Source organism: Rhamphochromis sp. 'chilingali', assembly GCF_963969265.1.
Source record: "Rhamphochromis sp. 'chilingali' genome assembly, chromosome: 9".
NCBI lineage: Eukaryota > Metazoa > Chordata > Actinopteri > Cichliformes > Cichlidae > Rhamphochromis > Rhamphochromis sp. 'chilingali'.
Window position 1 is genome coordinate 9,496,561 of NC_137936.1, and position 68,649 is coordinate 9,565,209.

Sequence of the window (68,649 nt, forward strand, 5' to 3'; positions counted from 1 at the left end):
AAGAATAGACATGTATTTAAAATACAATTAAAACATGAAACCCATAATTGTGTTGTTAATTATATCAGTGACGTCCTGGCGTCCTCTTGCACTGACAAAAACATGCAAACAAATTAGTGGAGCTGTGCACCATGCAAATGAAATTTGACAAAAAAATTCTTTAAATAAAATTCCAAGCTGAAATGTCTGTGGAAAATACCTTGGCTATGATAGCCTGCAACTTCAATCCCATGCTGATCAGGTGAATTTAAGTTGAGGGATCTTCCATTACCTGAAAGGAAAGCAACATTATCATTTTTGACGTTTAGTCAGCTGTGTAAAAACCAAGGAGGAACCCACCCGGGGGATTAATAAAGTTTTATTTTATCTTATCTAATAACTTTAATCTCAGCCAAACCTATTTACTCACGAACAAATAAAACACTGAAAAAAACCAAACAATAACATTTTTAGGTTGTCTAAGTGACTTATACATTACGTTTAAACTGAGTAGCGAAACCCCGCGGTGATCTGAAAATGATGTGCCGGGAGTTGTGCCGTTCTCAGCGGCTTCAGTGACCCTCGAGCTCCCGGCTTGCTATCGAGCTGGTGGGTAGCAGATGCTCCGAAAACGTCGAAGCACTTTTGCAAACATGCGATATCTTGATAAACCGAGCAGATATTTGATGTTTACACAGCTACTTTCGCGCCTGAAAATATGTTAAAAGTTTATTTTGTGACCCAGAAAGATTAGTATGAGTAATTTTAAAACTTAGTAGCGGCCGCCATTATTGGAAACTGGAGTTCGAAAAACTGACTGTGGCTGACAAAATCACTCACAACTGACCGCAAAACCTTTTCATGAACTTTTAAACGTGGATGAAAGACGTTAAAACTCATCGGAATATACCGTTGATATTTTTTAATACGGTAAAACATGTGGTTAGTTAAAGCTGTTCAGTAACACAGTCGTGAAGGCTTGGAAAGTGACCTTGTGCTAGCAGTCCACTAACTGCCATTTGTGTAAAAATACGATACTATCATTACAGTGATGATTATTAATAAAATTTCGACGTATCATACTGTTTAAAACCTTTACTCAAAACCGATATACGTTATTGTTTAAACCGTGTCTTATATTTGAACAAATTAAGAAGTCTTACCTCTGACAAAATGGAGACGTCCACTCATGAAGCGCGTGTGTCCTGCACGTGGCACAAAGGATTATGGGCGGAAGTGTACAATGATTAAAATGAAAATGCTTTCATCAGTTAAATCTATTAGATTTCTTAAATTTTTTTAGTACTCAAACATTTTTTTTTTAAATCTACTCAACAAACCATTGCTGAATTTACCCCAAACAAAACTGTGTAAATTTAAATAACTGAACATCTCAAAATTGTTGAATTTTGCTTAGATTTGATTAAAACTACTCATACACGTTTTTACTGAGTAATAATTACTATTACTCTCCTATTAGATTCTAATTAACCCCAATCACAGTTTTTACAGTGTATAGGCTCTGTAATGGATCAGTGTTTTTGATCACTGTTCGGCTTTACTAATAAAACTTTACATTCTACTTTACATTCTACATTTGGAAAGCGGCCCTTCATTTATTATTATTATTATTATTATTATTATTATTATTGTTTTAAATATTTTTATTTATTTATTTATTTTTAGATCAAACTATAATGATTACACTGGTGAACAGTAAAGATTTATTTTTCTATAAATCTCAAAAATGGGATTGTTACAGCCCATCAGTACATCAAATGTTCACTAAACAAATTAAAATACATAAAAATAAAAATGAAATGCTCAAAACTGTAAAAAAAAAAGCCCCCCCCCAAAAAAACCCTTCCTTTATTCCCCATTAGAGGGCAGTATAGACCTCAGGTGGTTTATTTTTCTTCTCGGACAGATATGCTTAGAGCCATGAGGTAGGGTTGCTTTGAATAATCATTAAATGACCAGTTTAGTGTTTTTAACTAATTGTGAGGTTAAAGTTATTAATGAAAGTTAAAATATCATCAATATTTTAATTAAATGTAAAAAAAAAAAAGGCTAAAAGAAGAAGGAGACATATCAGAAAGGCTAAAATGCTGACATTTACTCACACTTTGTACTTTGATGTTTCAGAGTTTCCTTTTATTGGAGTAATCAAATTCTGCCATCTTTTATTACGTTTCACTTTTGAGTGTTCAGGTTAGTGTAAGAAAAGAACCTTACAGTAACCAGAGGACAGGTTCATATATATCTATCTATATATACATCAATCATACAATCATCATAAGAATATGTTGAATTCACTGCCAAAAGCCAACGGAAAATCTCATGATTCATGAGGTTAATGAGGTGAAATAATTACCATAACTCAGTATACAGTTAGTGTCATTGTTGGGTCTTACAGAATGAAAAATAACACTTCAAAAATAATGGTTCTTGAAATAAAATGGCCAAGAATGTGGGAATTTCGTCATCTAAACAGCATCATTAAACGATTCAGTAAATCTCTGCGTAAAGAAGAACAAAAAACAATGCTGATCTTAAACATGATGCTGAAGTGGAAATCCCATCTTAGTATTATTCAGAAAGTCACAGTCAGTAAACTTTTTTTGCTGCATCCACAAATGTGAGGTGAAATTCCACCATACAGAGACATAGAGGCATACATGAACATGATCCAGAAACTCTGAGCTCTCCTCTGGACTGACCTCATATAAGATGGACTGAGGCAAAGTGTAAACTCTTTGGTCTCTCTTTGCTGATATTGTGTTTGAAAATCATGGACTTTGTGTCCTTGCTGTTGGAGAGTAGAGGAATCATTTGGCTTGTTATCAGAGCACGGTTAAAGGCAGTACCCGTGATAGTATGGGGCACATCAGCGCACACTGGATGTATAAACTGCCTCTGTGAAGGCCTTGATTGTTTTCAGTGAGGCCATGCAATCAGTCACAATCCCTCATCTACCCATTGAAAACATCTGGTGCACTATTTTTAGAACTCAATACAATTGATCAGTTTCAACATCTAACATGTTGTGTTTTCAAACCAATACTATCACACTTTTTTTTACTTGATGCCTGCCTTTAGAAATGAGATTCTAGATTAATGACAGATGAGGTAGAGTTCAATTTTTCTTTGTCTAGTATCAAAGTTACTTATTTATCCTAATGTATGAGCTAAATTGGAAGCTGGTTATCAAGAGGTTAACATAAAAGCATATATAAAATATAAACAATAATAAGTAGGAAGTAGTACTTACTACTGAAACACACGGACACAGAAAATATAAACAATGCAGAATTTATATTTGTGATCATAAGAGGGGTAAAAAAAAAATTGTGCAATCGTCAGTTAAAAACAGAATATAAAACCTATAAGAAAAGAAAAACTCAACTACTTGACACAATGCTGAGATTCCTTCATATCTATGTCCTGTAGTGACTGTCAGAGGTGCAGCAGAACACTGAGATTGCAAAAAAACAGCAACAGAAAAACTAGCGTATCTCTGTGAGTGGCACTCGTGAGTGCCCGCCTAACTTTATTAGACAATGGATGGAGACACACTCATAACGCTGTGCTGCTGCACAAAGTCCACGCTTGTTTGGGTGCCAAGAAAGCGCCTAAACATTTATTTCAATCACAGTGAAAGTAATGGAGATGTGTACAACCATGGAGTGAAGACTTTTTGAAAAAGTGAGGACCTTCTGGATGTGACCCCGGTCTGCTCCTCCTTTCTTTCACACCTTTTAGAAAGAAGAAAGAAACAGAAGGTGTGTGAGTGTCAAGATTCAGGTTTATGGGTGTTGGTCAGAAACAGCTTTAGGCTATTCACTTAGTTAAGTCTGTATTGAGGACCTAGAGAAACCATCATGTCAATAAATGTCCTCAGAAACAGACTGTATGAACATTTGTGTGTGTGTGTGTGTGTGTGTGTGTGTGTGTGTGTGTGTGTGTGTGTGAGAGAGAGAGAGGGGGGGGGGGGGGGGGGAGAAAGAGAGAGCGCTATCCTCCTGGGTATAGCAGTGGTGCTGCAGCCCTGCATTGCAGAGATAAGACCACCGCCTTCACAGAAGCCTGTTTCTTGGGAATTTGAAAGTTGTCCTCATACTCCACTGTTGACACACAATGTCATCTGTCATCCAGCTACGAAGGCCCTGAGCAACCTCCTAACTGTCCGACAAGACACTCCAGCGTTAGTTCAAACTGTCTCTGTCGAGATACTGTCAACAGAAGAAGAAAACTGTGTCCGTGTGTGTGTGTTTGCCTTGCGTGATTTATGTAGTACAGCCACTTACACGCTGTAGGGCCTTGTAACCCTGACAGTATGCCTGTACCGCTTTATGACAGTAAGCGGCGGGCCTGTAATTCCTGGCCTCCTCCTTTCATCTTGATAACCTCTTATCAGAGCAGAGCAGCACACTCGCACTGTGGCGGCAGCCACATCCCTGCCCGGCTGTCCACGCTGCCACAGAGACCTCATCTCACTCTGGTACTACTGCTCTCATTCACCCAGGCTACAGTGTTTCACATCCAGCACATTCACATTTAACTGTGCCATAACTGCCATTAAAAAGGAAAACCTAGAGGGGACAAACCTAAGTTGTCAACACAATAAATTGATAGCACAAGCTGGAGCCTATCCAGCTTTGCCTGAAGTGGGCTTACACTGCACAAATTATCATACCTTGATTACACGATGATGTCAGACAAACTTTAAGCTTTGTATAACAGAATCCTGAATCGAATTTTAAAGTTTTACCTGGTACTCTATTGCATTGCAGAACAATAAGTAGTATTTGCAAATAGTATTACCAACAGCCTTAGTGTAAATGTTCCTGGAAGAATCTGAATTGGTCTTATACGGTAGATGAAGAGCAGATAATAACTCAGACAGTATTCACCGCTTGTGTGTGTGTATTGCTTGGTTATTTATTTAGTATAATCACTTGCTCTTAGTCTTATTATTGAACCAACAGCAGCCTTTTGACAAATCTCATAAAAGGAAAAAAAACAAAAAAAACACTGACAGGTGCGAACAGAGCAGGTTTCTTCTTCACTTATCTACGTGACAACAAAGAAAACATGACACAGGTGTCATCAGAAGTTATACGGAGGTGATGAGGAGGACATTTTATTACAGCTCTGCTTTTTCCTGATATCCAACTGTTTATGGGTCCCCGGGACATTGACTTCACTGACTTTTACTACTTTAACAGTTTATTTCTGTTGTTCCAGGATACTAATTTCACAGCAACCGGTGATACTGTGTGTGGAACGTTTAGGGAAATGAAAGGCTTAGTTAGAATTTTTGTGTAACAGTTGCCATGACCTATATATTGATTTGCATCTGGCCTAACTGATACCACTTATTAGCCATCGCTGCCTTGTCGGACGCATTTCAACTTATCTGCCTCATTCCTAAAAAAAACCCAGTGTGGTTTTTTGTTTTTTTTTTTCAAAAAGGAAAAAAAGAAAGGCATCAATTCTTCCCAACTGTTTTTCTCCCCTGATTTCCCTGAAAACTGTAAATGAACAAAGAGAGAGGAAAGTTGGGGAGCTGCTTTGACTATCAAATGACTTTGACAGTGTCGGGTTTGTGCGCAGCCAGGCCGTGCTCAGACCATATCTCTCCCTATGATTGCAGCGTCTTCGCCGATTTGCATTACTGTGTTCCATTCTAAGCTTTGCTGGACCACAAAGAAATTGTGTCTTTGCATTTTATATTTGCTTTGTTCAAATGTCTGTCAAACTCTTTTCCATGTGGGCTTGGTCTTATCAGGGGCTGTATGCACATTTCATCAACAGACAAAAAAAGTGTCCATCCTGCATGCACACCGCAGGAAGCGGAGTTTATTTTATATTGCATTAGTATATGCATTTCTTTTAAGATCTGGAAAAAGACAATATAACACACAAAATATGATGTGCAATGGATCTGATGATTCCTATCGACTACGTGTAGTTGTTTCATACTGGCCTTGGTTTTGGTCCTGATATGCTTTTTATATACGGTGCTTCCTCTGTGGAAATCATCAGAGATACAAACACGTTATCAATACTACACAAGCAGCACACACAGCCATAAAGGAAGAGCAGAGGAACTAAGATTTAAAGCACCTTCACCTTTCGCTCCAGATGCCACAAATATTTATTACATTATTTATATCTGTAGATGACACGCTTAAATGTGATTTTAAACTCATGCCTGTACATATGTAACATCTAAGCCCCACACAAGCTCGTTCTCTCTGGACCAAAGAGGTGTGTCTTTTAAAAAAATGTTTGTCCCCAACCCCTCCCACGGACTGTCTCGTAGCCCTAAACTTTGCTGGTAGTTAGAGAAGTTTTTTAGTTGTAGCCATCAGCCTACAGTGAGGTCCAGCTGTGCACCACCTCCCACCTGGCTGCATATATTTTTCGGCTCTAAAGGCTCACTGCACCCATCAGTCGTCGGTGGCGTCCACTCAGGTAGGTGACCAGTCGGGACTTTGCCTTCTGTTCTCATATTTCCACCCCAAACACCTGGTGTAACCAGCTTGATTCGTTAAATACAGCTGGCTAGTTTTGTTGGTTAAGAATAATTGTGCATGTGAAACTTTCACTGGCGAGAATTACGATCATCTGAGGCAATTTATTGCTTGGCAGACTGTGAATTGTGGAGATACGAGAGGCGAGAACTTTGCATGAGGGCAACAGAGAATCTGTTTCCTTCTCTGTGAAAGTGACACTTTTTGTTTTCCGTTCATTATTTTCAATTGAATTTTCAATAATTACCACAAGTATATGTAACGGTAGAGATGAATTATAATATTAATTTAATTCGCCCACTGCACGAGTTCAGCTTGAAGTTGCTTACATCCATATCAAAAACAAGTCGACTGCTTTACACGGTAGATATATGTTCAGTGTGTTTTAATGCAAGTAGCATAATGTCAATCTATTAAAATTGGAGTTTAGGGGCATAACACTCAAAGTAATTAATTGTGTTGTGATATGAGCAGCTGGGTGTGAGTTTCAAATTATTTCATCTATCCCTCTGGGGTTGTTTCTTTTTTAGTTTTGTCTCTTTTGATCAGTCCTCCACAACGTGCCGCCTCACCCCGCTGTGTCACTGCGCTTGTTGCGTTTCTCATCAAACAGATTTCTATTAATCAGATGAGATTAGTTTCATGTAGTATCAGTGGGGCTGGATATATTTAGCATTATAATAATGCTGTCTATCAGATTTTCTCAGAGTTTATCAGCCAGTATCAGTCTCTTCTCTTTCCTCTTCTCTTCCCTCTAAAGATACGGCGCGGGGAGAGGCCTCGTCCGCTGTTGTTATAATGCACATTATGATGCTGTGGGACGTCGTTGCTGGTATTTTGGAGCAGAATTTGTTTTTGATTCGACTTTTAAAGCAGTTTTCAGAAAGGGGCCTTCATCTCAAGCTCTAAAAATCTGCTCGAAATTTGCGTTTTTCTTTGATAAAAATTGAATCGCCCCCAAAAAAACAAAAACAGAAAGGGTTATTAATCACACAAATAAGTGAGAGTGTGACAGAGACTGCTGTTAACACTCTGACTTGAAAAGAAAAAAAATCTGCCAGCAAACACCATTACACTTTGTGTGCGCTGCTGTGTTGTTTGTCCACACGGCCAGTCATCCCTATGGGCACATCTTTTGCATTCCTCTAACTGGCACACCTATTGTAGTGGGGCCACTTGGTAACCATTTGGTCACTGGCTGTGTCGCTACATTTATAGACTCGTTTATTTTTAGTTTTTACTTTCAGCCGCAGTCAAATGAGGATCCTAGAAAAGGAAGTTTGAAAAAGCATGCTGTCGAGAGATCTTGTCCCTGATAACTTCAAGTTGCACTGGTTGTTGTGAAGAGAGAAGCTCGGTGATAATGCATCGACTTCAATCAAAGTCACGGCCTCTCTCGTTCTCATCTGAATTAAGAGAGTCGCAAACCTCCAGTGTGCGAGGAGTTTGGTGGTGTCTCTGTCAAGACCTTTTGACAACATGTCTCCATAAAGACTGAGAGCCACACACCTAAAAACAAAGTCAATCGATGCTCGTGTCCTTATATTCATTTTAAACTGTGCTAACTGTAAAGACAAATGCATTAGTGTAAGGGTGTAGAGTGCAAAGAGTACATGAATGAATAATAAATGACTCGTGTAAAATGAGGCTTGTGCACAGCTTAGATCTTTTCATCCTGGGTTGGTGCATTTGACAGCAAAAACAATTTAGATTTCTCACTATACTCGCCACAGGCTGTTTTACCTGCCAACATGGAAGATTCATCAGAGCAGTCCCACTGGGTGTCTCCATCCCTGCTCAGCTCAGACCCCCTGGCCGCTTTCTCCTCTGATTCTGGCCTGTTGCCTCCGGGAGAAGAGGGTGAGACGTTCTTCACCGGCCAGGACACTGACTACACCAGCCTGCCCTCTTTCTTCTCCACCCCAAGCCTCAGTCGAGCGCCAGCTCCTTACCGACACGGCTCTGGTCAGTGCTTCCAAGCCGTCACCCAACAAATCCATCCTCTAGTTCGCCTTCTAAATTGTGATTTGACTCTTATTTCTTCTTTCCACAGTTCGACCAATGTTCAACTCACCGAGCCTGCTCAGCAACCTTCAGCTGCTGGATGGGCTGCCCAGCCACTCTCTGAGCTCGCCCTACACCCCCCCAGTCTCCACCTGGAGCAGCAGCCCTCTCACTAAGACGCCATTGCATTCGCACACCCCGACCTCCCTCTACACCCCTGGAGTGACCTCCTCTTTCACCACTTCCAGAGATGGATACTCGTCTCCGGGCAGAGAGGGCAGGGAGAGTCCCCATTTTCAGGAGGCCCTCAAGGCAGAGCGCCTGAGCCCACTTGGGGGGTCTGGGGCCAGCAGCAGCTTTCTCAACCTGACTCCTGCAGCTGGCAGCGTGTACACTCCATCATCCCACCCACACATGCTAAGCCCCTACAGCTCATACATGAGTGGCCCACAGGACTACAGCTCCGCTGCCCTCTACTCCAGCCCCGGAGCCTGGATCAACCCCTCGTACTCCCCTAAACTCCGTAACAAGATGAGGATATCCACTCCAGGTGAGGATATATTGACAGGTGCCTCTTTTTCTTTTCCCTGGGTGGACCATTTTGGCACAATATTCTATAAAATGAAAATGCTCTGAAAGTTCAGTCTTGACGGTTGGTGGCTGTTTTGGAAATTATCAGATTTTTCTCAGCAGATGCAGATTTCATGGAACTGTAGATGGTTACATTTACAAGAAATTTGAATAAACTTTCAACCCTTGTAGCTCTCCCAAAATAGAAATTCGAACATCTGTACTTCAACAACAACTGAGCATCTGCAAGTTCCAAAAACAAGAGAGAGAGAGAGAGAGTTGTGAAACTAAAACATTTTGTTCTATGTTGAGTATAACAGTCTGCCCATTATATAATGTGTCACTGAGATCTTTGCACATGAAATAATATATTAAGAAACATTCATCCGTCATATGTTACACTCTGTAAACTGTCATTATTTCTCTGAACAGAGGCCAGAGAGTGTGTCAACTGTGGAGCCACAGCTACCCCTCTGTGGCGCCGGGATGGTACAGGCCACTACCTGTGCAATGCCTGTGGACTGTACCACAAGATGAACGGCCAAAATAGACCTCTAATCCGACCCAAGAAGAGACTGGTATGACAGGCTGATACGGGCCTCGTTTGCCTCCTTTGTAAACCATCGAACAAATAATCCGTCGTTACCAGGGTAGTTTGAAAAGCTCGACTATATCCTTTTCTGTGTCTCAGATTGTCAGCAAGCGCGCAGGTACCCTCTGTGCCAACTGTCACACAAGCACAACAACGCTGTGGAGACGCAACGCCAACGGGGAACCTGTGTGTAATGCCTGCGGACTCTACTTTAAACTGCATAACGTGAGTCAGTCATTTCAGATGAATCCACAAACACCTGGTAAATATTAAAAAAAAATTAATTAATTAAAAAAAATTCTCCTTCATTCCTCACTACAGGTTAACCGGCCTCTCACCATGAAGAAGGATGGAATTCAAACACGTAACAGAAAAGTCTCCAGCAAGAACAAGAAGAGCAAGAAGGCCGCCTTGTTGGAGCCGTACATGGAGGTGACTCAGCCGCCCTCCCTGGACGACAACGGTGGGCCCTTCTCCCTCGGCCCCGGGACTCTCCTCACCTACAGTCACTCGCCTCACCTCATGCCTACACCGTCCCCGATCCATCCCTCTGCCAGCTTACCCTACACGCACCACCTCAACTCTGGCATGGTGCCCACACTAGTGTGACATAACAGGACGGGCACCTGTGAATACTCAGACACGAGCCCGCTTCCTTGTATTGCCAGTTATTTGTACATATGTGTTGTTGGCTGTCATGCGAATGGAGTTTCCTGTGTATTTTACCTGCGTTTCATCCACATGTTGTGTTACTGTGCTGACTGGGCACTTGTGTGAAGTCCGATAAAATCACTCAGGTTTTGGCATATGTAAACACCCTAATAAGGGAATTCTCCCAGCTGTAAATACAAACACAAATCTGATTTACGGTATCTGTGTGACAATTCTTCTTTTATTATTCTTAAAGTAAAGCTATACCTTAGTTTTGTGCTTCAGGGGTCTGTTTTGTATTTGCATAATTCTTATTACCATATTAAAACTCTAAAGAAAAAAATGCGTGACTTATTCTGTTTGACTTATGAAGGCTTTTGTTTTAAGTCATTTGAATCCTCAGCTCTCTGAGCTAACCACAGCAAGGCCTGCTGTGGGAGGTTATTGTACTCCCCTGCCCTGGTATAATGGTGTCTTTGTGCTGGCAGTTCTCCACTTTGACAGTGTAATAGTACATAGCGGGTATGCAAATCGTCTTTTCCGCATAAGTGACAAACATTCAACTAAAGTGCACCACTTATGGCTGCTTTTATATTTAGACGAGCTACAGCACAACTGGACACACGAGGTCACGTTTGTACTTTTCATTACTCATCTCTGTTTGAATGTGCAGAAGGGGATTTTTGTTTCAATTTTACAGTTTTCCACTTTCATGTCAAAGGTCTCAAACAACAGAGAACGTGTTTAGAAATCAGAAGACAACAATACGTTTCATGACGTCGCTGCCCTTTGCGTGTTTTAGTTTTGCCCATGTAGGCCAAAGAAAGCCGAGCACATGTAGATTGTGAGGTGAATTCTGCCTTTAGTGAAGTAGAAGAAAAAAATGCACACATGCACATTTTCCTCACCAACATTGAAACTCTTACTTCAGTAAATGGATCAGGCTATTACCAGTCAAATTTACTTTAACAAAGTAAAGACGAGATCACGGCTAGATTGACAAAATTGTAAAAATATATTACAAAGGAATTAAGAGGGACTTGTGAACATTTAATAAACAAGGGCTAGTTTGACTTTTACTTTTTCACTTTAAGCTCTAACAGTGCGTGACATATTAAGGTGCCATTATGTTTTATTTTGAAAAACCCTAGAGGGACAGCATTCAAAGACGTGCTGTGTAAGAACGTCTGTGATTGTGTTAACCAGCTGAATGCATTGTCATCTGAACAAACGCAAAGCACTTAACAATCTAGGTGCACTGACTCCTCAGCCTCGTTTTTGGCTTACCTCTCTGTAGTTTCTGACCTTTGTGCTACAGCAAGTGGAGAAGCAGGAAATAAAAAAAAGAAATCCAGATAAACTAAAATTTAAATGCCTAAAATTATTTATAAGTACAAGGGTACATGCATTTACTTAAAACAGACTTAAAGAATGATTTTTTTAAGTTGATATAATATTAATATTTTAATATTCAGACACTTGGAGCTGATTTGATTGTTTTTCTAGAGGAATATGGCTTTAAAAAACAAACAGGGCAGGCTGTTTGATAATGGACACATTGCCCAGCAGCATTGCCCTATTAGGGTTAAATTAGTACACACAGGCAAAGCTCTCTGGCACAATTTTATGACAAAACGCAAGATGCCGGTTCGAGCCCCGGCTTGGACAGTCTCGGTCGTTGTGTCCTTGGGCAAGACACTTCACCCGTTGCCTACTGGTGGTGGTCAGAGAGCCCGGTGGCGCCAGTGTCCGGCAGCCTCTGTCAGTGCGCCCCAGGGTGGCTGTGGCTACAATGTAGCTTGCCATCACCAGTGTGTGAATGGGTGGATGACTGGTTGTGTAAAGTGCTTTGGAGTCCTTAGGGACTAGAAAAGCACTATACAAATACAGGCCATTTACCATTTATGTAAGAAACGCCTAATACTAGTGTATACATGTCTGTGTACTTTTTATGCTGAGCAGCAGGGCTGGGGTTGCTCGCTCAGTACTGGGGGGTGGCTGATAAGTTATCACTGAGGCCACAGACCCCAAACCATCCACTTGCTGCTGGCACCGCCACTCTAACACTCCCTGTCAGTTAGTCATTGAGGGCCACAGTGTCTCTTTAGGTGTCAAAGACAAACACACATATCACTGGAATCATCTGAAGGACCGGTAACTGGGTGCTGTATGTGAATAGGCGCTGGGGTGTAGAAGAACAGTTTGGTTACAAAACCAGTGTGTCATGTTTGGGCCAAGTGAATCCTGTCATGTTTCATAATCTGCGAGTACGCTCACAGAATGCTTCCCTCGAGACAAATCTATAAATTATCACCCACGTCGCCCACTGATTCGTGCACGCTTCACTGCAGACCTCGAGGAGAAATAAGATTTTCTTTTATGCATTTGGTTTCATCTCGGCGAGTACGGCCCTGTGAACATCTGGGCAAGTCACCTACTCATAACGCTGCATGACACGCACCACTGGGTGTATTGGTGATAAACCAAGTCTTTGACAGAATTTATCAATAGAAGCGTTTTTTGCTTGTTTTTTGTTCAACTCGCTTAACAAATCCACAGTAGAAAAAATAATATGAAAAATGTTTCCTCCTAGTGCAGCTTCATTCATTAGCAGCCAACCGTTACAATACATAACCCAACTGATTCCCCAAAGACCTTGATTATGGGAATAATTTGTGATAGTGCCCTGTGAAATTACGGAGCGAGATGAGGGTGGGTTTCTATTTGAATCCGTTTACAGCATCTACTCAAAGTTGACTCTAAACCACACTAAAGTGGACCAATCCGCAGTGCTCACCTCTGCAGGAGTTATCGTGAGCAAAACAAACACGAGACAAGTGCGGGGGGGAGGGGGAGACATGATCTTTTTCTTTTTAAAGGAATAAGATGATTTGGCAAGCACATCCATAATTTATACTCTTTTCCTCAACTGTCTGTATCTGCTGTTTATCTGCTGCAGCTGTCAGCTCTGCTCTGGGGAAATGGCAACAAATGACGGGGATAGATTAGCAACCACAGGCCTTCTCCAGTTCACTCACAAGGCCATCCGTTAGAGCCTTCTCTCTCCCGCTGCCTCACTGCTTGTCTCCTTTCCCATTCGTACTATCATTATATCATCCAGAGCTCGCAGAATAATCTTGTGAAAAGCTGTTCTAGCGTGGAAAGTGGGTGATTTAACTACTTGTTGTGGTGTGTGATCAGACAGATTAAACCCATTACTGGGAGAATTCACGTTCTCTGTGTCTTATTTGACTTTCTTGTGGGAAAAATACAAAAGGAAAAAACTGTGATGGAAGAGCTTGCAAACACTACAGCTGTCATGTCTGAAATTACTTGTAACTGAAAGCAGAGTAGCACAGCTTAGTTTTAAGAATGCTCCTTTTGGAATATGTGGTACATTAGCACCCCCATGTGGAGAAAGTGCAACACTGCTGTTAAGCGAGGCTGTGCAGGATGTAAAACTGTACACATCTTTACACTTCAAACTAGGACACAAAGACCTCCTTCCCCTGGGCCATTTGGACTGTAAAGCAATTCCACCCAACACCCCACCCACGCCACTGAATAACCCTCATCACTCAGGCCACTCACACATGGATTCTATACTCAGACATAGTCCATTGCACTACTTCCAAGCACTTTGCAACCCGTCCTCTAATGTGTCTTTTTAATGTGTGCCTTCCTCCTGTTTTGTTTAAACTCCTCTTGTCTGTTATTTATTCTTGTTGCCCTATTTTTATTCCATGCACAGTTGGTGTGGAGCACCCACTGACTCAATAACTGCCCAGAAGCATTAGCAGAATATCTTCCTTGCATGTATATCAGACCTTGGTATATATCTTTGTGTACATGTTGATATGGTGACAAAGACATGTGGATTTTATATTTTCAAGAAGATTTTAATGCACATTGTGTAAAAGAATACATCTCATTTAATTCCAGCTTTTAAGATACTTCATATGGAGTCACTTCATTTGATTTGTGGCAGAACAATAGCAGCACAAGTGAAAGGGGAGGTTTACAAGACAGTAGCGAGCACTGCTACGATGTATGGTTTATAGACGGTGGCACTGACACGAGAACAAGAACAAGGTGAAAGTGGCAGAGCTGGAGAAGTTAATGTCACAGTGACAGCTCAGTTAGTGGACTTGGTGAACAAAGTATGGTTAATATGGAGCTGCCAAGCAGAGGAAAAGAGGCAGACCACAGATGTAGTGAAGGGGGCTTGCATGGGGTTGATGTGACAAGACTGTGCTAAGAGTAGGGCAAAATGGCAGCAGATGATCCAATCTGATCCCTTAGAGGAACAGCCAAAAAACAAAACAAAAAAAACACTGAATACAATCATGGATATGTAGCCTGTTGCACATGGATAATTTTAGATACTAGTGAGAGATGGAAAAAGTCAATTTCACATGCATGTCTCTGGACTGTTGGAGGAAGAGAACTCACAGGCCTCTGCTAGAGCATAGATTTGATTTTTTTGGATAGCCTCTGCACTCCATACAGTTTACTCAGCAAAACCTTTCAAAACAGACTTAAAAACTCAAGAACAGTCAAAAGAAACTGAGAATTACACATTAAAGGGGGGAATACAACATAGTCTCAGTCATACACGTTGTTCCCTGAATAATACAGGATAAAAAGAGAGAGAGAGAGAGAGCTTAGACTAGCTGAATCACTTTCACTGCCTTTTTAATTAGGTTCATTTAAAGCATTTGCCCTCTGAACAGGCAAATCAGCTACTAAACTGTTGTGCGTTTAAAAATAAAATAAAAACACATTGGTCAAAGCAAGGCGAGCAGGTGGTCTGCAACAGCTCACCAAGTTACACATTATGAAGCTTCTCACAGAATGACTTTGCCCACCCACTATGGTCACTGCACATGTGGACTGGGCTTCCATGTAAACATTAACCGCTTCCCTCCCTCGGTTTAGCATTCCACAGGGTGTTCAGTGACGGCAGAGAAGTAGCACCTTCACTGTTAATCTGTCATGAGCATGCCAACCAGCAGCCCTGTTACTAATGCCACTCCAACAAACAGCCATCTCTTCAGAGACTCCCCAGAGCTCCTAGTAGACATCCCTTTCCCAAATATCTCTGTAAAGCGGTCCTGGAAAAAAAAAAAGATTAGACAGTGTTTTAAATGACTTTTTCCCTCCCTTTAAAAGCACAAAAGTTGCACACCTCATGTCAACTTCATCCCCTGCCGACTTACCCATCCTCCATTTCGTTGGATCCACAGACTAATGTGATCATCTAGATACGCAGTCATCCAGTCTGCAATGTTGGGTACCAGCTCACCCATATTGCTGTCAATACAGTCCAGACACATTGCAGAACCAAAGACAAACAGACCAATTATACGCCCCCAATTGATTCCATCCCTGAACAACTCATCCATCACACTATCGAAGAATTGTTGGGCTGTGTCTGGCGTGATGTTGAGGTGCGAAGCAACGTCCCTAAAAGACTGTGTGAACAGAAAACCAAACTGCTCTCCTGAGTCTAGAAGAGCTGATTTTAAAGCCTCTATGCCATCGTACGCAGGCAGGGATTTGGCCAGGTCTCTCTCAGTCCTTTGGCCCACATTGGTTGGCCTCAGAAGGGAAGTTGGGTGATTCTTCTGAGACAGTTTATAGCTTATAAAGAACTCCACCAGCTCTCGGTTCCTGCACTGCATCTCCACTCTGGACCTCCTCTGCAGGGCCAGGCTAATCAAATGCCACGATCTCTCCTGCCAGTCATACCAGTGTATCATCTGGCACATTAGGCTTCACTTGGAGTGGTCACCTGGAAGCACAGACGGATATTGCAGTTAGCTTCATTCTTTTAAAAATTTAGCAACTCGTGCAACTGTGTTTTAGCATCCATCTCTATTGATCATGGTCTTTACTCTTCAACAATTGTAAAAAAAGGTAAACTTATGTATGAGGACTGCAACTGTGGCAGAAATTTGGAAAATAACGTTTTATGCGAGCTAACCGCAGCTAACTAGTAGTTTTTCAAGCTTAGCCCTGAACTGTTCACCAGCATTACTTCTATACCAGAGCCTCTGAATGCCAGCTAACCATCGTTGACAGCTCCAGCTAGGAAGTCGCACGCTTGGATTCTACCAGTTTTAGCTTCACGTGCTAACCAGCTGCCACACACTCCGCATGAAACGCAGCAAAATTCGAAAAAAACTAAATCAATAAATAAATAAATAAATAAACAACTAAAAATTCTATTTAAGCCGTGAACATGCGGCGCCTCCACTCACCATTATACCTAGAGCTGCCAAAACCTTGTTCTCCGTTTGAGAAAGCAGCTATGAAGTTTTATAAACTACTGCTGCGAATACTCCAGATAAACGCACCTTTCTGAAGCGTCACACTTTGTGGCCTGGGTAGCGATGCACGCTGGCGGTTGGACAGTTGTACGGTAGCAGCAGCCAGGAGTCCCACCCACTCATACAAAGCGACCAATCAAATAAGGAGACATTCCGGAAATTAGGAAGTCGCTGAAATTTCATTTAAAAACATGCAGCTGCATCTGTTGTGACACTGACACTCAGTAAATTATACGGAGTGGCACTTTACCTGGTGAGTTAAATGTTCGTGTTTAATGAATAGGGGCCTCTTATTGTAAAGTCTTCTCATTTTGGAGCACTGGGCAACTTATAAACAAATGTGTCATGTTAGAAAAAAAACAGTATGCCCTAACGCTATCATGGAAGAGAAAGTGCGACTTCTGGTTGCCCAAAATGCCTTAAATTTACATTTATATACATACCTGTGCTCTCACTCTTAGAAACTGTTATTAAGTTAAAAAAAAAAAACATTTTCTGCAGAAATACCTTTAGGCAGCTAATTTCACCTGGTCCAAAAGCTTAATAGCACAGAAAGAGCGGCAATAAACTTTCTTATTAATCAAACACCTTTATTAAAATGTGTCCATAAGGAATTAACATATCCTACATTTTCTAAATGTTAAACAGTATGGTGCAGTTCTTTGTCACAGTTGGGGGAAAAATATGCAAATAGTTCAGTTTACATATTTCTTATATGGTGTGACAGCAAACCAGTGAGTGATACAGATGTGCATGAAGAAACTAACAAGGAGCAATGGCTAAAAATATATACACAACACTACCTACATATTGCTGTTTATTTCGTTTCAACACTGTTCAGAAAAAAAAAAAATCAGCTGCTGATTTAGTGACCCACACATTCTGGTCTACTATTTGTAACTGTTGAGTCATCTTTGTTTTAATACACCCCTTTACTACTCAACCAAGGCACACTGCAAGGCTTGCATTCCCATCTTGCAAAGAAATCTCCGTCTCTCTAGAAGCATTATCTGCAGGTTTTGTTTCTTCAGTCATGTTTAATGGTTCCTTGGATTGGAAACTCTCGTGCGCATTTACATCGATATCTCCATTCTCAGTGGGTCTGTCATCTGTGTTTGTTTCACTGTCAGAGTCTATGGAAATAGTCTCTGTGCACGTACTAAGTTTTAAGGTACAATTTAGTGTCTCACTGTGTTTGTTTTGGTCCGTCTTTGGAGTACGACAACTGATGCCTACGGCCTTCTTAGCAGAGGTACCAACAATTTTGCTTTCCTCAAAATTCAAGTTATGCTTAACTTTCTTTAGAGCTTGCATGTCAAAGCCGAGCAGCACCGACACCTTCTTGGTCTTGCAGTTTCTCACGCACGTGCTTTGCTTGGTTGCAAAGTGTGTAGCGATGTCGGATTTCCACAGCCACAGACTCGCCGACAGCTTGTCCTCTTCAGAAGAAGAAAGGTACGGTCGCCGGTTGAAGTAGGCAGTCAGGAAATTTTTCCTGGCCTCATAAGTCTTGTGTTCATAGCTTCTAGGATCCAGAGCAAGCCCATCAGATTCAGCCTTCTTTCCAAAGATGGTGGAAGTCGTCTTAGCATCCTTGGCCAGCTTTATCCTCTTGGAGTTAGACATAGCCTGTGTTGATGGCTGCCTCTTAAGATAGCCAGCCCCAGAGGAGTTAAGTGTCAAGCCAGGTTTAAAGTTTTGGGTTGCTTGGTTCCTACCAACAGCCCTGCACTGCACAAGATGCAACGTAATTGTGGAAGCCACCATGTTGCTGGTGTACACCCCTAAGCAATGAATGCACTTGTACGTCATCTTTTTCTCAACTGGATGTATTGTTTGAAGGACTTGATGCCGTTCTCTCAGATGCATGGCCAAAGCATCGGAGATAGGCCCTTTGAGAATGGTGAAACACAGCGGACACACAGTCTTCCCAATCTCACTTGTTTGCATTAGTGAAGGGATACTTCCTGCAAGATGTTCACTTTTCTTATCGGTCCCTCTAGGATCAGGTAGTTTGACAAGATGTGGAAGACTATTCTGAACAGGCGTTGACTGATCTTGACCATTGATGGGTTCCTTCATGTTAAAAGTAAGAACAGCAAGCTGTACATTACTGGACTTCTCTTGTTTAATGGTGAGGTCAAAGGTTAGAGGCGATGCACCAGGGGGTCCAATAAACTCCTCAGGGTGTGCCTGAGCTGTATGCTCCATAATTTTCTCAACATTGTGGAAAGCAGAGTGACACTGTGGACAGGTTAAGCCATGGATTAGCATGTGATTTAGCAGTGTATCACTGGGCAGGTAGCGGTTACAAAGCAAACATTTGCTGGTAAAGTTGTGGATTTTCATGATGTACTTGGCAAGCGCCCACACTTTTTTCGCCTTGTGTGCATTCTCAAAATGAGCACTGTATAAGTTTTCAGGAAAAAGCTCATTGCAAACTGTACATATCTTCCACTTCTGTGTTTGGGCTGTGTTTACACCAGTACCAGCATTTTCAACTGCTGTACTGTTCCTCTGTACTGGAACAGTGGCACGCACCTGACTGCCTATAATGGGAGACTGACTTTTAATAACCGGGCCTACTGGCTTTAAATAGCCAATTACTTGCTGTGCATTTGGTTCAGGTCTAAGTGTTTGAGGTCTACTGACAACTAGAGGAGGCTTCTGTGACATGACTGGTAAAGACTGAGGCTTGGAGACGATAATGTTAGCATGTCCAATCATGGTTGTTACTTGGGCACCAATGCGCTCATGGTACTCAATAACATGCTGGACCAGAGCCTCATAGGTACGAGTGGTAAACTGGCATCTTTTACAGAGGATGTTATTGCCAACAACAGAACTAGCACCATTTTTCACAGATGACTCAGAAACCATACCAAGATATGGTGAGACAATATGCTGAAAATGTTCCCTGTAGATGTGCCTTCTCACCACATTGTATAGCGTGTCCCGAAATGTGCATTTTTTGCAGAAATACATTGCTTTCTCCACACCGTTTCCCTGTTTGTATCTATCAAGATAAGCTTTCCCCAGCGCAGCTCCCTGTGAGCTTCCATAATTGTGCCGAGTTGAATTGGGTATGTGGAATATTTTAACATGCGTCTCCAAAGTTCTCTTGCTTGCAGTAAACGTGCAGTATGGACAGTTGAGCAGGATTTTACTGTCCAAGAGTTTCCTGTGCACATTACGGAAGTGATTCTTGTAGCCTGAGTAGAATTTGGAAGAAAATGGACACTCTGTGCAGCAAAATGGCTTTGATCTGTATTCCTAAAAAAAAAAATGTAAAAAAAATGATCAAAAAAAAAAAAACAACAACAAAAACTTTGCATTAAGAAAAATATGCACATTAGTGCATGATAATGTGAGCAAGTCTTTCAGATAGGATAAAATCTTACCTGTGTTTTAGAGTATGATGGATCCCAGGCGCAGATATCAAGGCAAAGCGTGCCCTTCACAAACTGCTCATTAGGGCAAAACTCTTTGAACTCCTGCAAAAAATTTAAAATATTAAAGACCAACTCCAATGGAAATAAGTTTTTAACATTGTTACCATGTCTGTATAGTATTTGTATATGCAAGTCTTGGTTTTAAATTTGTATGCGTCCCCTCTAATCCCCCTTTTTTGTTTGGGTTTGATAAAGGGTAATATGTTTCTGATTTTTTCCCCCCCCCCTTTATTCTTATGGGGACTGGTACTGAATTTCCCTTTGTCAAGCCAGAGCACTAGTGAGTGTATTTGTGAAAGGCAAACACAAAGAGGTTAGGGATTAGACTGCAAATTCATTCTCTGCAAACTACACTAGGCAAAGCTGTGGAAATGTATCCACACCTTTGGAGTCTGTCATTTTAAAGCTTGATGAGGCTGTTTCTAAAGACACACACACACACACACACACACATATATGTATAGAGAGAGAGAGAGGGAACAAATTTGTTATCCTTATTACGTCCACCGATGATTAGGTGCCAATCAAAACTGCCTTAAAATCGTCACGTTGGTTTAAAACAAACACACTTACACCTTACTGAAAACCATCTTTGGGCAAGTGAGTGGTCTTTGGTCCATCAATGCTACCTTTATGTTATTCAAAGTTCTTATCCATCACATGCAGCTCAAAACACACTTGCTCACCTCTGCTGCCTCCTTGCAGAACTCAAGTCCAATGTCACCGAGTGCTTTTTTCACTTGTTTCCTGGCTCTCCTGATTCTTGTAAGATTGTTCACCGGGAGCTGATACATTATCTCCTGGCAGACAGATATGAATTCTTCATTATAACCTCAGGTACATTTATAACCTGTATCACATTATCCGGACTCACTAAGAGACAACACGCCCTTTCAGCACGTGTCTCCCTCTAGTACAGCGTGTTTATTATGATGGCATTGTGTGTTTCAGAGCTTCAGGGGTCCGGCACTGTTTCTATGGTGACGCTTCACTACAACCTTGTTTCTGATTGAGTGGTGGGTTTGATCAGAAAGCCTAACAACAGAACAGGTCCACGGCTTCTATTGTTCACCATGCACAGAGCTTTCGGGAATTACAGTTTTACAATACGTGTTAGCTTTGTGGGCTAGCGTTACAGTGTTAGCCAGATTTAGCAATGCCTACTGAGCACAAACACTAGCGTTGCATAGCTGCTTTCTTTCCACTTTCATTGACTATATTTAAAGTTTTACTCACCTTGCAATAAGCCAGAAGAGTAACTTTACAGGGGTTATCTCACGACATTAATGGCTAAAATAAAAAACAGAGGGGCTGGCGGGACATGCAGATTGGCGGTGATGCTCCCCTCAACGCCGGTGCTCAGCAGCTCCACAGTTAGCTAGCCAAGCTATCTAGTTAGCTCGTTCATCTGCACCGCAGAGCTGCTAGCTGGGGGACGAGTGACAAAACACAGCGGTAGAATTGTGCACAGCTCATGAAAATAGTACACTTCGAAAATGGGAACCTCCAGGGCCACCTATACTCCTCCAGTTCTCTGATTTTCTTGCACCGGAGGTCAGGCCAGCTTGCTGGCTAACGCGTTGATCAACTCTCAAACCAAAATGGCGACTACAAAAAGACGGAAGTCGTAGTCGCTGGGCTGGATTGACTGACCTGATTGTGCCGATTTCCCCCCTCAAATTCATGAAAACAATCTAGGCAGTTTAGAACACTTTCCATGATGCAAGTCAGATAAACAGTTTAACAAGTGCATTTTTTAAGTTCCCCCCAAAATGAGCACATATCAAACGTAATTGCTGATTTTTTTTATTATTATTATTTTATATTTTTTTGCAGATGCAGTATTTCTATTCAAAGAGAGAGCCAGACTTTGATAATATAGCTACTGTCATTCCAGTGGTTCCATAACTTCCAGTACAACAGTGCGAGGTCCTGTCATCACCAGTCTGGTTACTGTCCTGTAGTCCAGGTAAAGAACACACTGTCCATTTACCTGGCACACAAACTGCCGCACCTAAAAATAAATAAATAAATACATAAAATATATATATATATATATATATATATATATATATATATATATATATATTTAAGTTATGGATCCAAGATAAGTATCTTTTTCAGTTTGTTTCAGCTATTTAACCTTAACTCCAGCAGCTGCTGCAGGGCTTCCAGGGTCAACAGCCTGCATATAACAAGGAGCCATGCCTCTGACAACAAAGCCCCAGCCCAGGGCGTCTCCTATCACCTGCAATCTCAATCAGATAAAATACACCTTAGACTTTAATCTAAGAAGAAGAAGAAAAACACAACTTTATTAATGTGTTAAGCTTGTTTTGACTTTTTGACTTTTAGCCTTTAGGGGACTGTTGCTCAGGTATGCTAAATTGGTGCTATTAAATCCAATCAGAAATCTAAGTAATAATTTATACGTATAATTTTCATAACTCACCGTCAACACTTTCTTGATAAAGGGTGCACCAGGTTCCAATAATTCTTCACAAGTAACTTTTCTTTTAAGGACTGTGAAACCAATTAAAAGATTATGTCTATGTGCTTTCACAAACAAGCCTCATTACAGTAATATTTAAACTTTGATGATACTATGAAACATTTAACAGTTGAATATAAATAACAAAACACTCGCCTGATTTAGGATTGCATCGTACTGCTGAGTGTGACAACAGCTGAAGAGGTGGAAATCCAGCAGAGTGAAACTGAAGGGAACTCAAGCTACTTCGACGAACACCGGTAATCTGTTTGGAGTCTTTGTTTGAGCTCACTATTAGATATTAGTGGCGATGTCAGAATTCATAGAAAAATAACAAGGTGTATGTTGTGAAAATTGCAAGAGTTTCCTTTTATTTCATGTTTACTCAGTAATTAATTAATTTATTACCACTGAATGCACGGTTGCATTCCTTGGATGAGTTTCTGCGTAGAAGAAAGGGACTCTCAGAATTGTTGTCCTCTTGTGTTGATGCCATCACAGCTTCATCATTAACCTGCTCATTTTCAGTTAACAGCTCAGACAGGCGCCGACGCCGGCGGAAATTGATGCAGAACTGGTAGAGTAGCCCACTGTCAAAGAAATCATGCTTTTGTCCCACTGCGGGAGTTGGGGAGAGAGCAAAAAGCAGCAGTCTTAGTATAAATGGTATCTATGCAGTGTGTATTTTTACTTTTGATTGCAAGAGTCCCAGATGGCAAGCCCACCACTGACAGCTGTACATCAAAGGGCAAATGAAAACTCCCCTCACCGTGCTGAATGATGCCATGCTCCTGCAATGCACGGCACAACTCCAGTCCCTGTCGCCGGCTATCTGCCTCTCCATTCTGAATGAGATAGTCAATCAACTGGCAGCCAGGAAAGGAGCGCTTATAAGTAACACCATGCTCCTCTCTCAGCTGCAGAATGGAGTTCTTGTCTGCTATAAGTCTATAAGAGAAAACAAAACAGAATCAGATTTAAAATAGCATGCAGTGGAGGAAAAACCTGGATGAGATACACCTTTATTGAGGTCTTTCAATTCTAAGATTAAGCTGATCTGTCTCAGACCAGAAAACTTGAAGCACAAACAGACCAGCTCTTACTGCTCATATAGTTGTTGTCCTCGCATGAAGATTTTCACCTCTGTGTTAAAGGGAAATGTGCCATCATCCTTGCGGAAACGGTACAGCAGTTTGGCATCCTTGAATTCTGCCCTCTTGTCACAGACTGAGAGAAAGGCAGTTTTAAATATAAGTCGTGAAAGCAACATGAGGACTTAGCTTCAGGTAAAGAAGAGGAATTAATTTCAGCTAAAGAAGGGAGAGCTTCTTTAGCTGAAGCGCTTGCTGGTGCTTCCTTCTTACCGTGGTGTAAAATGTCATGGTCCATGAGGTGCTGCATGAGGCTGGCAGCTGTTGCTCGATCTGCAGCTTCCTTGTGGCTCACAAGCCAGTCTATAAGCTCGTGTGCCACAAAGCAGTTAGGGTAGGTGCGAAAGTGGTAGCGTCGATCCTTAATCAGTTTTCCATCGTGAAGTCTGAGCCTTAAAGTGGCGTTTAAATCAGCCGTGAGCCTTAAAACTGACATCAGTCATCTACCTGACCTGCAGAGTAGAATTTGCCGACATCGTCAGCGAATCTGTTTCGTCTTACCTGAGCTGTTCTCCTGCGATCATGACTTCAGCCTTGTGTTGCCTGGCCATGGCCTTTAACCTAATGCTGCTCGTTCGCTCCATGCTTCTTATAACTGGACACAAGAATGAGTGAATCTGACTTTTAGAAATGGCCGTCATGTTTACCGAAACACACAGAACCCCATTGTCATGTGGGAGCAATGTTGTGTATACAGAAATGACAAAGACGTTTGTTTTTTTTCTGTTTTGTTTCATTCAGTGCTACAGATATTAGTTTTTCATTTGGGTGTTTGGGTAAAACATCCTGCTCCAATTCTGAAGTACTTGAATTTAAATTATTTTCAGAGAAACACGGGGCTGTTTGCTTGAGTGATGCTTGATGTGTCCACCTAGGTTGTGTTTTCTATAACTGAAATCAAATTGTGTTGTTGTTTTTGTTTTAGTGTGTCATTCCTGAAATACTGGTAACATAAAACTGAAAAATACATCTATAAGTTACAGTTTCTTGAGCAACATTGTTCTTTTAGAGGTCACCTTACAGTTATCTCACAAAACAGGAAACTAGAAAAACACGCTTCGTATGTTGGTATATAGCCTAGCCTTCATCTCAAATAAAACAGCTGTTTTTAAAGATTCAGGTCAATATCAATGTATGCATCAAAATATGTGTTCTCAGATACAGATAAAGTGGAGTTTCTAGGGCTATGATATTGTGTTGAAGTGTAAACTTGATGTGGCAGTGCCTAGAAATTCTGCTTTTTCTTTGACTTGACTGTTTTGATACATGCTTGTTATGGCAAAAGAACCGAAGTGCCAGCTTGTGACGTGCACTTAGGCTGTGAGCATCCTATCATTAGCACAAGCTATACCACAAAGCATCACCCCGGTCTTCTGGCGTGAATCCTGTTATGTGTCCCTGAGAAATTTTTGCTCAGTCACACTGTCTCCTCTCTTCCTCTCTTCCCAGCAAGTCGAACTCGCTGAAACAATGCCTGGCCGTTCTCAGGCAGCAATTTCTATTGGTTTTGGCTTGAGTCTTTTTACCTTGTCAGTAAAGCATTCACTATCATTGGAGTAAGCGCTGCCTGAGAGGGTCAGCTCAGGGCAGGAACATTACTTAACCCTTCGATATCCTGTGCGTTTGTGCTTTAACTCTGGTTAGCCTGGTATCTGTTATGTCAGAGCTGCTGCTGAGCTGCTGACTTCTGGTGGGATCCCTCAGGAACTTCTTTGTGATGAGGCTTTGCATCTGTAATACAGTCATATTCCCTAAAGATGTAGTTTGGTTAATTAAAATGGAAAATATATATGTATATATTTTAAAGTAGCAGTACCATTGTTTTATGCATCTAAAATGTATTTGGCCTTAAAAAATAAGCGGTGAAGACTGAACAAATATATATTTGTACATTAAAATGTGAGCTTCACAATTTAAATCTAATAACAGGAAAAGCAACAAAGCAGTGAATATACCATATCCCTATGAAAGCCACTGCAGTGTAGGCAGTTGGCCACAAGATATCAGTATTCACCTGGGTATACCAAGGAGCACAGCAATCACAGTAGGGTCAAATTAATTTTCTAACAGCATCCTGTTGTTTTCTTAATGAATAATGACGTATAAATAACCATAAATTCCTAAATTACCACAAACCAATTTGCAGCAAATTGTGACTGATGGAAAATAAATGTATGGTTCTATTATAGTTCACAACCAATATTAGTTTTTAATAGACAAATTCATTGCCGTATATTTATTCAAAATCCTTGAAATCATATCCTTATCGTTCAGACGATTATGTTTTGTTTTTATGGGTTTTTGTTTTTTTGTTCTCATGGCTCCAATTCACTTTGGTGCATAATTTTTCCTGTGGGGTGAATTGGCAATATGCGAAATAGAGGGCGGATAAAACAATAAAAATAAAGAAATTAAACACAAAAGACACTACAGAATGGAGTTTGCGCCTCTGAGCAGACCTTTATAGGCTTTGGTCAAGTGACAATCACGAACAGATCGTGTGGACTCGCTCGTAGAAGCTTTTATGCAAATCTTCCCTTTTTCATTGGAGAGCAGGGTGGAGGTGTAGACTGAAAGCCGTGACATCACACAATGCAGCTTTATGAAGAAAGTGCGCTTCTCCTGAAAAGGCAGAGTTGCGTCCAGTCTGTTGGCATCACCGGACTTTTAAGTTCCTAAAGCCAAACAAGCTGCGCGGTGCGACGTCGCAATTCAACGTAAAGTTGAAAAAGGCGCTCTCCTGTTTTTTGCTGTGATTTATTTTTCACGAGTGGTGTTTTCCCCCTTTGTGATCGAAAGTTTGGAAATACTTCATTTTTAAAAAAAATTATTATTCGGGTTTTATTTTTGGGCTGTTTTTGTTTTTGTTTTTTTTACAAGTGACTGCGATTTCACTGGCTGCATGAAATATCAGTGGACATTTGGAGCTCTTTAAAGAGACCGGCTTTCCATTTACCATGACGACTGAGGCGCATTCACACTTGGGACTGCAGAAATCACCCATGGATTTCGTCAGCGACTATGACTTGATGAAGTTCGGCGTGAAGAAGGAGACGATGCAGGGGCTGGATCGCTCTTTCCATAGACCAGACTCCGTCTCCTCCACTCCTGGCAGCACACCTTGCAACTCTGTGCCTTCATCGCCAAATCTCAATCCTAACGACCACAGAAACAACGTCGAAAACAGCCAGTTCTGGATACCCAACAACGGGGGTTATCCTCAGCAAATGTACCCTCAGGCTTTTGGCCTGACACCCGAAGACGCGATGGAGGCCCTCATCGGAGCCACAGCGCAGCAGGGACACCCATCTGCGCCCCACGGCCACAATCCGCCACCTTTCCCGGCTGATTACGATGGCTACGGCCACCTAAACGAGCCTGTCCAGCACTACCCGGGTCTTCCGGGTCACTCGGACATGCAAGGTATGCCCAACAGCCACTGCCAAGACCCATATCTCAAAGATGACATGGGGTGCGCATCCCCTGAGTCGCCGGAGGCCCAGCAGGTCCTCGGTGCGCACCACCATCTCCAGCAGCAACACAACCGCCACGACAGGCGATCCAACGCCGAGATGCACTTCTCAGACGATCAGCTGGTGTCCATGTCAGTCAGAGAGCTCAATCGGCTTCTCAGAGGCCTAAGCAAGGACGAGGTGATGCGTCTGAAGCAGAAACGCCGGACCCTGAAAAACAGGGGTTACGCGCAGTCCTGCCGCTACAAGCGCGTGCAACAGAAACATATTCTGGAGCACGAGAAGACGAACCTGCTGTCGCAGGTCGAGCAGCTGAAACATGAACTCAACAGGCTGATCCGCGAGAGGGACGCATATAAACTTAAATGTGAAAAACTGTCCGGTGCAAACTGTTACCACGAAACAGGGTCTACCAGCGACAACCCATCCTCACCAGAGTATTTAATGTGAGTTTGTAGATTTTCTGCAGAACTGAATCTTTTCCATGTATGAGGGGTGGCATGTTGGCCACCTGGTCGCCTTGCTCCTTACCAAATAACTCCACGGATTTATCAAGTTTAAAAAAAAATCTCGGGCATAAAGGACACGACTCAACTTATTGTAATAGATGCAACTAGGCAACAAGTAATGAATGGAAATTTGCGAATAAGCATGCATGCAGGACATGTATGAGATGTCTTTATTTTATACAGACATATCTGTATTTTGTCTCAGAGGACGTACTTGAAATCAGAGGATATTTGCTTTGAATAATTATGCAACCATATTGTTTTGCTTCACTTATTGTTTGATCTTCATTTTGGTGATTTTGCTTTGCTTTGCTTTTTGTAGCCAGGATTATATTTCGTGTTCATCCTTTCTTTATATAGAAAACATCTAATGTTAGAAAGCACACGTCTATTGTTTTTATGAAGCTGATTCTGCTGGACAGATGTGTTCCTTATTTGCTTTTCTTTTCAATGTAATACACAGTTATGCAAATAATTATGCAGATTTTCATTTTTTTCATCTACAATGTTTGTTTGTTGGGTTTTTTTTAAATTCATCTACTATGGATCAATAAACCTATTGTGACATTTTAAAATCGTGTCTCATCTTCTCACGAGTAAATGTTTTACCCGCGTGAAACATTTACTTCCACTTGCACATTTGTCATCGTGGCTTGCTGTAGTTTTTGGAGACATCCAAACACATTAATAATCATATACACAACATAAAAGAAAAAAAGAAAAAAAAAAAGAAGATAAATACTAGAAAAAAAAACCAAAGTCTACTATTTGTACATGCTACATAAAATAAGGGTATCACAGTATTTCAGCTAGTGCATAGTGTGTATAAATATGAAAGTAATTTGGTTCATTTGCAACTGAAAGACTATAAGCACATAAACAAAAATCTAAATTAGAGCAAAGTTCACTTTCCTCATCATAATATTCCTATTTTCTTATTCTTCCAAAAAACAAATAAGAACAAAGTGTATTAGTTAGTTTCGGCGGATGAAATGAGGAGTGGCTTTCTCTCGTTCCCTGACCTTTGCCCATCATGGAGTACTGCTTCCTGTGGGACCCCAGCATGTGAAAGCACAGGGCGCTAACTAGCCGGGGCTGTGGGGCACAGATAAAATGGAGTGGAAATCAGGCTTCCCTTCTCCTCTCTTCCTCGGACAAACACCTCTGCATTCATTAACAGAGGAAAAGAGAAACAACAACCACGGCACACTGCTCCGCGCTCTCTTGGCCAGCTTCAACAACTTGGTGTTTTGTTTTGTTTTAAATTTAAATCATTAGGAGAATTTCCTAATGAGGAATTTCCTAATCTTAAACTGATCATTCTCAGTTTAAGATTACAACAATATTTGAATGAGCGTGTAGTTCCAAGGCCAGGGTAATAATCTGTGATAAGTGGTTACATTGTAAATTGAGTTTATAACCTCTGTGATTACCTCTGCACAGAATATCTTGGAGAGTGTTTCAGTGTCAGACGAGACTTTGTTACCGTCCTCCCTTTCAGTGAGAGTTTGGACTGGCAGGTGGCTCACTTTAGTCTGGAAACCAGATTGTCTTTTCATGTGTGACCCCCACCAACAGTTTTGACCTCACCCCTCTGTTAAAGCAAAGCAGGCCTGAAGTCACAGCACAGGTGCAAAAGCACTTTCTATCTGAAAACAGGCCTAATCACAAGAGCTCAGGATATCTAGACGGCTGCGGTGTTGAATCCTAATAAAAAGGGTTAATCTGTGGCTGTCATTTGTAAAAATGAGCCTCTATTTGTGAACAATAAACAAACATGTATGCATGAACACTTCACCTATTCAGATAGCTGCTCTCGAAAAACAGAGAAAATAAAATAATTGAATGAGTTGATTTGTTTCAAATCACTGATCAAGTAAGTGATTAAAATCACATAAAAATTATTTAAAAAATTATATAAAATTTAGATTTTTCAGTGTGTAACTGCATAGTTGCGGTAGTGGAGATTTTTTTTTTTTTTTTGGTGCAATGCTCTTGTGATAATGTACACTTGCATGTTCTTCACACTGCGCACACTTATGCCTCTCACAAAAATGTGGTTTTTAGAGGAGAGTGCTTTGTTATCGGTTGTGTGTTTGCGCACTTGCGTACATCACACGTGGATTTCCAAGCAACAGTGGAATAATACAGTAGAAGTGTTGGTGAGGAAAGCGGTTTGTGGTACTGTGTGACAGTGCGCAGGGTGCCATTGTAGAAACGATTAGCCAGCTCTTTTCCCTCGCATGTGATAGGCTGTTGGGGCCTGATGTGGGAGCCTCGCGCTCCACCACCACCACCGCCGCCGCCGCCGCCACCCCCTCCTCTCCCCTCCACTCACCCCTCCCTGCCACCAACACCCTGAGCCCACAGCGCCTGAGGCTGGCTACTGAGTCAGCAGGAGGGAAAGGTGTCTGCACGGCTGTGGCATCAGAACAAGAGAGAAAGCAAATAGCAAGAGAATGATGAAGAGCAGTGAAAACGGCTTAGAACAGACATGCTTGCATTTTTTAAAAACAGCGAGAAGGAATGGCTGCAAGATGAATGATAAAGCATGCTAAAGAGGAAGCATAATCATGCCTATAATTTAAAAAAAAATCTCTACTGCAGAGGGCTTAGTTTTTACACACACACGTTATTTCATAGAGTTTAATGAGACGCTCTGTCTTAATTTAACCAGAACACACTTTTACACACACACAGAGAACCTGAAGGAATGGTGTGCAGTGGAAACACTCGGACGGATTCATCATAAGCAGTTGAATGTGGTGCCAACCTCTTGCCTGAGTGCTAGGGTTTGCCAAGACTTGGCTGTGTCTCAGACAGCGGACACAGACAGTGGAATGCTGCAGCTACTCACCATTGTGTGCATGGGAGAGGCACAGGAATGCAGGCTGCCAGGCTTCATACACTAACACAGCCAGAGGCCTCGAGCCATGAGGGAAGACCCAGCCAAAAAGACCCCACAGTTGAACATCACTTATCACTTCCATCTGTGATATTATACCCATTCTCCTCTTGACAGTGTTACTTTGATCCAGCTCAACTGATTCTGGTGCAGCGTGACTCTTTCAACACTCAGTATCTTGTCGGGGTGGCTTCTGACTTAATGCAACAAAGCCGCTCAGAGATTAGATACCAAATGGATGTTTTGCTCAAATCAAGTCACAATCATTTGATCAACTGAGCAAATGTTTAAACACTGTTGATCAATCAGTGAATTCTACCTTTACAGTAATGATTTTCGCTAATCTTCCGTAGCTAAATGTCAGCTGGCCAGACGCTTGACCTCTGACCCCTCACCCCCAAATAACAAACCAGTTCCAGCCTGAGCCAGTTTTTTCACGGTTGTTTTGCAATAGCAAAGCCTCATACTGAGCGATCGTCGCTAAGAGCGACTTCACGTGAAGTGCAGAGCAAAGGCTGGGATGGAGGACAGGATGGACGACGGGCTTCCTCTTTCACTTCCTATATGAGGGTCCAGTCAAGTGACTCTCTGTGAGAGTGTTAGCCTGTGTGTCTCAGGAAAACGCAACTTCGATGGCTGTGGTTTCCGCTCAGGATGTCCAGTCGTTACTGCGCACAGTTGTGACACTGTGAATCATGCAGCGATCACACACGCACACAGGCATCTCCATGGACATAGCACACATAGAGACATGCGTATGCAAATCCAGGACTTTGCGTGTGCGTGCGCCTTCTTGCTCTCTCACACACACTTTTTTAAAATAAAATCATGTGATTGTGACGATCTTTTTTTTTTTTTTTGGTCAGAAGTATATTGTCGTGGCTGCTGATTACAACAGCAGTTTCACCCCCCCCCCCCCCCCCCCCCCCCCCCCCCACCGTTGCCACATCCTGAATGATTCCAGTGTAATTATGATTGTACTACTGGTAATGACTAAAGTTATCACATGATGGCCTCTGAAGGATTCAACAGAGTGGATTAATATGTAGCCCCAGGAACATAATAAAGCGGTCTTATTGGCGTAATAAGGAATCTGGCTTCCTGGGGACGTTGTGTCCAACGTGTTTGTGCATGAACTCTTGGGGATCTGATAGGAAGGCCCTCTGATAAAGTGCTTGTCACGTTCCAGTGGACACCACTGAGAGAAGTCAGACAAAGTCCTGTCACATTACAGACGGTGGACTTTGGTTACAGAGCAAAGGTGATGCACTGTATGTAATAATTATACAGGTTCCTCCCAGCATGACAGAACCATTATAAAACAGCCTGAGCTTGAGGGTTCACTGTAGTGCACAACAGGGGGGGTAAATTAACTCTGCAGTTGATGTTAAAATTACTAATCATTTTACTTGCATGGTTAGAATTCCACATGTTAACTTTCCTTCCTTTCATGGATACGCATGGTTTCATGAAGGTCGAAGAGAAGAGAAGAGAAGAGAAGAGAAGAGAAGAGAAGAGAAGAGTCTTTCCCTTTCAATCCCTGCAAGGATTTCCTGTTCTGTTTTATGGGGGTCATACAGCTGGCAGGCGCCCTCCTGTTTCTGTCCATAATGATGACAGGCATCCATTAGTGCACAGTAGAAACACGAGTCACCGAGGTTAAGTCAGCCCCCCCCCCCCCACGACAGCCTCTTCCCTTTCCACTGCGCCTGGACCCCAGTACACTACCTACCTATCTAGGGAAGATAATTGTAGCTCACAGTTGCTGTTGACAAAGCTTTGCTGATTAAGGGTCAACTGTTGCTCAGACACCAGTATGTTTAGCACAACCTGGAAAGCGGGTCCAGCCCCTGGGGACGTTATTGGGTCTCTGGTCTATAACATACTTGCATCCGGGAAAAGTAAAGGGGTCACTCTGGTTTTTGGGAAGAGCCCAGCAGATGAGAAAATAAACACTTCTGGCTGTTGTTAGGAAATGAAAGACAAGAAACTGCTTTTTTTTTTTAGTGGGGGTGTTAAAGAGAGCAGGAGTTTCATGGTCTTGACCTCATATTTTACATTGTGCTTAGAGGAATGAGATGAAGAAAAATAAACAGTGTGGCTGTAGTGTCATACATTTGGTGAAGTCTAAGAGGCCTCCCTGGAATTGGGTGTGTCACTCTCCCACTAATGTGTCACGTTATCATCTCCCTTGTGTCAAAACTCTTCCTTCGTGTTTCACAGAAGGCCTTTGGCTGAGCTTAAAGTCATATTGTTTCCCCCTCTGGCTGATTTTAGCACCGCTGTCTGCATTATATGCAGCTGGAGGACTTGGCAGAGAACTGTTCACACACCCACTCTTTGATTCTTTGGCCATCTTTGTCATCATGTTCGATGTGACGCCTCAGCTAAAATAACTGAGGAACAACCAACTGTGTGCTGTGGTTGGAGTGTCAAGGAGAAAAGCTTGTTATTGGGCAACCCAGAGCTTATAAGGGATCTATTTAAGGGGCTGCAGGCCTTTATCCTACAGTGAACCCATGTACTTGTTTGCTCTGTTTGTGGCCAAGATACAGGAAGTACTTTGTTCTGGCTTCTGTAATAGCAGAGAGAGAAAACCCAACTTCTCAAAAAGAAAAGAAAGAAAGAAAGGTTACAAGAAAACAAAGTCGACTGGGTGTGTGATAACAATTCCCACTGAATTTAAGATATATTGCACTCGCAATAAAGCGTTCGAGGCTGCCAGCAGTCACGTCAGTCTAACAAATCTGGTTGTCTTTCACCGCGATGGCTGCAAGCAGAAGTAAAAATTGCATGATGAAAAGTAATGAATGCAGACAATGCATGCAAAAAATATAACTTTATGGCGTTAAACCTCCAGTAACAGTTTTTGTTGGTGTTTTTGCACCAAAGCACAGTGTGAAAACAGCAGGGCCACGTTACCTGCTTTAGATCAACATATCAAACTTATTAGTTAACAGATCCAACTGATACAGGGCTTCATTTGGAGCTTTGGGTTTTACAATCAAGCATATATTCACTCACTATGTTTGTTTCTACAAAATATACACCTGAGAATAGTTGACGTGTTTAAGTTTGGACCAAAGTGGTGGTCTGACTTTGAGATACTTTAAGAAAAAATATTGATTACAGCAGCCTTAAGAGCTTTTGTGAAACTGTCCAAGGGGCATGTGTATTCAAAACTTTCTCAAGCTATATCTCTTATTATTGATTATTATGAAATGCAACTGATTTCCACTGCCTTTAAAAGGCAAACAAGAGCTTGGAAGGCACTGACGTATAGTCGCAAATCATTTTTAGAAACGCAGCAAACCAGCGAAAAAGAATCGAATGCGATTAGTGTAAAGGAACACACCGCCCACACGTGGCTGCACAGTATCCTGCAGCACCTCCGAGCTGTAGACAGTGGGAGTTTGTGCCCTCTGACATGTAAACCCTGAAAACCTCAGCCTGCGCTGGCTGAGAAACACTGAACTGTCCAATTTTTCTGGGCATCCCCCCACCTGCCAGCCTCACATAAGCTTACGCCGTCTTCTTGAGAACAGATCTAACATCACAAAATCAGACAAATGAGTGAAAACGATACTGCTGCAGATAATCAGGCTGAAAACTTCAAAGCCAAGAGAGACAAAAAAAAAAGTGTTTCTGTGTCTCTGTGCTGCACTGCATCTGGAGTGAGTGTGTCAGCATGAAGTCTCTTTTTTTACAGGCAAGGTCAAAAGGTCATCGTAAGTCTGTGAGTGACAGCAGTAATGGTGAGTGGGGCTATATTTAAATCCCGTGGAGAGGGACAGCCTTGACTTACGCGTGGACCCTGCTCATCATTTTTTTCCACACAAATCTGAAACTGCTTCTTTTATGTCAAGCTGGCTTAAATGAAACCATCAACATTGTCGCAATGACAAATATTTTGAGATGTTGACTGTGTAATCATTCTCAGAACTATTACTGGTTGCCTCTGAATTAAAGGGGAACCAAATGTTACAAAATGTTCAAAGTAAATTCGTTTTTAGGTCCACTGATTTTCAGAGTAGGTTGAGAAATAGCTGTCTCACTATGGATTTTACTGGCCTGTGTGTGACAAAGTGGACTCTGCCTTTAAAGATTTATTTGTAATGCCCTGCTGAGGAGTCCGGTAGCTTTGTTGTCTCAATGGATCTGAAGGCTGAATGTGTTGATTTGTTTTGGTGAAGACAAACTGTGGTTGAACAGTAGAAGCAGTGGAAAACACGGGCATTGGGCTTTCCCACAGAATTGGCGGAGAAGACTTTGAAATAGGAGTGGCTTCTTGAAGCTTTGACAAACCCTGATTACCTGATAAATCTGTCAGAAGCCGCAGCCCCTCTATAAGAACCTGTTTTTTTAAATTATGTGCTAGTAAAACAGATCTTTAAAGGACTAATCCTTCAATCCAGAGTCAGTGTTTCATCAGCAGAATACACCTCGAGTGGTTGAATCAACGAGTGCTTCCCAAATGTGTCACATAAATGAGATTAATGAAAAACGTGTGCAGAACGACGGCGTGTTGTTGCCCTTTCAGACTAGTTTACCCCCCGGGGCTACGTTGACACGCACACGCATAGCTATCTGTGCTGCTATCTCTTTACAGTACATCTGTGTCAGCAGTGGGCTGAGGCAGGAGCATGAGAAATGGAGGCGAGCTCAGTCCTCAGTCCCACAGATAGGGGTTGTGTACTTAACTGTAAACAGTTTCTGTGTGTGTGTGTGTGTGTTTGTCTCTGTTTCTATCTGTTTTCATCACCTCTGGAAAGGTGGCATGACAAGTCTTCCCACAGGAGCAGCAACAGCCGAGAGTTGCCACCCCGCACCTTCCTCCTATCTCTACCTCACTTGATGACATGGGCTTTATCACATCTGCATCTGCTGGGCCAGTTAGTCTTTCCCCTTTGTTTAAGGATTAAGAGATGTTGCTGAACCCAGCATAGAAAGACAAATTGGGAGCTTTCTGACATCCAAGTGGCACCGATGTTTTCCTCTGTGAATAGGCTGGATTTTAGAGTCCAGCAATTATTCAGAATCTAGTTAACAGTGTGCAGAAGATCTCTCTCTTCTCTTGACTGAATCACCTCTTTGATGGCTGCGATGGACTCCCTCTCAGTCCTCAATATGGAAATGTCTTCTTTTACTCTTTAACTGCATTAAATGATGTGTCCTGTATGGCCTCTAGCTGCTGGGGAATGAAGTGGTTTGTTAGATCAACATTGAGAAAGCTGCTGAAATTTTAACTCCTAGCATAATAAACAAGAGCACGAGTCCTCCGTGATATTTCCTGCCAACTTAAAGCCAGGATGGAATAAATCTGATCCTGTTTTACTTTAGCAAAACTCCAAAACTATTTCACAAAAGCACCGACAGCATCAAAGAGGTGACGCCTTCGCTCCATATTGAGCCACTGTTACACAGAGAAGTTGACCTTGCCTTTGGCCTTTTGGCTGTCTGACAAAGCAGTCCCCATGCTGTAGTGCAGTACGGCTGTCCTCTAAATGAAAGTAGCTGAGAGGCGAAGGGCAAAGAGGCCTATGGAATATCAATGTGCGATGCTCTCAATTAAGATTAAAGCTTCGAATGGAATCCTATGGAGCCGCTTCCCTAAGAAATGCTTGACATTTTACCCTTGCTGACTCGGGATAAAAAAAAAAAGAAAAAAAAAAGTGTCCTGCGCCACCAGTACCACCACCACCGCTAACTAGCTGCCCCTCCTCGGATACGGCGCGCCTTTTGCTGAATTCATTCTGTAGATATTGACTTAGGCTGCAGTCACACTTCTGAGAAATAAGTGAAATGGATCATCTTACTGCCAGTGGATGATAAGAATACTGAAATATGAAAAAGCGTCTGGATCAGCAAAATGACAAACCACGGGGGGAAATATGAGGCAGTCATGATAAACCCTTAGAGACAAATTCCCTACAGCTAGACGTGGAAATGAGGCAAGGAAAGAGCGGGGCAGCGAGGGGAAAGGAGAAAAGAAAATATACATATCCAACATTTTAATGGATGTTCAAAACAGAGCTTCATTAATTTAAAATACATATATCCTCTCTGCCAAAAGCACGGGCAGGCTGCACGTAGATGGCTTTTATCCACACAAAACGGCAGCTGTAAGATTTGCTCAGTAAGATCTGACCTCAGTCTGATTTATTACAGGAGAAACTCGCCCAGTGAAAAAAATACATCACACTGTCTTCATTTTGCATATTTTTAGCCACTAAATATTCCTTATTTACAGGAAGCGGTGCATTGAGAAGAGCTGTGTCCCTTTTTCATTAATGCAACGTTTGAGATTGACTTTGCATTTTATTAAGATTCAGCAGATGCCTTTTCTGGGCTTCTTAGAACGTGCTGCACATTTCCGGGTAATTTACAGAGCATGATGTGTGTTGTTTGCATCTGATCTTGTAGATTTATGCTGATTACCATGATGTTTACGGTGCGCGGATCTGCCAGTATCATTACATCCGAGCTATGTAAGCATTTGTGTTTCTGTTTGATGACACTGGAAAAATACAGCGCCTTACATGGCCGTCAAATCCGAGACTTTGAATGAATAAGAGATACGTATCGGCTAAATTTTTTGGGACATATTTTTAGAACTCCTGGTGGATCTAAGCTATTGTGCATGTGTGTATAAGGTTGATCTAATATTTTAGAGCTGAAACTAAGAGAACGGGGACTGATTATGAATACAGTGTATAAAATATGATCAAAATAGAGCCTATCTTGTAAACTCCACCCTTGATAAACAGAATTCCACATCACGCTCCAACTCTGCAGTTAACTGAATCAATGCAATTCCACTTGTGCTGATCTTGCAGACTGAGGCCCTTCCCCCATCCCCCCTCTCTCTCTCTCTTTCCCTCTCTTGCTCAGTCTCTCTCTCTCTCTCCATCTCTCTCTCACACACACACACACACACTTCTGTCTCCCTCCCCACGCAGGTCTACCCATCGTAACACATTAGCAGCAGAAGCCATCACACAATCAAGACAAGGCAGCGCATGAGACGTCAGGCCAATTTGTTTCCTTCTCAGAGCTACATCACATTAGGAGGGTGGCTATACCCTTGAGCTAAATCCAAGTTCACACAGAGGGAGCGTGCTGCCGGACAGGAGGGCAGCGATGTCAGCACTTTTCAGACGGCTGCTGACATGTATCCAGCAGACTGACATGTATGAGGGGAAAAAAAGCTTGATAGTTTGAAATATGGCCTTTTGGATGTTTCTCTGTTTTTTTGTAAGCTTTTGGTGGTGTTTCCTGAGGCCTGGGAGAGAAGGAGTGCACAGTCAGAATATTTCAACAAAATAAAAATTGCCTTTAGCCAGAGGTCAGGGTGTCAAATGAAGCTGTCAGGTGAGTAAAAGGAGATGATATCAGGACATCACAGGCCTAAACACATCTGATTGGACTTCGTTCTTCGTGCTCTCGCTGGATCAGAAGACAAATGTAACTCGGAGAGGCCAGTCAATAGTTCAATTATCTGCTGTCTGTATTGGTTAATTAAACATATAACGGGCCACCTAAGGACTAATGATAGCCATCCCATTACCCATAAAGCTGAAGGATTGGGTAGAACCACCACTTGACCCCGGGCTGGATTGACTGGCCTCGGGTACGGGGTCAGAGTGTATCTAACCGTTACTGCTGTGACACTCCTTTGCCTCACTCGGTCCCCATCATATGTCTCAGGAAGTGGCTCACAGCTCTGCCAAAAAACAGTTGGAAGGGGAAAAAATGCAATTACTGCAAGATTATCATACTGCTTCCGTTTGACTTTTCTGACTGAATTCATGAATATATATGAATCCATCTTGCATCTCAATCTGAACCCACCACCCCCCCACATACACACACACACACACACACTCACATCCATGTTTGGCTGGTGGCATTTTCTTTGTTTCTTCAAAGTATGTTTTTGCAGGAAGATTAAAGAGTTACCTTGAAAAAAGAAAGTAGGAACCGTCAAAACTCTCAGCAGGCTGTTCTTGGTGTAAAAGAATAATCCCCCTAAAATTACATTACATTTCTGGGAACTTTAATGCAGAGTGCTTTGGGAAAGATGTGTTTTTCCCCAAATATTGCTGTTGTCAGGCGAAAACATGTCATTAAAAAATAAACAGCTTGTTTTTGGTTTTGCCCAACTGAAATCTTTTTTTTTATCGCTAAACTTTTTTTTAAATTTATTTAATTATCTAATTTAGTAATTATCTAATTATTGGTAATCTTTGTTCAAAGTGTGGTGCAGTCAAATATTATTACAGCTGAGCAACAGATCATTGCAACTAATATCCTGTAAAACAAATCAACATATATGACAAAATATACAAAAATGTGTTATTTGTCAGATAATGAACATCTGGATGCTTAAAAGCATATCTATCAATACAATTACTGATTCAAAAATGGAGCATTTTGGACATTTTTCACCTGCCGTCTTAGAAGCAATATATTCCCTGTGCTTTTTAATCATGACACTCTTTTGTTATATTTCTAATTTGCATTTTAAAACATTTTTTCAACTGGCTTTTATACCTGTGTTAAATAAGCAGCTATATGATGAAGAACAAGCCAATCAGCTCCAATCAGATAGGTGAAGTGAAAAGGATTATCTATTTATCAAAGCTGTAAATATACATAAATGTTAGACAGACACATGAAGTTCAAAAATAATAAATTCTTGAATAAATTCATGGAAGCAGCAAGAAGTGGCTTTAAATGGGCCAAAATGAGACTAAGGACGCTGAGTTATATGTTGGCATACAGACGCAGTACCTGCTAACGGTGTACCCATGGGGTCTGATCATACACAAGCACGAATCATGCTGATCATACTGTAGCACAAATAACTCTCAAAGCCAATGCTGGCTTTGAGAGCAAAGCTTCAGAGCAGACGGCACACTGCAGCTTGCTGTTTGTGAGCATGTGTTGTTGCAGGCCACTCGGACTGTCCATGCTGAACCCTGAGCGTCAGAACTGTACAACACAGCAATGAAAGAAGGTGGTCTGGTCTAACAGTTTCTTTTAAACCAATTGGACAGTACGCTGTACTCCTTGGGAGGAGATGTTACTTTGACATGCTACCACCTGCCTAAGCATACACCCTGTTCTCTTCTTCGTGGCAGCTGTGAGGACAGCGGGTATATTATTCTTTCAGCAAGATTATGAGCTCTGCTACAAAGTGAAAACATTCAGGAATAGTTTGAAGAACAACATAAAGTGAAAGTGATTTACTTAGCTTCTAAAATCTACCATCTGGAGGATCTGCTGCAAGAAAAGATCCACGGAAACCCCAGCTTGCACCTCGCCAGACTTAAAGACTCTGCTCTAACATCTCATTACCTCAGGACACCTTGTAAAGTCCTTATTGAATCCACATTGATAAAAACATTTAAACATTTCTTCAATTTTACTTTTTGATAAAATGGTAATTCTTGAACATTTTGTCAAATAACACAAGGACAATAGAACTGAAGAAAACCAACTTAGTAGTTCTTAAAGCTCTGCTTCTGACGTTCACGCTGAGTCCTGTACTTGTGAGACCACCTGTACCCACCCCCAGTTACACTCACACATACAAGGAACCTGTCTCTCCTTGAAGGTATCACTAACCTTTAGACTTCACCCACTGTTCTCCTTAATAGCTCAATCTGATGGATCATTTAAAAGCCCGCTGAAACAGACAGATGGGTAATGGATTGCATGGCAAATCAATGCTGGGATCAATGGAAGACATGCATCAATAAATGGATAGAGAGCTACTGAAATAGACACCGCAGTTAATGGGGGACAGCGTAGAACATCATTGTGTGGAGCACGCAGTGTAGGCAGGCTAACACGAGTCGCCCCCGGCTGATAAAGTGTCCTTTTGAATAATGCAGACAACAAACTGACAGTGGTAAGCTAAACTTAAGCTTGGCTGTTAGAGTGCGGCTGTGTTTTTTAGTCTCTACCCCCCAACGAACACACACACTGGCACTCAATCCATACACACTCTCTAAAGCTATAGGTGGCCAACGCTTGCCCAATTTCTTTGCCCGAAAGACCGGAAACATATGACTCTCATGGCACGGAAAACATACAAAAGGACACATCTGTGTTTTCTGTGCAAAAACACAGAGTCCCAGGAATCGTTTCTTTACGCACACATGAAGCATGCGAGGAAACACCAGGCCACTTTCAGTAGGAACAGGAAGTATTTTCCTCTGATAAACAAAGTGTGTTGTTATTTTTCCTATTGGAAGACAGTGTTCTGATCTGACGGGCCAGGACACATGATGATGTGGGGGAGCGGCACACCACAAGTGTTGAACTTGTGTTGGTCTCAGGTGGCACTCTGACTGTACACTGACTCATCCCCGCAGTACCGGACGCTCCAGTCTTGTGGTTTAAATGCCTAGCAGTGTGATGCATCCCACTAACTGATAACTGCATTTAACAGTGATGTCAGCTAAATTGAAAAAGACATTGTAATAAACAAATATAATTCTGGATAAACCTCAGCTTCTGCACAACCAAGTGGTAAAACGCTACAGCTGTTTCTCATGGGCTAGAGTTATAAATCTCTGGTGAATGGCTGGTTTAAGGGTGGGTGCTGAGAAGCAGCTGTACCTGTCTAAAAATAGCTCCAAGGCTGCTGCCGGACAGCGTGTTTTAAGCTCATCATGCAGTTTAGCACAAAAGTCCTATCAACAATACCTTCCACCTGCATTAGCCCGAGCGTGGCCCCGAATCAGCATTACAACACAGGAAGTGTTGTGCAAACTGAGCGTCCGCGCATGTCCCTGCGCCTGACTCATACACCCAAACAACGGCCAAATCCTGACCACATAATTCAGACACACTTCATTTTCCAATGAGCTGAGCATTCATTATCAGCGTGCGGTGGCCTGAGGCAGAACAATCCCTCCTCGGTGTAGTGACAGCCACCGGCCGCCCTGATGGAAAACAAAACACAAGGTGGCACTGAGAACACGAAACCGTTATGACAGGCCGGATTACACCGAGTAGTAAGCACATTTTATCAGTCTTTTCTTTTAGTCAGAACAGACTGAAACTCCTACATGCAGCCTGTTTTGTTAGGAATGCAGGTGCATGTGCACGCAGAGCACACGCTGTTTGTGTGAGCTGCGTGCTCACACCTGTTCGGGTGTACAGTAGGGTCAACGTAATTGCTTAATGCAGAGCCTGGCAGCGTTTATGGATGCCAAACTGCGCCTGTGGGAGTCACTATAGCCCACAATCTGACTAATGAAGGCCAAGTAATCAAGCTTCAGACTCATCAACCATGTTTGCAGTAATTAAAAGGTTTATGTTCAGGATCAGGAGAGCTGTTTGAGTCAGTGTCAGAAGCCAGATTGGATGTTTATTATTTCCAGAAGCCGAAGCCAAAATCGAAATATTTGACACAAACTCCACTGATCTAATTGTTCATTTAGTTTATATAATAACACAATCTGATCATAAACGCAGCGAGCTACAGTCTTTGCATTGACATTCGGGCACGGAGGGAGCACGCGTAAATGTACACCATGATGGATATAAATCCAATAATCAATTGTGTGCTGACTGCTGTCTGTCTGCATCATCCTAATCTATTCTGTCCTGTGGGACTGTGTGGGGCTGTGAAGAGGACAGTAGGTTAAAAACTACACGCATCCTGGTGAGAATCCCACAGAGAAATAAACACTAAATGTTGCACATAATCAAATTTTACCAGAGCAATTCACGTAACGGTTATTTTACATCTGTGATCTCTGATGATTCCCAATAATAGAGTCAATAACTGAATGAGAGCTGAACACAGTGTTTGTGTTAGGATATAATGTTACACCTTGTCTCAGACATGCTGATATCCACAAGGATTTCCTAGCAGAAGTTCGGCCTCTGCGGGTCTCCGGGGATCATGACTGACCTCATAAGGACATCAGATGCTGGCTGTTTGCTCACCATAATCTGGAAATGAACACAGTATTACAGGATCACCAGGACAAAACCAAACAAAAATATCTAAAATGAATAACCATAAGCATCATAGTTGATCAAAGTCTTCTCAGAAAGCGATGATTTATTTCAATTTAAGAAATACGTCTTTGGTGTTTCCAGAGTGTCACCTCTTCTCTGTAACAGAAGCAGAACATACAACAGACCAGTGAGCGTGCTTTAGTTAGGGACAGGGCTCTCTCTGGTGGCAGAGTTTTGCTAGTGTTACAGTTAATGTTCATCGTAAGAGGGATTCTGGTAAATGTGTTAAGCTATGCACTCTCAATTAAGAAGAAAAAAATCAATTAAAAAGCAAATCATAGCTATAGTTTTTTTTTATTCGTCCCATGTGATGAGGAATACGGGAGCTTTTCTGTTTACCAGTGAGCCGAGCCTAATGCTGTGGGTGCGCACTGCTGTGTTGTGGATCCCCCACTGCTTCCTTGATTACAGCCAGTGGTTGCTTTGCAGCAGCCAATTAAAATCAAATACCATTCTCTCACATATTACCACCATTGTATTTACTTGTAGATCAATTCCCTTCAGCTGCGCCATTTTACATAATGAATGCAGAGGCTTTTGATGTGTTTGCCTGGTAGGGGATGAACGCACCACGGGAGGAGCCGATGGAGGGCCTGCTGTTCTTACCTTTTTGCCATTTGATAGTCAGAAGGGTAGGCTTTATTAAGACTGAATGGTAATAATGTGGCGTGCTGTAAATGGCAGACCTTTGCTACCTTGATGAATCTTTTGAAATTCATCAGAAAAGTTGCATTTATCCAGGATATGTTCATTGTTATTGTGACATTTCAGTGCATTTCTCTGTAAATCCCACCTAAAGCTAATTTAGGATTTTCTCACACAACTGTTGGAACAATACCAATTTCTATTAATCTGCTAATTAGTTCATTCATTATCTGGTATTAGATGAACCATCTCAGGGGCCTTTCACAGGAACAAACAGGTACATTGCTGAATTAATAAAACAGCATGAAAAAAACCCCACACAGTACAGCCCTTTAGTAAAAAATTACAAATCCAGAGTATCTAGAGTACTTATTATAGAGGAAGAAGTCTTCAGTTTATTTGTATATTAAAAGCTGGATTATTGTTACCTGAAAACAGAGAGCATATTAATGATGCAGATGATTTCAAAGGAGCTTCAGGTAACTGATCTGCATACAGGAGAGTAGTTTCTTTTGTCGTGTTTGCCTTGAGGCAAATTGAATTGAATTTCTGTAAAGCAATGCCTCGTACGGCCCAGTAGTTAAGTAGATACTGATTAAACAAATGATCACCAGATCTCAGTCCAAGTGTATACAATCAGCAGTGCTACTTTTATTGTTATAGTGTAATTTGTCAAGTGGACTAATGTGTCTATAAAACTCTACTGCGCAATGAATAGTAAACACTGAGTTTTGCTTTAAAACATGCCACAAAAGGTTTAGTTCCTCACATTTAATCCAAGTGCATAAAGAAATGTAGTTAAACCTGAGAAGATCTCATGGCGCACACAATCATTTCATTCTCCCCTTTGTGTATTAAAATCACACGCTCCTATCTCTTCTCGGTTAAGCCATCTGCACACGTTGTTGTGGAGCAGTTGCACCTTGACTTCTCGGTGTAGTTGAACATTAGTCACATAAAGCATGGTGTGAGTAACACATTTATAACAGAGCGCACTTTCAGACCACAGCCAAGACACTGGTGTGTTTTGGGCATTTTACAGTGGGACCTTTGTGCTTAACCTTTGTGCTATACGAAGACTGAAACACTGTTTGTGCCCAGCTTAGCGACACATTAAACAAATAAACAGCCGTGATTCAATTTTTAGAGCTCTGCCCAGATGACAGCCGAGTTCTTTCTTTTTTGTGACTAAAGCATAAAAAGCTGTTGTTTCAGTTAAACTGTTACTTGTTGAGAAAAATCTCTGTGAAAAATGAATCTAAAATGGAACAGAGGAGTAAGAAGTTATATATATTTTTTAAATTCCATCTGTGTGTAAAGAAGCGTTTACTTATGATTCAACCTAATCTACACTTGTGTTCTGCGGTGCTGTTCGTTCTCCAGATCCACCCTGGACAGAAACCGTGATTGCCAGCGTAATCAGCAAAAGGTGCCAGTATCACAGATGCTGTCTCTCAGCTAATTGCATGAAGACACGGCGGTGCACGAGGCGCAGGTGCTCGCTCTTTTCGTGAAGTCACTTAAGTGCGGTTTGTCTCCTTGTGTATGCTGGAAGTTCTGAGCAAATATTTTCCGAGCTCTGTTGTCTCCCATTTAAACAGCATCGAGGATAAAAGAGACAACAAAAAAAAAAAAAGGAAATGTGGAAGCAAAGCAGCAATACAGCAAAATACTACTTTATTTATCTGCAAGGCACAGCTGCTCCTCGGGATCATGTTCCAATGTAACTACAGCAGACAAATTTGAGTTTAAAAAACAAAACAAAAAAAATAAAAAACCGTGCTTAGATTCGTTTTATCTCACACTTCAGCAGATATGACTCCATTTTAACCAGCTTAGTGTTACAATATTCACAGTAAGACACACTTATTACGTTGTCTTTGGTTAGAATTTCTGCCACGTCGATGTCAGTTGCAGGTCTGTTACCTCTTTGGAAAGGATTGTTTCAACATCGGAAGGACAAAGGATGAAAAGAAGGAGGGAAAAAAAACGGGCACTGCAGAAAATTAGACAAAGAGAATAAAGCTGAAATTCTCCTACATAAGCCAACATGATTTATTTAGCACAGAGAAACTTTGTAACATTTCCCTCCACTACCCACCACCACTAAAATCCCCGAAGACAAACTAGTGTACACATCTGGCTCTTGGCCATGTTCCCATGCCCGCACTGTCAGCAGGCATTCTGGGATTGGGTTCCTGCACACAGTCTTTGTGTATCCTCTGACTGCCACGAGCGCCAAGCCCCTGAGTCACGTTGGTGACGTCCACCAGTTCCCGCCTCTCGGACAGGGCGGTCACCATGTGTTCCAGCTTGGAGCGGATGGTTGTGTAGTGGTGCTGGCGCTCTTTGGTCAGCTTGCGGAAGCAATCCTTTAAAGTGGTGTCTGGAGCTGCCTGGGTGGGCACGGGCTGTCTGGAAGACACCAAGTGGGGAGAGGTGTCCTGGCTCGGCCCTCTGCTTATTTGAGTAATGATGCTAAGATGCTGCGGGAGCTGCAGGTCGGTCTGGCTTTCAGCCTCCGTCACCGACCGCCTCGTCTGAGTCGACACGTGGCAGGTGCTGGGGGTCTCCGTCTCTTTTTCTGCTTGCTGCTCTGCAGAGAAATGTGGAGTCGTGCTGCCAGCAAGGATCTCCTCCTGAACGTGCTGCCGCTCCATCCACTCGTCGTTTAGAGTCGAAGTGTCAGACTCTGGGCTGGCTTTATGTGGAGATGCGGGGTCACAAGGTAGCTGCAATGCTAGCGTTTGTGGCTTACGGCTGGGCGTGCTTGTCAGACACGCTGGCCTCTCACTACGCAGGTGAGGGGAGGAAGCAACTGAGTGTTTGAGGTGCTCAAAGATGCCGCTGTTGCGGACACTTGGAGGTCCGTGAGTGTTTATGGGTAGAGACTGGGCATATAGGATACGAAACTCCTCGTCAAATTTCTCAGTTATCTGACCAGAAAGCTCAATCAGGTTGCTGCTGTTTAGTTTGCCATCAGTCCAGTTGAACCTGAATTGAATTTTAAGCACATATAACTGAAGGTAAGAAGCAGACCCAGCAAGACGGATGCATAACTTTACAGTCTAATAAATCAGGAGGGCACGATGGCTAGCGGGCTCTTACCTGTAGGAACCTGTAGCCACTCTGTTTCCATCAACCAGCATGAACCTCTCGTGAACTTTACCCGTAATCCTCGCTCCAGATCTCATGTAATAAGTTGTGCCGGTTATAGTTCGCACCTTCATTTGCTGCAAAGGATTAGAGACATGTTTTGGGGAGGTTTTTGGGATGCCATCTGATGCTCATGTTGTGCACACAGAGCCATGCTTGTGGGTGGCTGTAGCTCAGGTGGCAGAGCAGGTCAGCCACTAATCAGAAGGTCGGTGGTTCGATCCCAGGCTGCACCCTGGCTGCATGTCAAATATCCTTGGGCAAGATACTAACCCCGTGTTTGCCTACTGGTGGTGGTCAGAGGGCCCGGTGGCGCCTGTGTCCGGCAGCCTCGCCTCTGTCAGTGCGCCCCAGGGCAGCTGTGGCTACAATGTAGCTTGCTATCGCCAGTGTGTGAATGTGTGTGTGAATGGGTGGATGACTGAATGTAGTGTAAAGCGCTTTGGGGTCCTATGGACTAGAAAAGCGCTATACAAATGCAGGCCATTACCATTAAACGAACCAGCTACATACCCGAAGGTCATCCAGGCGAACGTTGACATTTTTGCACATCTTGAGGAAAGCGGGCACGCACGACTGGTCCAGCAGGATGTAGACAGGGACTCTGCGCTGGGAGCAGGCCTCCTGAAGGTCCTTAAAGATATCCAGGTCTGTCAGGGAGTCTGTAACTATGGCAATCACCTGCAGTGGAAAATGACAGAGGTAATATAATAGAATTCTCTTTTCGGGGGGCCGCAGCCGTGCTCTCGCAGATGTAACACATGATTGTGTTTTCATTATTATCAAATACAAGGCCCTATTCAAACAGAGCCGTGAATCTCTGTCTGACACACTCCCTGTAATGTGTGTGCTGATGAGCTTTCTATTGACTGTGGTCTGTTACCATGGCAATCGGCAGTAACGCTTGGTCAGCAAACAAATGACTTTTATACAGGAGACAAGTAGGTGCACTGTAGGGTTTGCCTCATTTTTCCCCAGCTTTGTTTTGCACCCAGATTTCTCCTTTTTCACGAGGAGGAATGGAATTTGACACGCTGCGGTAAAGGTTGCATGTCGAGGATTAGACACGGACGTTTACATATCTTAGATTTATCGCTTCAAACTGGTGTTTTATCCACACGCAGCTTTGTCATTTGTACCACGCCTTATTTGGATGATGTTTGTGCGCGTGTGTGTGTGCTTTGGGTTGGGGGATGCTTGTTTTCAAGAGGCAGCATAAAAGCAGAGTTAAAATTCATAGAAACTCAGGAATGGGGCCGTTCCTTTGAGATGACCACCAGCAGTGCATGCTCAGTGTGTGCCGTTACAGTCAGTGGCCTTCTTTGTACAATAAAGACATTGTGCAGTGAGTGGTGTAACATTACAAAAGAACAAACAATCTTACAGCTCGACCAGGATTAGAATATTTTTAGAAGGATTGGCCCGGCTGTCGGCACATAACATGCACAACACCACCGTTAAGCTCTAAACCTGGGAGAAAATCCAGTGTTTGAAAACATTTCTAGCGAAAGAGGGAATGGAGATGAGCGAAGCAAGTCGAGGCACATCTGGTACGCAGGTTCTACACAGGCCTGAGGTGCTACAAACTCCCTCTCTCCTCGTGCAGGAATGTCTCTTTTCAAAACCAGAGGCTGTACTGACAGCTCCCGTCAGGAACATCACATTAAATATTCATGCTTTGTTTTTGTTTGTTGCATTTTTCCCCCCCGTCCTTTTAAGGTTGGTGATTTCTTCTAATACAGATTTCAAAGCACGAACTTCTAAAATTCTAAGTGATCAAGGGAGTTTCATGTGGACAATGGAGACTTTTTTTTACGTTTTCCCTCCACAAATGATGCAAAAAAGTGTCTGCATATACTGGCTTACTGACTGTGTGGTTGTTGTGGTGGTGATGGGGGGAGATAAAGCCCAGGTGATAAATGTCACCTGACAAAACCAAAATAAAAGTCCTGTTTCAGGATAATAACGCACAAATAAGAGATACTGTAGGAGGACTACTACAAAGGACTGTTTTTTTACACCATTATTTTTGCACAAACTTCAAGTGAATATCACATTTCAGTGTGATACAGGACACGCATTAAAGGACAGTTTATTTTAAGGGCATGCAAAATAGAATGAATGACAGCAGATATGTGCGTGTGCGCGGGCCTGTGCGTACCTCTCTGGCGCTTTTAATCATGCGCCTTGCAGCCTCCTTGCAGCTGTAAATGCATTCGCCGTAGCTGGGCTGGAAGTGCGCCACGGCCCGCGTCACTCCCCGGTAGGAGCCCGCTGTGAAGGCGGGCCATCCGAGCTCCAGGAGCGGCGGCTCCACGTCTGACACCTCTGGGAAATAAGTGACCGAGGAGCAGTCCAGGGTGCTACTGAGCGACCGCTCGAGCGCCTGTTCCTCCCCGTGGAAAGACGAGCACCGCGGTGACACGGCGGCGCTCCTGATCTGTTGGATCTCATCGTCCGACAGAAAGTTGGGGATCCTCTCTCTCACGAGAAAGTCCAGAAAGTTATCAAGACCCCCGGACAGCAGCTCCTCCAGAGCCAGCCGGTGCCTCTCATTGTACACTTCCTGTAGGTTCAGCTCGTCTGTCCCGCGAGGTTTTGGACCAAACCTCAGAGGTGAGTCGTCCAGGCACTGAGACAGGGCCATCGCCGCGTCTCCCGCTTCCTTTTACCTGAATCACACAGCAGCGGGCAGGTAACGCTTTGACCTGCAGGAAGGAAATTTGTATTTTGTTGCTTCCCTCCGTTCGTGCTCGACGTGGATCCGCATTGGCTGCGGGGTGGTTGTCAAACCAGAGCGGCGTCACCAGACTCGCCGAGCCAGGCTGTCAGTGTAATGTAAAGGTTGTCTCATTGGCTCATTTGGAGGAAAACAAGCCTCCTGTACGTCCCTCTGCTACCCTGATCCGGTTACACCGCAGATAGCAGGGATCACCAGAGGTCCCACTCCTACGCTTTTTCGTGATATCGTGTCTCTGAGGATTCATTTAGCTCGTAGTTCAACGTTTGTTTGTTTTTGTTTTTTTATAAAAACACAGTTTATTAAGAAAATAAAAATGCAGACTCTCTGACTTTAGATGGAAGTAAAAACACAGGAAGCAGTTTACTCATCTGTCACAGTGAAACTCAAGATTAGGACAATATACCACAATCTATTGAATTATAGTAATATTTCACATAAACTTTAAAGTCTACATATTTATGGAGTGATGCAGTTAAGGGAAAATAATTGCAGAATATATATATTTTTTAACCTGACAAGCCGGTATAACCAGAAGAGAAGCAGATCCACTAAGTTCCACCAGATCACAAACCGTCCACTAAAGCAAACAAATACTCTACAGCTCTGAACTCTAAATCAACATGTGTCTTTTAACCTTACAGCACAGCATGCACAAGTTCCTGCACACCGGACCTGCTGGTTGAGTTGTCTTACTTTTTTTTTTTTTGCGATTCATCTTCTTGATAGATTATCTTTGTTTTTCCTGACTGTAGGCAACGTCTAAACCCAGTGAGGACAAACTGGGAGGGGATAGCTAATCCATGTTCCGTAAATACTGGAGGCACGCATTTGTCCTATATGTTCTGACGCTGTTTTTGTATATACTGTGGGCATCCGGCTGCAGGCACTCCACTTGTTTCATATACACATAACCTAGTTTACACATGCCTAAGAAGTTAGGCTACTGCTATACTTTTAAGTAGACATGTGTCCATATTGTTTGTCCAGTGGATTAGTGGATTTAGAGTGACCTTATCATACTTAATATTACCATGTAAACATGTCCTCATGTATCTTTGATGCCGCTTGTTGATATGCTTTCCATTTTAAGTCACGATTGCTCCCTTTTAGGTATGCTGTTTTACCATGAGCCCTTAAATTCACAGGTTTTCTGTTTAACGGTCGTCCGATTTTTTTCCTGTGCGCTTTTACGCGCATGAGGCCAACAAGGTCACAAGGGTCACGGCCGTACAAACCCTTTTCCCTTTACATTGCGAATAACTACCACTCCTAGTTTGAATAAAGGGAAATGTGTTCTTCTGTTTCAAGTTAAATGCAGACAAGTCCAATTAGGCTACAGTTACTGTGCGTCTGCGTAAATTGGTGTTATCACTATTATGCTTGTGCGTAACTGTCTATTTTAAGCCGGTGGTCTAATAGGCCTGTGCTTTAAATGACAATTCCCACAACGATTAATATTCATAGTAGCTCTTCAAGAGTATTTTTTTTCTAAAGATGACAGCCATGTATTGAAAAAAGCATGTGACCTAATTAGGGTTATCTTTTGGGTGATGAAGCTCAGTGAAACGGGAGATGAATGAACTGTCAAATTCCAAATATACACAATACAAAACATCTGATCGGCCTGCTTTGTATTGTAGCTACTTATGCCATTGCAGCTACTTATAACCCGCGTGTGTTGAATGCACTGCCTTACCCCTATAACGATATACCCAAATGTGCGCTGGGCTCAGTATACGTACCCTCCTCCCCCTCACACACACACACACACACACACACACACACACACACACACACACACACACACACACACACACACACATCCCCATCTCATCCCCGCCCCTCTCCAAAATTTTAGATGAAAGGGCTTTTGGATTTTGGATGACGCTCTGTATCACGTGTTCATAGGAAATACACTCGCTTTAATTTTTTTTGGAGCAGCCTCGTCCTGCACCGCCGACCATAGTTGTTTTGCAGTCTTCATACAGTGTAGCGGAGGGGTGGAAAGGTAATGTAATGTAATGTACCTTGCCGTGGTCACTGACGGGTTCACGCCAGTTCACCGGGTTCACTTGAGGAGAGCTCCCACCCCCAGCTCGCCTCCTCTTCTTCGCAAAGCGCAGCGATCGGAGCTAATCCAATATTATTCATTTATATATTAATGTCGGATTCCATTTTTTACCACCGACGGCTGAGGTAAGGACACATCTTATTCATCCGTAACACGAATACGTCTCACTGGGTGACGAGGTGCGATCTCCAAAGTTGTTTACTGGAATTATGTGTCGCTATTGAATATTGAATTTTCATCTGGTGCTGTAGTGGAGGCAGTTTATATGAAGTCGCCAATGTATAAAATGGCGACAGTAGGTGGAGGAGGGGGGTGGAGGATTTTTTTTGGGAATATTCATAAGGTTATATAGAGTGGCAGATCGCCTTTGGCAAGTCGGCTCCGAGGCGGTGTGTTGCCCCACAGCCTCGTGAATGGAGCGAAACGGGTTAACTCGTCAGTTTGTTACAGTTACAACCACGGATCCTCCGTCGGGCTCAAATTGCGCTCCTTCTCGCGCTATACAATGTGGCGTATGTGCTTATTTTATTGCACAACGCGCTCTGTTTCCCCCACTGTGCTGCGAGTGTGAGTGCTTTTACTTGTGAAAGACTTCTGAACACAGTAGTGTAGCAGGCTTGTCGACTGATTTTTTTTTATAAAAAAGAAAAAGAAAACAGCCTCCGAGTTCATAGATGTTCAAACTGTACGCCAAGTATCAATTTTCACCTATTGATCGCTCACTCGCTGCAAATTTATTTCTGTTGCCAGAGCAGAAAGGTAGGCCTGTATCTCTGTGCAAAGGACTCTTTTTCATTTCCTTCTCTTCCTCCTACCAACATGTGCTGGTGCCCTACACACACTCTCCCTCTCTCTCTCCCTCTCTCGCTCGGTCTCTCTCGCACACACACGATACATGTACAGTAGAGTAAGTAGAGCTTCTCTTTTGGCAGATATTTCGCAAATTGTGCACTATTAATGATCCATTGGGAAAAAAAAAAAAAAAAATATATATATATATATATATATATATATATATATATATATATATATGTGTGTGTGTGTGTGTGTGTGTGTGTGTGTGTGTGTGTGTGTGTGTGTGTGTGTGTGTGTGTGTGTGTTAGTGTTCGCTCCTGTAGGGCACATTGTCATTTATCTGCACATAAATATTGACCCAGCTTTGAATGCCATGTGTCTGTCTCTGGCTTTAGGGGAGGGACCTCTGCGCTGACTAATGTTGCCTCTGTGAATCATTTGTGGGTCCAGTGTCCATAGCACAGGAGACAACCCCAAATTATTCAAGCAGTCAGCTAGACAGGCATGGTTCACGGGTAATTTTTGGAATGTATTTTAATTGTTTAACCATGCGAGCTTATTAGAAATGACGTTGGGTCATGGAAATGACTGCGCAACTCTTCTGCCACAGAGGTTTTCCTCAGACAGGAGGTGTTTTTGGGGGCTGTGTGGGGCGCAGTCCAGTCTCCAGTGAACGTTTCTGCACTCCAATAGTTAATTTGCAGGCTGTGTGATGACCAGCAAAAACAAAGGTAAATGAGCTCTCGCTGTGCTGCTCCGGCAGACCGGGTTCAGCTTTGGCCCGGTGAGTTGAGTATGTGTGGAGGTTTTCACTCTAGCAGGACACTTACACCGGGGGAATGTCAATTCCCTTTTGTGGATCCCTGGGAACGGTCTTCCATCTCCCTTCTCGGAACTGCTCTAATGAGGCCAGGCATATTGCCTTTCATCCCGCACTCCCTGCAATTAGGCACAGCTCATAGTTTTCGTCATGGCCACAGCGGAGTGTTTGTATACACAGACACAATGTAGTGGGCCAAGAGTGCCTACTCCCCTCCAAAAAATACAGCATCTCTGCCCATGCCATCCCTCCATATACCTGGCATACTGTACTTTTAAGGATGTGGTGTTCTGAGTTCCAATAGCAGTTGCTGTGGATGTTATGTTTGTGTGTGTGCCTCCCACAGCTTAAAACGAATCCCGTGCAAGAGAATACCAAGGAAGGTCATATGGTCATGATTTGCAGATTTAGCTGACATGGAGTGTATAACATTCCTTGGGTTCGGAGAAGAAAATCAACTATCTAATGCCAACCAGATCTATTTCCAGCCGTTTTATATAAACAAGCATTCATGACAGCGGCATACCTCATGATCCTCACAGAGAATTCTCCAACACACAACGGCGAGTCCTATTTCTCCCACCAAAAAGGTCGGCGTTCAAAGCAGGTTCACTTTTATTTGGGTCTTTCATCCTTTTTGGTTTTGCTTTTGTCAGCGGACCAATGCCGTATCGAAGCCCGGACCGCTCAAAAGGCTCACTAAAACAGCATGTTTGCACAGTTCCAACCAAAAGAAACGTCCGTGCACTGATGGGTGGGAAAAAACCTTGGGGCTAGTGGGGAAAAAGAGCCCCTGCCACTTTTTCTGTCCCATCCAAGAAAGGTTTGGTCAGCAGGAGCTGGCATCTACCAGGCTTTGGCAGTTAGAAGAGGCTGTGATGTCAGCCATTTTAGGATGGACAGTACAATGTGCGGTATGCCGCCATCTTTCTTCCTTTTCTTCTTAAGTTGCCAAATGAATGCCTGTAGTCTTGGCTACAAAACTGAAGAACTTATTCATGAAAAGTGATTTTTAAAAAGATGCATGACTCAGATTTTTTTTATTTATTTATTTTTTATTCTCAGCGCACCACCGTTTACTCGTCTGTCATTCATTTGGGTCACGGGTAGAAGGGTTGGCAGAACAATGTAGACATTTCAACAGCGAGCGGTCATATTAACACAAAACAGGGCCGCCCGAAAAAGATGCCGGCAGACAGGCAGAGCGCGTAGGTATGTACTGTCCGCCTCGGTCACCGGGCCTCCGCGCAGATTTAGCAAGATAAAAACAGTGACGGGAGGTCATTTGTGTCCCGTTCAGCTGTGATATTCCTTTCATCGGCCCGTCACACGCATGAGAACAGTGCGGCAGAGTTTCTTTTTTTCCCCACAATGTGATTGAGAGGGGGGGGAAAAAGCAAAGTTGTTGCTGCAGACCTCACCCAAAGTTGACTGAAAGAGACTTGAACCATGAATGGAGTTTTCAAAGATGGCTGGCGGGGCATGTGGATTAAGTTTGTCCTGCACCGGATGCAGTCCAAGGAATTCAGCACGCACGCACGCGTGTGTGTGTGTGTCTTGAGGTTGGGTGGGTGTGGATGAGTGACTCTGCTCTGTGTGTGTGTGTGGCATGGTGGGCAAGGGGAAGAGAGGGGTTGCCATGGCGATGTTAACACATGAGTGGCACCACCGACTGGTCTCCCAGTGGACGAGGCTGCAGTCATGGAGGTAAGAGGGGGGGCGGCGTGCGTGAGGAGGAGGAGAAGGACGTGGACGAGCTGGCTGACAACACCTGCGTCTCAGACATTCAGACACTAATACGCACACAAACACACCCATGGAAAGGAAATAATCAGAGCCCACAATGGAGACTGAGACCACACACTGAAACCTCTTCATATGTCTTCGGCTGGACGGGCTGTGGAGAGACCTGTGCGCTCTGTCAGCGTAGTTCTAATGACCCTGATGTCTCTGAATTGTTTTTCAGCACACGTAACGCTGGAGCACGACACTCACGCTGGCACGCACGCACAAAGGTGTCCCCAAAACTGAAAGCTGCCCCTCATTAGATGTCAGGAAGGAGCAGCGCGTCATGACGGACACGAGATACGAGCAGAGGCGGCAGAAACTGAACAATTCCACAGTCGGCCGCGTAAAGGCTCCCAGCACTGGGTCACGTTTCCCTTATAAATGAGGCGCCATTGTTCCCCATCTCTTCTCTGTGCAAGACAGTAATTGCTCTCTGTCTCTGGCTTATATTTGGGTGTCCAGCTGATCCACTCACATGGCGTTAATCTATTTAATGGACGTTTGGCAGGAAAGATTCCTGCTAAACAGATTTTTTTTGATCATTCAAATGTATCTGTCAGGAGCCCCCCTCCCCCCAAATCCACCCCAACCCCCAGCAGACAGAAAGTCTTTTTTTTTTTTTTTTTTTTAACAGATTTTTTTTTTGAAGGAGTCTCTCAAGACAGCCGTGGATCACTGTCACAGCAAATTACACACAAAATAAATGTTGTCATAAGTGCGAGAATTTATTCCTTTTCTTTTTCCTTTTTTTTTTAGCTCTTCTGTGACTGTCACACCGAGAGACTCCTTGCCAGTTATTCAGTTCAAAGAGAAAGATTTTTCAGAACGGTGCAGGTGCTAAATGTTGCGGAGGTGAGGTGGGAGTGTGTGAGGACCAAGCGTAGAGAGTTGCGTGCCTACAAGCGTGTCAGCGGGGAGGAATATTGAAACAGCACAGCCTGTCATCATCGTCAGTCATCCTCACACTTCACTCCCAAATGTCTGAGTTCTGTCTTCCTTTGTCCTTCTCCCTCCTCCAGCCTTCGCGTTCTCATTCATGTGAACGGGCGGCACAACACAAACACCAATCTCTGTTCGTGTCAACTGTAGGTGACCCAACAATCTGGGAGTGTTTGAATCAGTCATCAGACTGTTTTGAATTAAATTTTAATGTCTAGCAACCACTTTGCAGCCTCGCCTCCCTCTTCCGCTGGCAGCAGCTCGCTGTATATTTGGCATGTTTTTTTTTTGTTTTTTTTTCCCCCTTTTTTTTCGTGTTGTAATATTGTAATTACTGCAGCAGTTTATGAGGTGATGGATGGGAATACATGCTGCTCTCTTTCAACTGTCTTTTTTTTTTGGCATGAAAAAAAAAGGTGGTAGCACTCACGTGGTTGCTATTTAAAAGTAGACGGGGATATAATTAAATATTAATGAGATGTAAATATAATATTGTTATGGAAATGATGGTGTAAGAGCACATGAGGCTGTAAATCTTTATGCTGCTATTAAATCGGGCGGAACGTATAAACCCCATCAGAATTTAAACCTGGCCTAATCCCATTTGTTTTTTTGGGGGGAGGAAAGAAAAAAAAAAGTGTAACGGTGTAAACGTGGTTTTAGTCCAGCGAGCGAGGACTCTCCGTTTCTCCCCCTTTGGAGCGTGGGTGTTCGGAAAAACACGTCTGAGAGCTCTGCCACTTTCCCTCACTTCAGATACAACTCCTCTGGTCAAATGAGATGAAAAGAGTTTCCTCCTCGTGTGCCCCCCCACCCCCACAGAGACGGTGCCACTGCGAGGACATACAACACACCGAGGACAGTGATCGTCTGAGCGTTGTCTACCTCGTCGCTGAAACACAAGGCCGGGCTTTTCAGAGGGAACCATTCAATGGCTCCCTGTCTGGGAAGCCCTTGTCTTGTGTCTGCTCGCACGTCTCGCTCGCCAGATAAAGCAGCCCATTCTTTAGATAGGTGACCTGATTCTTTATGTAACCTTTCTCAACTTTTGGCTTGTTTCAGGTTTTCTCATACAGGAAGTGAAGTGTTTCTCTCGGGGAGGGGAGAGCGTCTGTACTGGGCCGGCGTCTGTCTCGTCACAGACCGGCATCCCTTGCAGGGGCTGCTACGCCAGTCGCAGCCCACAGCCAAAATTACAGTACCCTCTCCGTGAGTTTAGTTTCAAACACATCCTGGCACATAATGTGCTCTCTGTTGGATCAGCGCAGCGATTGGGGCAGCTCAGACAAACGGAGCCAGCGCTGATTTTTCGCTGAGTTCTATAGCATAGGAACATCTCTCGCACACATGTTTCGGATGTGCATGACTACATCCCTCTGCTGCATGAAAGCTGACGTCTAAATCCCTCGTTCCGTGGAACAGCCTCAGTGAACCCCTTGTCCTCACCAGGGGTTAATCGAGTGTGCCGTCAGAGAATATCATGACCTCTCTGGCGTCAAAACATACAGCACATGCCCGCGTCTGGATCCAGTGAACCGGGATTACTGCATAAGATGCTGGTGACCTAGTTTTTTTTTGTTGTTGTTGTTTGTTTGTTTTGTTTTAATTTTAGTTTTTTCCCTCCTGTCAGAAAGCAGCAGCCATCAGTAGGAATGAAAAAGAGGCAGTTATAAGGAGGACGTCACAGCCTGTCTGGGATCAGTGTGTACTGTTGAGCAGTCATTTGAGGGTTTTAATTCTGGAACAGGTTCATCTTTTATTTACCATCCAGCCAGCCGCGGTGAACGCGCACGTGGATGCAGTAAAATGAAAAGTCTGTGAAAGTGCTCTTCAGTTAGCGCGAGCGCAGCGTGCCAAAAAAATATGTGCTGGAAGTATGTGAAACGATTTCCTTTGTAAGCAGCAAACGGCAGCACGCCGTGCTTGAGGTATGCCGGATTTGAAAGGAAAGCAGGTTTAGGGGGAAATTAATGCGGCTGATGTCGTTCGCAGGGCGATAAGCCTGTGGTAGAAGGTAAAGCTTAAGTGATATAGAAAGATGGTGATTGGATGAGACCCGTTTTCAGCAGCATATCACACATCAGTGCCTCTCCAGTCTCAGAAAAGAAGACAGGAGTGAAATACAGAGGCTCTGCGCGTGTGTCAGAAGTTCATTCAGAGGGCAGAGGCTGCGGAGCTGCGCCTCTACTTTGATATTTTTTCATTGGGTTTTTTTTTTGTGTTTAGCACTTACGGCTGGTAAAATGACTCTCAAAACCTCTCTACTGCAAATGCGGACTGCAGTGTGTCTGTCATCTTGTCCTACAAACTTTGTTAAATATTTGCGAGAGAACAGGCACGTTTTATAAAAACGCGAAGAAGGAAGAGGGGAAATGTTGAAGACTGAAGTGACAATCCATATCCATCCATATAATTGGAGTGTAATAGAAAGGGAAAGCCTGTGGAAGTGTTTTGCTAATGGATTTGTGCACTCAGTGATGTGTGTATCGTGTTTGTATGCATGCACGCATCGCCATGCTGCTGGCTGAACAAATGCAGGATGAGACGGATTGAGCCACCAGCTTGTATCTAGCTTTGTTTGTAGTAACCTTATGAGAATATTTCAAGTCCTCAACAGTACTGTTGTCAGCTGGCTGCTGCAACACACACCAGACACGCGAGTCACCTAATTTCCATTTCCACATTACATTATGCCCGGAAGGTACGCCGTAACGTGCAATGTAAAACAAATGGCTCACATCCAAGAGTGGACTAATATTGTTCGCTGAATTTAACCTTCATATGTTTGCTGTATAGTAACAAACCAAAGAGGAACAGGGCGGGACGACCTGCGCATGTGACAGTGCCGAAATATAGTGCGGCTCTCCCCTTAAAAAAAAAAAAAATTAAAATCAAAAATCAGCTTTTTAAAAGAATTCTCATTTCTAATCGCACACGCACAATGACAAGAGAATATTTCTGTAAGACACAAATCTGTGCGCATATTTTGCATATTTGTGGTTGCTGAGACAATGTGAAAGAGTCTGTGGGGTTAGATACAGTGAGCACTATCAATTTGCAGTGGAGTGCAGCTCGCTCAGTGGAGTGCAGCTCGCTCAGCGGGTGCGAAAATCACCAGGGACAATATTTATTTAATGATATTAACCCTTTCCCGAATGCAGGAAACGGAGATCTCAGGACTGAAAGGAACCCAGCACCATTATGTTAACACACTACCTTTATCTTTATTTTACCAGCAAGCATCATTTTGATGATGTTTTGTCAATATGGCAAAGCTTTACTAAATACATTTCAGAAGTGTTATCAGCTACAAGAAGGGACGATCGTAAGGCAGCTGTGGGGGGAAAAAACAAATATCAGTGAGATTAGTCATTTCTGACTGCGTGTATTCAAAGTGCGCGTGTGTGTGTTTTACTGTCTGTTAGTGAAGCTCTAAATTCTATTAATATACTCGTTGATGGAATGCTTTCTCATATTTCCTATGCCTTTCGCCTTGATATATTTCATGCTAAATATTTTTCGGCATTTATGAAATCAGCCTAAAATCATTTTAAAAGATGAATAATAACCAATAATTTGTGCATGATCTCTGATCACTTTTAAACAATCTGCCTAGCGAGCGAGATTCATGTTACCTCGTTCTGTACGGCAATTTAAGGTGATCTTCCTCTTTGATTATGATCATAATAAAAAAAATATTTTACAAAAAAAAAGCTCTTGACTCTTTTACTTTGGTGCTGTAATTGCTGATAAATACACTTATCACACTGAATTTCCACCTACACGTATTACCCTGTGTGGAGCTGTTAGCGTCCTCCGCACTGCGCTCACTGTAATATGTAAAAATGTTTCATTCTTTTCATTTGGAAGCATAGACCATATACCTGCTTTTCATCTTTGTCAGGTCTTTATCTTTGATTTGCATGACATTCAAGTTTAATGAATAAATGTAATTATCTCACATTATATTCCTCCGCTTTGCCTCCTCTCGTTGCTTCTTACTCGCTGTTTTTTGCACTTTTTAAAGATGAACGAATCACACCTCTCTCTTCTTTTGTACTCTTTCCTCACAGGTCCCCCGGGAGCTGTTAAACTTGTCCATGTGGCAGGAGTCCTAAAGTGGCAGAAGGCATGAAGCAACACTGTGATATCATAGTGGCTGGTCCATGACACTAAATTCCATTCAACCCTCTCCACTATCCACCCGCCCTCTGTTCTCATCACACCGGACAACCAATCACTCACGCTCCCATTTACACAAAGCTGCACCATGGCCAGCAAGAGGAAATCCACTGTACCCTGCATGATACCATCCAAATCCAAACATGTGCGTGAGGAAATCATACTGGGCTCGCTACCAGAACTCCTACCAACAATCCCAGAAGATAGCATACTCAGCATCTCTGGAGAAGAATCTGGGCATTTCTCTCACAGCTCCTCCAAATCTGAAAGTGGCAGTGAGATGCAGAAAGGAGGCACGTACAGCTGTCTGACTTGCCGTTTCGAGTCCAGAGATCTCAACTACTTTTTGGATCACATGCACAACTGCCACTTAGACTTCAGGGCCCAGCCCACCTTCTACTGCCTGAACTGCGGGGTGTCAGTAGTCCGCTTCGAGGCTCTCGCTCTGCACAACGCCAAGGCCCACCCGAAGATAATGCAGGGCCTCGCTACTGCCTCTCTAGCCGTCAACAAGAGGGATGGCGTAACGACTGTGGAGCAAAGCCTTTTCACGGACAGCGGAGAAGACTACAGAGAATCTGGGATCTCCCTCACCAAAACACCAATTGCAAAGATGATGAAAGCCAAGGGGGAGCACAAAAAGATTGTGGTTTCTCACACTGTGGAGGTACGGAAGATTGACACTGGAAAGGATGTAGACCCCAGCATGCTGACAAATGTGCCTGAACTCCAAAACGGGGCTCTCAGTATTTCTGGTGCCCCAGCTATGCCGAGGACCACTGTCACTCACGTGATTGCGACGACAGTGTCCAACCAAGTCTTTCACCAGCACACTCCCTCCCTTTACTCTCCCCTCTCCTCTGATTCCAATAAAGACCTTCCAAAGGTAATGATCCCCCTCAGCAGCATCCCCACCTACGATGCCGCCATGGACACCAGCAGCTTTCTCAAGACATCCTTTGGCAAGTTTCCCTACCCGACCAAAGCAGAGCTCTGCTACCTAACAGTGGTGTCAGAGTTCCCCGAAGAGCAGATCAAACTGTGGTTTACTGCCCAACGACTCAAGCAGGGCATAAGCTGGTCTCCTGAAGAGATCGAAGAGGCCAGAAGGAAGATGTTCAACACCGTGTTCCAAGGTGGAGCACCCAAGAAGCAACCGACCACACCACGGCACGTCAATCACATCGTAACCCACCACACTGTAACTGCCCATCCAGGCTCAAAAGGACCAAACTTTCAGATGGCCAAAGTTCCATACAGTGGTGTAAAGGCCAGATCTGTCGGAGTCATAGCCACACAGGCCAGCATGTCAACCAACCCCCACATTACCCGGGTCTCGTATTCTACTCCGGTTGTCCCCCCAAAGTTCCCCTCTGTAGTCAGAACTACACAGGTACTGACCAAGAATACTGAACCCACTGTGGAGCCGGAAAAGAGCAACGGCCTGGACATGGCGGGGAGCAGCGGTTGCGTCAGTAGCACCAGCAACATTCGAAGCAGCAGTAGCAGCAGCAGTTGCAGCAGTAGCAGCAGCATCAGCAGCTATTCCAGCAGTAGTAATGGTGTTGACAGTTTCACCAGGAAACCGGTGCACAACAGCGGCCCAGCCAACGGCATCAACAGCATTGCCACTTGCTCTGCCAACATTAGCAATAATGATGAGCACTGTGTTGCTGACACCAACGGCAAACCAAATGTCAAAAGCAACAGTTTACCAATCGGATCGGAAGGTTCAAACAGTAACAAGTGTGAAGAGTCCATTGACAACACCAGCAAATCTAACATCACTTGTAACAATCATGACAGCAGCATCATCAGTGCACAAGAGCCAGCCCACGCCTCGAAGCCCGACGATGATCAAAACAATTACATCCACGTGACCAACAACAGCAGTATTAGCAGTGAATATCCCAGTACTACCTGTAATGACAGTGTCCCTAACCTGAATCATGCCAGCAAATCCCCAACGGAAAGCACCAGCACCACTGTCATTGCAAAAAGCAGCTCATCCATTATTGAAGAAGGTAAAAGCAACAAAGACTTTCCCATCAAAGGCATGTCAATCTTACAGCAGCTCATTAAGGAGGAGGACGCATTTGCCGGGGACAAAAGCTGCCCCGAGCTCAAGCTTGACCCCATCAAGATCAACTTCAAGAGGCTGAAGATGACTGAACCAGAGGCTACATCAGAGAATGCGCATCAAGAACACAAGTCCGAAACTGCGGAGGGGTCGGCTTGTCAGGCGTCTTTTTCTCCCCCCTGGGGCCACAAGACCCCGCAGCAGTTGCACATCCTCCGGCAGGTTTTCTCCAACACCCGCTGGCCCAGCAGCCAGCAGTACGAGGAGCTAAGCATCCAGACGGGCCTTCCCAAGTCAGAGGTGGTGCGCTGGTTCAGCGACAGCCGGTACAGCCACAAGAACGGGCAGCTGAAGTGGTTGGAGAATTACCAGCGGCCGCCCGCGGAGTCGGAGGATGCGAGGGGTCGCAGAGATGCAGAGCTCGAGCCACCCAAGGACGCTCCGGCGGCCAAAAAGAAACTTGCTGAGCAAGACATGAACAAGCACCTTGAAGGAGAAGCAGGACTGAACTCAGGTCAGCGGGTTGTGTGGCAGGATTCATACTCACCGCTGATGGGCCTGATGGGATCCGAGGGGAGCGGCGAGCGAGGCCAGCGCGACGAATTGGGGCAGCCGGGAGCTTTGCAGGATCTCTGGTCAGAGCGAGCGGAGGACCACCAGCAGCCAGTGGCTAGTCAGTCACTCATTGAACAACAGACTGATTCCAATCAGGCCAGGTATTTGAGTCACAGCAATCCTTTTTGCACACCACTGAAACACACATTTCACTCACAGTGCCTTGTGATATTTTACAAGCTCGATGCTATTTATCAATCAAGAAAACAAAAACAACGTAAGGCAGGTGGAGTGATGAAAGGGTGACAGCTTGTTGTTTGTAGTGACTGCTGCGTGATGTACAGTAAAAAGAAAGCAGGAGAAGCGGGTACAAGTACTCATGCTGTGTAGCTTATTCAGGCAATCAAAGGTCTGTGTTTAAGAAGCTATTTTTAGATAAGTAGGAGTCTGGCCCGCTGAATTATAGATTGAGAGCGCATGCTAACATATGTGAATAAATCATGACAATTGCCTTTGGTGAGTTAGATTTCCGAGAGGCAAGACAAGCCATACGCAGGCGTCTTTTTACTGTGCTACCCCCCACCCCAAAAAAAGCCCTTCAATTTTACAACACACTGCAGCAGTGCCATGCAACCAGAATGATCCAATTGCATCCTCACAGTTTGTGTATGTTTTGTTTGCCTGTCTGTCTGCGTGTGCTGCTTAGCAGGGATCGCCTGAGGATGGAGATGCTGGAGGTGTGATGAAGCAGGCCTGCTCTCGCCAGAGGACCATGATGTTCAAAAGCTGGCTCGCTCCCCTGGCCGTGGTCTTAACACAAAAGAAAAAAAAAAGAGAAAAAAAGAGTGTTCATAATGACAGCAGATGTGATTGTAGCTGGACCGTTGGACTCTGACTGTAACTGTGAATACCCCCCACCCCTCCTTCTCCTCCGCCTCCTCCTCCTCTTCTTCTTCTTCCATCTGCCATCACTTCCTGCCATCGTCAAAAGAAAGAACTTCTCACCTTTGAGTCCTGTGATGTTTAAGCCTTTCATGCTTCTTTGTGGTTGTGTGGGGAGGGTGCACAATGAGGTCAGTACGAGGGATCAAAGACAAGAAAGAGAAAAGACGCACACTGACTGGAAAACTGACTTGAATGAGCGAAGATAGGGTAGGATAGGGCCGAGAGATATTGTTCTGGGGTCAGAGGGAGAAATATATATATATGATTGAAACTGCACTATAAAAGAGGGTTTGTACTGACTGGACAAACAAATGATGTGTCAAGGATATGTTATTGTTGGCTTTGTGATATTTTTTACTTTTTTAGCAACCAGTACTTCTGCACTGCCTTGAATTTTACTTTTTTTCTCCTTTATTTGGTTTTTCAATTCTATTTACTCTTCTATAGTCACTGTAAGTCCAGATGCAATCAAACATGTTTTATTTAGATCTGTATAAATGTTGGTGATCACTTTTGCAGTTCAGCTACACGCAAGAGACTATATACAATGCACTAATGAAGACAGCAATGCTAAAAAAAAAAAAAAAAGAATCACACTGCTCCACAGTAAAGGTATTGACTGCTCCGTCAAGATCAATACACTACACTGCCCTGCAAACTGAACAGAGAGAAGCCTGTCACGCTAACGTTGCCTTACTCAGCTCTGTCCATGTGTTTATATGACCTGTCTGTCCATCACCTTGCTTTCCAGCTACTGTGCTGTCCAGAAGAGAAGAAGAAAAAAGATTTTAAAAAAAAAAAAAAGATAAAACATGCCAGTGCATTGATGGTCACTGTTGGTCTATATCTGTGAAACAATCTTGTGCTGCTTTCTGTACACTTGGAGATGTTTAACTTTAAGCTGTAATTGTATCAAATATTGTTACTGGCAAAATGTTGTTTAAAGCAAAATTATCAATTTGATCCCTAGACACTGACAGAGTGAGATATTGTGCTAGCTAGAGAGCCAAATGAGGAGATCTTTGCTCTCCTCTGAATTTTCTTGTTTATATGAACATACAGTCACTACATGAATCCTACTAAGCTGCATCTTTGTCAAGCTGCTAATAGCTAAGAACGGTGCTATACCATCCAAAGTGAAATTGGAGGTTCATCTCCTACCAGCAGTGTATGCACTTGTGTCGAATGTTACAAATTTATTTTGGTTTGAGATAAATGGAATCTGGACTTACGGTGTTATGATGACTTAAACTTTTATGAAATAGTCTGATCATAAAGCACTGTTGTATCATCCTTTCTACACTTCTGAATCTTTACAGAATAAACTGAATACTCACCAAGCAGAACAGGCTCCTTTTTTCCCCCCACCTCTTTTGTTCGGCACCTTGTGTTAGGGGTGAATATGAATCATGTGGTGTTAGTCAAATTATTCAGTGTGATGAATGTTCAAGCAGCATGCAATGTGCTAGGACTGGAGAAATGCACACAGCCTCACCTGCTGGCGAGCAGCTGACAATACAGTTTGTGCCAGAGATAAGGGGGCGGCAGGCAACACCCAAACATCTCTATATCTGTAGTGTAGTCCTCCTACATCACATTCAGGGGGAAGCCTTCCAGTTTTTATTTTTGTAACCCTTTTTTTGCCCACATGAATTTAATAACACCAGCTTGTTTTCCAGCTTAAAGTATTTCAGAGCTCTGTTGATTCAGTTCTCAGGGCTGTTCATGGATATAGGAATAAAATTTAGAGCTCATGCTTGCTCTCCCATTACAGGAAATAAAGTTGTGTTTAAGAATGCTGTAAATCAGGCAAGAGAGCCACGGTGGCTAAAGCTCCAAACCCAACAGGCATCCGTTAAGCTGGGGGGGGGCCTCTGATCAGGGAGGGGGAAAATATATGCATCCATCCAGCCACTGTCTTTAGTTTATCCTTGTCAGGGTTGCAGGGGAAGGCTGGACCCCATCCCAGCTGTCTTAGGGCGAGAGGCAGGGTACACCCCGGACAGGTCACTAGTCTGTTGCAGGGCTACACTTAGAGACAGGCAACCAGTCGCACTCACAGGCAATTTAGTTACCACTTAACCCATCTCCACTAACTGCATGTCTTTGGAATGTGGGAGGAAGCCGGAGTACCCAGAGAGAACCCACACAAACACAGGGAGAACATGCAAACACACAGAAAGACCCTGGCCTGATGGGGCAATTGAACTCAGGTGGTGTTGCCATTTCAGTGGCGTAAGAGACAGAACGAGAAAACACACAAAGCCAATGAGTTACCTGTAATGTTTTAATCATTTTTCAATCTACAATGAGCTTAAAACATGATCAAAAGGCTATGACAAAAAAGGTAAAACAGGAATAAAATGTTGACTTTACAGCTACTTACATCAACTTTTCTATAAGAGTGGAACAGAGTGGAGTAAAATGAACTGAATTCACATTAAATGTTACAATACTCAATCATTACACAATTAAAAACCTGCCTAAAATTGTAACAGTTTGGTGAAGTTTTTTTTCCTTTTTGGCAAAAGTTGATATCCCTCACACACACACACACACACACACACACACACACACACGCTCTCCATTTTCTGACTTTATACATTATCATAGCATCTTCAAGTAACAGATATGGGAGGTTTTTTGGAACAATTGTTTAAATTAAGTTAAAAATCAGATGTAGACAGGGCTATGCAGCGAGAGAGTCCGAGGGTGCTAGCAACAAAAGGATAAAATTGATTGGTTCACATTTACAATGAGAAAAAAAAAAGTCCCTGATAGAAGCTGTAAAACAAAATATTCACATTCTGCTTGTTTAAGTAAATATTGACATGGTTGCAGTATTTTCCCCTTTGCCTGCCCAGACATCCCCTTCCATGCTCAACAATTCAACATAGTCCAGTTTAAAATATTCACCCAAACAGACAGCTTCTACGATTGAGCCCTAACACACACAAGCACGCGCACGCACACACGCAAACACACATTTTCATTTCCTCAAAAGGCGCGTGGGTGTAGTTAAGGAATTCATTCAATTTTTTTACTTTGTCTATCAAAATATAGAATTCATTAATAATACATGGGATGGCTAAAATACAAAGTGAGTGAACAAAGAAAATAAAATGATACAAAGCATTGTTTTTGCTTGATACAGTAGCTAAAAGGACCACAGAGTTCAGAGTTCAGGCATTGTCAGGTTTTTGTCCCAGAGTGTGGACAATCACAGAAGGTAAAAGGGTCTTTAAATTACAAGTAATAAGCCTTGAATCCTAGTCGTGGGTAAAGTTCAGTCTTGTTGCCCGATCTCAGATCAGATGTTTAGACTATCCACAACTCCCCCCTAACCCTTCATAATGGCCTCACATCATTTCATCTTGTCGCCCTTTTTGTTTTTCGCTCAAAAGTTCTGAAATTCCTTGTCAGGTCTGGCCACGGAGCAAAATTCAGTAAAGCTAAAAAACAAGTATCCAATTTTTTTTTTGGAAAAAAAAAAAAAAAAAAAAAAAAAAAAAAAGTATCATAGTTAAAACCACAAACTAAAATTCATAGTCGTCTTCTGCCATGTCAATGGCCCAGGCAAACTTCTCACGCTGGGTTTTGTTGTAGATCTTTTCCACGGGAATGCCCCACTTCTTACACCTACACCACAATGTCATAAAATAAAGGACAGGTTTTATTGCAGTAGTGCTTTTCATACTACATGTTACTACAAAAAGTAACAGGACACCTCTTAAATTGGAGTTGGTGCCTTGTCAGTGACCTTTGACCACCAAAATTAATTTGTTCATTTAGTACCTTTACTTTGTGACCATAAGGTAGAAAATTTAATAATCTCTTACCAAGCCACAGAAATGCGAGGATCCAGATAGTTGAGTTTGGAAGTACCGAGTGCAATCTGTTTATTCTCTTCTCGATCAGTTGCCTGCACTTCCAGCTTCATCAGTTGCTCTTCTATCCTCTGTACCGCTTTCTTCTTGCTCTCCACTGCCCTACAGAGAAAGCAGACAATGCAATACAAGCATGTAAACAAGATTCACAACAAGAGGGGAGAGAAAGAAAGAAAAAAAAAAAAACAACACTTTATTAAAACCTCTGACTACTTACTTTTTGGATTTTTCATCTTTTCGTACTTTGGCGTCTGCCTTGGCGCTCTTCAGTTCTCTCTTGGCATCAGCAAGCTGGTCCCTTTTAGCGTCAATCTAAGGATGACAGTAATCATTTCAGATGAGTTTGATCAATTTTATTTTTGATCAACTGGACCTTTTTATATTTTGGAGATTACATTTTACTGTCTAGACACTTCCATGCTCAGATTGTTTTTAACTTGAGACTATAGTTTAGTGTACCCCTACAGGGTGGCCAAAAATCAGAAGAAACATGATTCACATGGTGTAGCTCCGTCAGCTGGCTAGTGGCTATAAATCCCAAGGAAGCAAATGCCTAATGAAAAACTGTACTATAACCCCAAGTTGTACTGTGAATACTGCAATATCATTTAGAGGTCCCCCCCCCCCCTAAATTAGCAGGGATGACACCCAAAGTGCCTGAGTCAGGGAGTTTGAGTGCTCTGCATGGCACAACAGGAGAGCACTGCTTGATGGACACATCTCCAAGCATGGGTAAATCTGTCATGCATAAAAATAAAAGAACACAGCTGTAGGGATTTTTAAAAGTCAATTTAGATGACGGACAAAGTTAATTTTTTTTGTCTTCAAGTTGGAAAGAGAGGAGACAAAACTCATGGAACAATGTTCTGCAGTGCATGTTGGTCAGGCGGTCTTTAATTATTGTTTACAAAAACGCTTCAACCTTGTCAGCAAAGCCATTTAGTAAGTCATCTAATCCAAATGTGCCCACATGCTTGCCTTTTTGTTTAGGAGATAAACTACATAATTGCTTTAGTATGTGTGCACAAGGCCCTCACTACCCAGTTCCACCTTTTTGGTTCTGTAATCGTGTTAACATATTTCCTCAATACTCTGCATTTGAATGACTTCAGAGTTTTGATTTCTATGTAAAGTGGTGTGAAACTCCTCTTATGTTAGCAGCATTGTTGGTTGAGTTTAGAGTGAAAAGTCAAAAAACAAATATAAAAACTAAACTAAACAGAGCAATCTCCACACCAGGACTGGCAAAAGGAAACAAAATAAATAAAATAATAATTTTAAAAAAAGGACCATTTTCAGTTCACTGGAGTATGAAAAAAGTTTTTACCTTTGACTGCAAGTTCTGCATAGACT

General features: G+C 43.0%; 8 protein-coding genes and 1 long non-coding RNA gene across 13 annotated transcripts in view; 3 read left to right on the plus strand and 6 right to left on the minus strand.

The window, feature by feature from the left end:
• LOC308402863 overlaps positions 1 to 1,477 on the minus strand; it is a 3,260-nt gene extending 1,783 nt beyond the window's left edge. Inside the window, exons 1-2 of the long non-coding RNA XR_013972819.1 lie at positions 1,143 to 1,477; positions 200 to 271 (exon numbers count right to left, since the gene is read on the minus strand). This is a non-coding gene — a long non-coding RNA (uncharacterized lncRNA). The remainder of the gene's footprint in view (positions 1 to 199; positions 272 to 1,142) is intronic.
• Positions 1,478 to 6,322: 4,845 nt separating this feature from the next.
• On the plus strand, positions 6,323 to 10,662 carry gata1a (GATA binding protein 1a). Its single transcript, XM_080891961.1, has 6 exons — positions 6,323 to 6,459; positions 8,252 to 8,483; positions 8,572 to 9,072; positions 9,525 to 9,670; positions 9,784 to 9,909; positions 10,006 to 10,662. The coding sequence occupies exons 2-6, from the start codon at positions 8,270 to 8,272 to the stop codon at positions 10,291 to 10,293; spliced, it is 1,275 nt and encodes a 424-aa protein (XP_080748087.1). The 5' UTR covers positions 6,323 to 6,459; positions 8,252 to 8,269; the 3' UTR covers positions 10,294 to 10,662.
• A 3,563-nt stretch (positions 10,663 to 14,225) lies between these two features.
• LOC308402860 (bcl-2-like protein 1) lies at positions 14,226 to 16,794 on the minus strand. Of its 2 annotated transcripts, none has more exons than XM_080891971.1 (3): positions 16,695 to 16,794; positions 15,555 to 16,129; positions 14,226 to 15,449 (listed from the first exon to the last, which is right to left on the minus strand). In XM_080891971.1, the coding sequence occupies exons 2-3, from the start codon at positions 16,104 to 16,106 to the stop codon at positions 15,321 to 15,323; spliced, it is 681 nt and encodes a 226-aa protein (XP_080748097.1). In that variant the 5' UTR covers positions 16,107 to 16,129; positions 16,695 to 16,794; the 3' UTR covers positions 14,226 to 15,320. The 2 variants fall into 2 exon arrangements, with proteins under 2 accessions (XP_080748097.1, XP_080748096.1); XM_080891970.1 differs by having other exon boundaries at positions 16,599 to 16,749.
• A 443-nt stretch (positions 16,795 to 17,237) lies between these two features.
• On the minus strand, positions 17,238 to 21,728 carry adnpa (activity-dependent neuroprotector homeobox a). Its single transcript, XM_080891944.1, has 4 exons — positions 21,356 to 21,728; positions 20,806 to 20,919; positions 20,069 to 20,161; positions 17,238 to 19,940 (listed from the first exon to the last, which is right to left on the minus strand). The coding sequence occupies exons 2-4, from the start codon at positions 20,911 to 20,913 to the stop codon at positions 17,607 to 17,609; spliced, it is 2,535 nt and encodes an 844-aa protein (XP_080748070.1). The 5' UTR covers positions 20,914 to 20,919; positions 21,356 to 21,728; the 3' UTR covers positions 17,238 to 17,606.
• A 218-nt stretch (positions 21,729 to 21,946) lies between these two features.
• Positions 21,947 to 24,356, minus strand: LOC308402853 (DEP domain-containing mTOR-interacting protein). Of its 2 annotated transcripts, none has more exons than XM_080891962.1 (9): positions 24,263 to 24,356; positions 23,975 to 24,153; positions 23,714 to 23,837; positions 23,380 to 23,558; positions 23,019 to 23,228; positions 22,767 to 22,901; positions 22,572 to 22,642; positions 22,263 to 22,367; positions 21,947 to 22,133 (listed from the first exon to the last, which is right to left on the minus strand). In XM_080891962.1, the coding sequence occupies exons 1-9, from the start codon at positions 24,343 to 24,345 to the stop codon at positions 22,008 to 22,010; spliced, it is 1,212 nt and encodes a 403-aa protein (XP_080748088.1). In that variant the 5' UTR covers positions 24,346 to 24,356; the 3' UTR covers positions 21,947 to 22,007. The 2 variants fall into 2 exon arrangements, with proteins under 2 accessions (XP_080748088.1, XP_080748089.1); XM_080891963.1 differs by having other exon boundaries at positions 21,995 to 22,133; positions 22,263 to 22,374.
• A 2,010-nt stretch (positions 24,357 to 26,366) lies between these two features.
• Positions 26,367 to 28,312, plus strand: mafbb (v-maf avian musculoaponeurotic fibrosarcoma oncogene homolog Bb). Its single transcript, XM_080891967.1, has one exon. The coding sequence runs from the start codon at positions 26,719 to 26,721 to the stop codon at positions 27,682 to 27,684; it is 966 nt and encodes a 321-aa protein (XP_080748093.1). The 5' UTR covers positions 26,367 to 26,718; the 3' UTR covers positions 27,685 to 28,312.
• A 16,683-nt stretch (positions 28,313 to 44,995) lies between these two features.
• On the minus strand, positions 44,996 to 49,290 carry fam83d (family with sequence similarity 83 member D). Its single transcript, XM_080891593.1, has 4 exons — positions 48,653 to 49,290; positions 47,005 to 47,172; positions 46,444 to 46,568; positions 44,996 to 46,329 (listed from the first exon to the last, which is right to left on the minus strand). The coding sequence occupies exons 1-4, from the start codon at positions 49,136 to 49,138 to the stop codon at positions 45,462 to 45,464; spliced, it is 1,647 nt and encodes a 548-aa protein (XP_080747719.1). The 5' UTR covers positions 49,139 to 49,290; the 3' UTR covers positions 44,996 to 45,461.
• A 1,817-nt stretch (positions 49,291 to 51,107) lies between these two features.
• Positions 51,108 to 64,745, plus strand: zhx3a (zinc fingers and homeoboxes 3a). 3 transcript variants are annotated; one of them, XM_080891590.1, is made up of 3 exons: positions 51,108 to 51,430; positions 59,721 to 62,625; positions 63,171 to 64,745. In XM_080891590.1, exons 2-3 carry the CDS (start codon positions 59,918 to 59,920, stop codon positions 63,205 to 63,207), a joined length of 2,745 nt encoding a protein of 914 aa, XP_080747716.1. In that variant the 5' UTR covers positions 51,108 to 51,430; positions 59,721 to 59,917; the 3' UTR covers positions 63,208 to 64,745. The 3 variants fall into 3 exon arrangements, with proteins under 3 accessions (XP_080747716.1, XP_080747718.1, XP_080747717.1); XM_080891592.1 differs by having other exon boundaries at positions 63,174 to 64,745; XM_080891591.1 differs by having other exon boundaries at positions 51,195 to 51,242.
• Positions 64,746 to 66,897: 2,152 nt separating this feature from the next.
• top1a (DNA topoisomerase Ia) overlaps positions 66,898 to 68,649 on the minus strand; it is a 10,234-nt gene continuing 8,482 nt past the window's right edge. The window contains exons 18-21 of the mRNA XM_080890941.1: positions 68,624 to 68,649; positions 67,514 to 67,608; positions 67,249 to 67,398; positions 66,898 to 67,048 (exon numbers count right to left, since the gene is read on the minus strand). The exon at positions 68,624 to 68,649 is cut by the window's right edge and continues 102 nt beyond it. Coding sequence (XP_080747067.1) covers positions 66,946 to 67,048; positions 67,249 to 67,398; positions 67,514 to 67,608; positions 68,624 to 68,649 — 374 coding nt within the window. The 3' untranslated portion in view covers positions 66,898 to 66,945. The remainder of the gene's footprint in view (positions 67,049 to 67,248; positions 67,399 to 67,513; positions 67,609 to 68,623) is intronic.

Coding starts and splice junctions, on each gene's coding strand:
- mafbb (XM_080891967.1), top strand. CDS start 26,719: ATGACGACTGAGGCGCATTCACACTTGGGACTGCAGAAATCACCCATG.
- fam83d (XM_080891593.1), bottom strand. CDS start 49,138: ATGGCCCTGTCTCAGTGCCTGGACGACTCACCTCTGAGGTTTGGTCCA. Junction 47,173..48,652: donor TGATTAAAAGCGCCAGAGAG/GTACGCACAGGC, acceptor TTTCCACTGCAG/GTGATTGCCATAGTTACAGA. Junction 46,569..47,004: donor TTCGCCTGGATGACCTTCGG/GTATGTAGCTGG, acceptor AATCCTTTGCAG/CAAATGAAGGTGCGAACTAT.
- adnpa (XM_080891944.1), bottom strand. CDS start 20,913: ATGTATCAGCTCCCGGTGAACAATCTTACAAGAATCAGGAGAGCCAGG. Junction 20,162..20,805: donor TCTGCAAGGAGGCAGCAGAG/GTGAGCAAGTGT, acceptor AATTTTTTGCAG/GAGTTCAAAGAGTTTTGCCC. Junction 19,941..20,068: donor CATCATACTCTAAAACACAG/GTAAGATTTTAT, acceptor TTTTTTTTTTAG/GAATACAGATCAAAGCCATT.
- LOC308402853 (XM_080891962.1), bottom strand. CDS start 24,345: ATGGAGCGAACGAGCAGCATTAGGTTAAAGGCCATGGCCAGGCAACAC. Junction 24,154..24,262: donor ATCGCAGGAGAACAGCTCAG/GTAAGACGAAAC, acceptor CGCCACTTTAAG/GCTCAGACTTCACGATGGAA. Junction 22,643..22,766: donor ACGATGCAATCCTAAATCAG/GCGAGTGTTTTG, acceptor TTGGTTTCACAG/TCCTTAAAAGAAAAGTTACT.
- zhx3a (XM_080891590.1), top strand. CDS start 59,918: ATGGCCAGCAAGAGGAAATCCACTGTACCCTGCATGATACCATCCAAA. Junction 62,626..63,170: donor ACTGATTCCAATCAGGCCAG/GTATTTGAGTCA, acceptor TGTGCTGCTTAG/CAGGGATCGCCTGAGGATGG.
- LOC308402860 (XM_080891971.1), bottom strand. CDS start 16,106: ATGTGCCAGATGATACACTGGTATGACTGGCAGGAGAGATCGTGGCAT. Junction 15,450..15,554: donor TCCAACGAAATGGAGGATGG/GTAAGTCGGCAG, acceptor TTTTTTTTCCAG/GACCGCTTTACAGAGATATT.
- gata1a (XM_080891961.1), top strand. CDS start 8,270: ATGGAAGATTCATCAGAGCAGTCCCACTGGGTGTCTCCATCCCTGCTC. Junction 8,484..8,571: donor TCCTTACCGACACGGCTCTG/GTCAGTGCTTCC, acceptor TTCTTTCCACAG/TTCGACCAATGTTCAACTCA. Junction 9,910..10,005: donor TCTACTTTAAACTGCATAAC/GTGAGTCAGTCA, acceptor TCCTCACTACAG/GTTAACCGGCCTCTCACCAT.